This window comes from Acartia tonsa, chromosome 7, assembly GCF_053477335.1.
Source record: "Acartia tonsa isolate MP-2025a chromosome 7, ASM5347733v1, whole genome shotgun sequence".
NCBI lineage: Eukaryota > Metazoa > Arthropoda > Copepoda > Calanoida > Acartiidae > Acartia > Acartia tonsa.
This window is the reverse complement of record NC_137266.1, coordinates 48,926,901-48,987,848: the sequence shown is the minus strand read 5'-3', so window position 1 is coordinate 48,987,848 and position 60,948 is coordinate 48,926,901. Positions and strand designations below refer to the sequence as shown.

The 60,948-nt window shown below is 31.5% G+C and overlaps 3 protein-coding genes across 5 annotated transcripts; all 3 read left to right on the top strand.

Annotated features, from left to right (window-relative positions):
* Positions 1–2,163: 2,163 nt before the first annotated feature.
* LOC145323893 (uncharacterized) lies at positions 2,164–10,409 on the top strand. Of its 3 annotated transcripts, none has more exons than XM_080166487.1 (7): positions 2,164–2,263; positions 4,441–4,485; positions 5,730–5,815; positions 7,177–7,248; positions 7,734–7,787; positions 8,304–8,340; positions 9,705–10,409. In XM_080166487.1, the coding sequence occupies exons 1-7, from the start codon at positions 2,212–2,214 to the stop codon at positions 9,770–9,772; spliced, it is 414 nt and encodes a 137-aa protein (XP_080022613.1). In that variant the 5' UTR covers positions 2,164–2,211; the 3' UTR covers positions 9,773–10,409. The 3 variants fall into 3 exon arrangements, with proteins under 3 accessions (XP_080022613.1, XP_080022612.1, XP_080022614.1); XM_080166486.1 differs by lacking the exon at positions 4,441–4,485 and adding an exon at positions 4,912–4,956 and having other exon boundaries at positions 9,705–9,914; XM_080166488.1 differs by lacking the exon at positions 4,441–4,485 and adding an exon at positions 4,535–4,579 and having other exon boundaries at positions 2,166–2,263; positions 9,705–9,915.
* Positions 10,410–11,334: 925 nt separating this feature from the next.
* On the top strand, positions 11,335–18,241 carry LOC145323892 (uncharacterized). The gene is made up of 6 exons (XM_080166484.1): positions 11,335–11,615; positions 14,682–14,882; positions 15,765–15,848; positions 16,186–16,300; positions 17,200–17,473; positions 17,933–18,241. The coding sequence occupies exons 1-6, from the start codon at positions 11,415–11,417 to the stop codon at positions 18,189–18,191; spliced, it is 1,134 nt and encodes a 377-aa protein (XP_080022610.1). The 5' UTR covers positions 11,335–11,414; the 3' UTR covers positions 18,192–18,241.
* Positions 18,242–20,322: 2,081 nt separating this feature from the next.
* LOC145323894 (uncharacterized) lies at positions 20,323–47,915 on the top strand. Its single transcript, XM_080166489.1, has 22 exons — positions 20,323–20,468; positions 21,195–21,258; positions 23,419–23,472; positions 23,899–23,936; positions 25,135–25,189; positions 25,469–25,574; positions 26,337–26,381; positions 26,810–26,866; positions 29,689–29,753; positions 33,955–33,996; positions 37,087–37,156; positions 37,607–37,657; positions 40,659–40,741; positions 41,371–41,465; positions 42,099–42,209; positions 42,849–42,911; positions 43,188–43,227; positions 43,516–43,588; positions 44,444–44,489; positions 46,585–46,698; positions 47,196–47,278; positions 47,780–47,915. The coding sequence occupies exons 1-22, from the start codon at positions 20,377–20,379 to the stop codon at positions 47,824–47,826; spliced, it is 1,494 nt and encodes a 497-aa protein (XP_080022615.1). The 5' UTR covers positions 20,323–20,376; the 3' UTR covers positions 47,827–47,915.
* Positions 47,916–60,948: the final 13,033 nt, after the last annotated feature.

Here is a 60,948-nt window from a genome sequence, read left to right as displayed (position 1 = left end):
ATATATAATACTTTTGTTTATTTTTGTTTTTGTTGCGTCTAGATTTATTTATGACTGTGTAAATTTTATTTTTCACTCCTTAGAACAGAAAAAAAGGGTTATTCAATATATCCAAAAAGTTGAATCAAACCATATCCACCCCCCTTAAAAGTCCCTATAAAAAAAACAGTAAACTTTAAAAAGTCTGTATTGATCATCCATATTTGAAGTCCACATATCCGTTTAAAAATTATGGATATATTTATCATCCTGAATATCAAGTCATAAAAATTTTAAAATAGAGAAATATATTTTTTTGATTTTAAGCCCATTTAATTATCTTTAAGTTTCTTAACCATGAGTTTTGTACTACTAAACAAAGATGAGTTAAAAACAAATTTTAAAAAAATCATTACAAAATAAAAAGTTCGAAAGAATCAAGTTTTAAATAATTAGTTTACTTTGAAAATTTCATACGTTTACTTTAAAAATAGCATTCTTAAACTTTCATTTGAAATCATATAAAAATCAGAAATTTTTATTCATCATTAAAAACACGATTTATTAAGTCTGAATCTTAAAACTGATAATTTATGATTACTTGTTGACACTTTACAACTTGATATATTTATTTTTAAGTAATGACGTTAGAAAGACATTTTCTAGAATAATTTTTTTCTACAAGTGAGTGAGTGTTTTTTCAATGAAGAAAAAAGATTAATCCTATAATAGCAAAGTCGTATAAAAATAAATATGTGCAAAATTTACAGCAATTTCTATGAAAATTACAAAGCATATTTGCAATTTTGCCATTAAGGGGGGTTAATATCCCCCACACAAAATAAAATAAAATAAACTCTCCCCCCCCCCCCAGTATTTATTGTGGGTATTTATTTACTTACTTTTTTATGGGGGGGGGGGGGGCATTTAAAGTGGTTTTGCTATTTCGAGATAATTACAGATTACCTCCAGGTTCAAAATTTGAGGGGGTAAAAAAAATCTGGGTTGCTTGTTCCCCAAAAAAGGCTTTGACGTCTTGCACAATTGAATTGTAGTCATTGGCATATTCTGTTTTGTTTTTGCATATGTTCATCTCAAAAACTTTTTTTTTTTCATTCATATAAATAAGAAAATATGCTTGTTTGAATGATAGTGCTTTATCTGCATGAGTATTGTGTATTTGTGTGTATTTGTATATGCGTGTGTATGTGTGTAAAAAGTGTGTATAAATTCGAGGATGGTGAGGTCATAATGTAGTAGCTTGCGGGTCAACTCAGATAGTAGACAAGTATTATCTTGCGCGCGGGTCACTCTTAGATAGTAAACAACAAACTATAAAATGTTACGCCAAAGTTAAACTAACAATAAATATACTATTACATTTTCATTATGGCTTCGGAACCGATTGATATCCGCTGGATTATAACCGTTTCTCAGCCACACTGAAAAATCTTGTATAGCATCGAATACAGACGATTTTGCACAAGTAATAAAATAAATTCAAGTTTCGGGGTACAAAAATGGTTTTATATAAGTATAATTTTTTATATCTGCGAGATGCTGTCAATAATATTATTCAATATATAATATTGAAATCTTTCCATTTTTTTTTATAGAAAAGTATAGTGTAAATTTTTTTATTACAAATTTATAATTTTGAAATTGTATTTATTTAGTTTATTTTTAGAAAAAAAATCCTAAAATACTATATGAAACTTTTGTTAATATTCAACAGTAGTACTTACTCTAATTGTTGAGTAAAACAAGTTATTAGATAAAATTTTATACACATAAATTAAACTTTAAATTTAAAAGGGCACATTTTACAGTAACGTGAGGAGAGACGGAGAGAAGGCCTTATTTAGTAAATACAGTAGCTGCGCTAGTGAAATAATTAAAAATAAAATTCTGTTAAATACTTTTGAAAAATTTCAAGTAATAGTAAGAACCAAATATATACGTTACCTAGCTATATAGATATTTTTTTAAATTCCAAAGATCTTCATAGTTCCTACAAAAAAAGTGACGTCATACATTACAATTGACCAATGATAGGCCAGTACACAGACTAAATTTCAAACATTTTAATTGACCAATGGTAAGCCAGTGTGACGTCATACTTTATAGGCACAATAAAAAGCTTCAAAATTCCTCCTAATTTCGTTTAAAACTAGTTTGTCATTAAATATTAATCTATATTTATTTTCAGGCCTAAATAAATCTTAATAAATAATGGCTGGAGCCTGCAACGTAACTGCTAGAGCCGGGGCCTCGGCATCCAGAGGTATTATTTCAACTCATCATTTCAATATTCATATAATAAAGTAACAGGATCTCTATGTGTGCGTCTGTCTCTCTGTACAAGTGAGAGTACTAACTGCTGAGCCGATATGGTTTTCCTTTACAGTGTAGTTTCTCTCATAGGTCCTTGTAAGGTTTATTACTATTTTGGGGGAGGGTACCACCACCCTCCCAAAAATAAAAAATACCCTCCCCCATTCATTTTTTTTTTACTTTTTCTTGTTAAATCTAGAATAAAAAAAAACCCGAATTATCTAATTCAACTTCCCCCTCCTCAAGTGCACCTAGAGACCTTTAGGGGCGTATCAAATAAAAAAGGGTGTATCAGAGTGCCTTGTTGAGCACAGAGCCCCTCCCCCTTATTTTAAGACTAGATATATAAATAAGGTATAAACAAGATGCAAAATTTTTTGGCGCTCTATTCTAACCCATTCTATTCATAAATATAAGACTATTGATACCTTTAAAAGTGTTCTCAGACTATTTTTTCAGCAATATGTCAAAATCGACTTTTTTGAATTTTTTACCATTTTAGCAAAAAATCGGCGAATTTCCAAAAACAGTAACAAATGCTAAAATTGTTGAAAAAAAAATGTATTCACAATACTAAACACATAATGCATTTATAATATAGAGGCATTTAGGCATTTTTGGGCTCCTCTTTGGTCATAAGTTGGGTTATTTTCTTGCGGTTGTTCCTTGCAACTAACATTAGGTTTTGTTTCATATCCTCTTGACTTGAAACCACTAACAAAATCCTGAATCAACCTTATGTTTCTTTCGCTGCAGTCATTTACACATGTTAAACCTTTTATGAAATCCACAAATGATAGGAATGACCTCACTGTCAGGTCAGCAGGCCAGATTTGAACATATACCTGATTGACCTCGGCTACCTGGAGCAACAGCCAGCTCTCACCTGACACCAAATCCACCAGCTCTGTTGATGGTCCAACCTCTGGCATCTTAGGTTTACCTTTGCAAAAGTTAGCTGGAATTTCAAAGGTCAACAGTTTTTTTTTTAACATTTGCTGTTTGACGTCATCAGAAACATCACCATCACCATCACCAAGAGCTCAGAAATATACATTTTTCTCGCACTCCTTTGGTCAATCAAAAATTCAATGTTTTCATCCTTTGCTTCTACTGTCCTACAACTGTTGCCTCGTATTTGTTTTTCAATGTTACCTTGAGCTATATCAAGAAGCATTGCTGTTTCATCAATATAGTTTTCAGTAAAAGCATCAAATGTGATTTCATGTTTTTGAAGTTTAACTTATTTAACCTTTGAACTTTGCAATATTTTTGTTGGATTTTCTCTATCTCGTCTCTAATAGCAGTAGCACTTTTCATATTATTGGTGAAGCCAGCAATGCGCCAAACATCAACAACGGCAGCTGTAGCACATCTCTTACCTTTTAATCAATCACAAACCTCTTTTTCAGTACAAATAAGATCTCTAGAACCTCTATTCTGAGGGCAAGCAATAAAGAATTTGTGTGGCCTAGATAGATTAAGTACAAGTTTTATAATATTTTAAGTAACAAATTGAGCTGCTCTTACTAAATAATTATTTTCAATATATATTTCAGGGCTTGGCAGTCTTGCCTTAGCGGCACTTAAGCCTCAAATTTAAACATACTTGTGTGGAAAAAATAAAGATCTGGAAAAATTGATTGTCTATTTAGGAAAATGTTTAGACATCTTGCTAAATTTTAAGTTATTATATGACAATTTCACTGAGGTTTAAACGCAGCTGACGCACGGCTGCCGAGCCCTGATATATCTTTCTTTATTTTTCAATAATTCATATAATATTTTAATTATAAATCATACAGAACCATTTAAAATTTGTTTCAATGCTTTATACCAGCAATAGAAGTCATAACAGAAGGGAATCCTAGAAAAAGCAGTTTTTCTCGTATTTTCGAAAAATCTTGAGTTTGACATATTGCTGAAAAAAAGCTACTAGAACACTTTTTTTGGTATCAATAGTCATTATATCATAAAAGTAATGGGTTAAAATAGCGCGCCCATTAAATTTCCAAAAAAGTGGTAATTTTGAGTCGGTGTAGACTGTTTAGTTTATTTATTATATCGGATTTTTATTGTTGCTTTGTTTCTGAGAAAAAGAGAATTTAAAATAAACATTTGTTTTAGGTTATGAGGATGCGGTTAATTCTAGAATAGGAGGAGAATTACAAGGTTAACAATAGATAGATAAATAAGTAGTTATATAGATAGATAGATTTAGGTTATGAGGATGCAGTTAATTCTAGAATAGGAGGAGAATTACAAGGTTAACAATAGATAGATAAATATGTAGTTTAGATAGATAAATAGATTTAGGTTATGGGGACACTGTTAATTCTAGAATAGGAGGAGAATTACAAGGTTAACAATAGATAGATAAATATGTAGATTAGATAGATAGATAGATAGAATTAGGTTATGGGGACACTGTTAATTCTAGAATAGGAGGAGAATTACAAGGTTAACAATATATAGATAAATATGAAGATTAGATAGATAGATAGATAGATATGGGGACACTGTTAATTCTAGAATAGGAGGAGAATTACAAGGTTAACAATAGATAGATAAATATGAAGATTAGATAGATAGATTTAGGTTATGAGGACGCTGTTAATTCTAGAATAGGAGGAGAATTACAAGGTTAATAATAGATAGATAAATATGTAGATTAGATAGATAGATAGATAGATAGATTTAGGTTATGCGGACACTGATAATTCTAGAATAGGAGGAGAATTACAAGGTTAACAATAGATAGATAAATATGTAGATTAGATAGATAGATAGATAGATTTAGGTTATGAGGACGCCGTAAATTCTAGAATAGGAGGATAATTACAAGGTTAACAATGGATACATAAATATGAAGATTAGATAGATAGATAGATTTAGGTTATGAGGATGATGTTAATTCTAGAATAGGAGGAGAATTATAAGGTTAACAATAGATAGATAAATATGAAGATTAGATAGAGATAAATTATATATGTATAACCCTTACAACGAACTGGTTCCAGTGGTGGGTACCTTATTCGTATGCTATTAAATTGCTTTCTGCTCTTTTCTAGCGACTTGGCTGTGTTAGTATTTCGACACTATGGGCTGATATTAGAAGACCCAATTGAAATTTGGCATAGGGTCCTAACACTGTACTGATTTAGAGAGATAGATACCCTAAAATTCACTGAAATCTTAAGTGAAGAAACATATGTGAATCTATTCTATACAGTGTTTTGTCCGTCTGTATAAATGTTATAAACCTTACTTTTAAAGGGTTCGTGGTTTTTAATGTCATTTTTCCATGTTATGATTATATTTCAACATCTGCTCTATAACTAACTTTGTCCGTTTGTTCTTTCCAGGATTTCTTTAGCTTTGCTACTTATGGATGTTGTCATCCTTGTTTATTATAGAAGTAGAATCTGACCTTCCAGAAGATATCAGAGACGATGCCCTCAGAGTTTTCAGAAGTGCTGTGGACCAAAAGATGACCATTAAGGTAACTAACTTGAATGGACGGACAGAACGGACAAGAATCTATAACTAATAACTGAACCTATTTAGTGCGCATTGTAGCATTATTTTTGATAGTTTTAGGCTATTTATAACTGTTGATGGCTTGGTCTGCTAAATGATAGGGGTGTTTCTGCTAGTAATATATATAAATTATAATTGGATGTTGAACCACATTTTTATGTACTCTGATAAAGTAATACTGAGAGCTGTCTAAAAATAAATAGACCCCATCCACCCCTCCCTAGTAAAGAAGTTACTGTCAATTAAAATATTTATTTCCAATTCGTAACACCCTCAAAATTTTCAAGACAAAAAAATATTAATTATAGAGATGCTATACTACAAGAAATCATCTATAAATAAAGCTGATGTCATGCCTTTTATTGCACAACACGTTGCTGTGCCCTAAAAATATTAAATTTCATTGTTTATAAATTTTGAGAAAATACGAGATTTTCAGCGAAGCGTTGTCTATTGTGTTAGATGCAAAAAAAGAAAGCAGTTCTTGTAATGACATAAGCATCTAAGGGTTACAGAGATAGAATAATGGATGATATCATATGTTATAAATTAATTTAATAATAGCTACTATAAAGTCTTTGTTATTGGGAATATAGGTTAATAGTGTGTAGTTCGGCAGCTACGCGTTGACAACCATCTTTATGAATCAAATAATCAAAAATCAATAATAGTCCCTAAAGCCAGTGTTATTATGAAACTTTGAGGACTAGTGTAATAAACAGACCAATGTCCTCGCCCTCCCGGTTGAAAATGACACAATGAAAACAAACAATGTTGTTTTTAAAATTTCAAAGTCTCAATATCATAAATTACATGCATCTCCGCAAATAAAAAAGATTAGTTGCTATCTAAGGTCAAATCGCTTTCCAGAACATATATGAAACTGTCTATCAATAAAACTTAGTTTTTAAGTCCTACAAAGCTTAGTTTCTTTAAAATTAAAGGCCATCGAGTCCCTTATAAAAATCATATCTTAAGCACAGATGCTCTACCAAAAAGATAGCTCCGTAGCTTCTTGTACTTGTTTATATTATACTACCGGTTGCGCCCCTAGTATCTAGGGGCTTTGCATTAGAAGGGGTATGATAGGGGAAAAAAAATAGCCTAAAACCTTTTCAAGGCTTATATCTGAAAGAAAAAAAAGCTTAAAACCATCACGGGACCAATGTGAGCTTCCCCTACATAGAGAACTGAATCAGTTCAGCAGTTATCAAAATCTTGGGATCAGACAAATAAAACCTTACTATTTTAGGATGTATTGTATATATGCACGCAACATTTTTACATCTTAAGTTCCCTGACTTTGTAATTCTGTAATTTCAGGACTCTATTGAGAAGGTCCAGAAGGACGCCCTATCAGTTATTGAGGAGAGGTTCAAGGGTCAAAGATTTAAGGTAATATTTTTTTCCAGCATGGCCTCGAAACCGATTAATATCCACTGAATTAGAACCGGTTCTCAGCCATACTGAAAAATCATGTATAGCAACGTATTAAAGAAAATTTTAACGAATATTAAAATAATTATCATAAAATTGTTAGCCCAGGCCTTCAGCCCCGTGGGCCCAACAAAAGTTGTTTTGATCATATAATTTTCATTTTAATATCCGCGTGAAGCTGTCTTTAATACGATGCGATAAATAACTAATCTAACTAATTCTTCAGCCATTGTCTTATCTATCTTTGAACCCTCTAACTAGATTTCAGGATGTTGCATCAGCGAAGCTACTCTATTACACACACACACACTTTGTATGTCCTTAGAATTAATTAAATTTTGTTAGCCCGGGCCTTCGTTGTTTAATATTATAATTTTTCATTTTAATATCCGCAGAAAGCTGTCTATAATACGATGTGATAAATAACTATTATCTATTTTCAGGGATTTATCAAATTTGACTACGAGACAAATGTTATTCAAATCAATGTCAACAAGGTAATACATTTTCTCGTATTCATTAGAAACCGGAGGATTAGAACCGGTTCTCATCAATACGAAAAAACTATGTCTAGCATCGTATTATATCCAACTTTCTACGAATATAGAAATGTACAATCATAAGATTAAAACCAGTTTTTTTATCCCGTGCCTTCGGCACGTCGGGGCTAAAAAAACTGGTTTATATCTATAATTGTACATTTTATATCCGCGGAAAGCTGTTTATAATACGATGCGAGAAATAACTATTATTGACTTGGCTGTCTGTCAGGGATCTTAGGGGATAAGACAATCCATATAATTACGTGTAAAACATTCATGTCGGTCATACTGCTTTTAAACAGCTTCTTAACCGGTTTTTACTTTGTAATACTGATTTTCTCGGCTTCTACAAATTATAGACGGTTGTTTATGTTTATTTGTAATTGTAAACTACCATTAAAAATAATAACACAATTTTGAAATTTATTACATTACCTATTACATCAAGATTAATTAATATGTTTGTTTTAGTTTGGAAATGGAAACGCTCAATTTTCTGCAGGAGTTGGTAAGATTTTGTTAGAAAACAAGGATGACAACATCCATGAAAGCATAGCCCTAAAAAAACTAGAACAAACGAACATTATCACTTGTAGAGTGTCATAATATTAATGCATAAGTCTAAACAAAATTGTAAGCAATTTGTTGCAAAATGTACAGTATACTGTTTAAGGAAAAGTTTAAAATCAAAAGTACAATAGAATAGTACACAAGAGACTATCCATGTTAAGCCAATGAATAGAAAAACGTTATTATAAAACTTTGGGAACCAGTGCAATAAACTGCCTAATGTCCCTCACTCCCTTGCGCTTAACACTTACTATGGCTTATGGCGCTGCCAATATAATTGTTTTTTCCTATCCTCATTAATTACTATTACTATAAATCTAAAATATTTTAAAGAAATTTTGCCAAAGTCACCTTTTATTTTTGTAAAGTTTTTCCTCAACAAAAAAGTGCATTTTCAATGTGCAAAGCATATGTACAAATAAGAGCTATTTTTAAAATTATTTTCCAAACTATCCCTTTTGAATTAATTATAGCAAATTTAAACTTATTTTGAAATTATTTCGGATGCTTTTACAAGGGGCGGGGAGGGGGGAGGGTGTGTGCAAACCTTGAATTTTTATAAATAAAATTGATTTAACCCCCCAACCCCATAGAAATTTTAGTTTTAAGGTGCCATAGGGAGGACATTACCCGCCCCCAAGCCCCCCCAAAAAAAGCAAAACTTTGCAACATTTTTCCTTGTTAAAGAAAAAAACAATTTTATTCCAATAAAGTTTAAAGAATACAAAAATATCAAAACTTGTGCATTGATATAATTTCTGAAATTATAAAAAAATAATATTCAATTTTATACAGAGCACTAAAAAGATTAGCATTAACATTTTTGGATGTTTTACAGACGGATTGTTTTAAAACATTAAATAAACATTAATAAAAAAACAATTCGAAGATTTTTTTATTTTTATTGGTAGATTTAAAAAAAAAACAATTAAATCTTAAAAATATTAAAAACCTGATCTTCTTGAGAATCACTAAAACTTTTGAATATTCTAGTGCTTGTAAAAAAGTTAGGGTATAGTCCCTTTCGTAGCATCGCACCTTATGGGGCGATTATTCGTATTTTTCACAGTAGCTTTCCCCTATTTCTAGCCCCTGCTAGAACATAAAATAACCTATAAAAAAGCCATTTTAAAAATACGACGAATCGCCCCTTATGGGGCGATTTACGAAATGGACTATTCCCAAATGTTAATGTTTCCACTAATAAAAAAAACATTGGTAATGTTAACCTTTGGGTAAAAAAAGGCAGCCACAAGTGGATTTCACATTATAAATATTTTTTAAACATTACCTTATTTTTAGGAACCAGAAAGATGGTATGCCCTGATCCTTTCATGGGAAGACTGTCAGATCCAAACATGAATAGATAAATAAATTATCATACAGTAGCGGCGCTACTAACTATTAACTAATAGGAAACAAAATATAATAAATCTCATTTAACATGTTTCTTCATTTACATTTTGTTTGAACATTTCAAAAAATCTCTAAAAACTTGTAACTAAACTTGAAATATGTTGTTGATTCAAAAAAGAAATATTTTCAAAATTTATTCACAATCATAAGTAATTTTTCAGTATGAGTTCGAAACCGATTAATATCCGCTGGATTTAAACCGGTTTGAAGCCATATCTCACAACGTATTAACGACAATTTTCCACGAATATTAAAATAAAAATCCTAAAATTGATATAAGTTTTATTAGTCTGGGACTTCGGCCCCTCAGAGCTAATAAAACTGCGTTTTTAAATTTTAATATCCGTTAAGAAAGCTGTCTATGATACGAATAACTATTCCTTCATTTAATTTTAATAATTTCTAATTATTAACCATGATCATTTTATTAAATTGTTCTGGATGATAATATCTTTAATTTTTTACTAACAAACTTTATTTGTAACATTTATTTAATAGTTGGGAGGTTAGGTTCAATTCATTTTTCTTTGCTTAATTAATGGATTTTTTATTACTTGGATCTTACACAATATTATCATGTAGTATAATAAAGTGAGAATTATAGCTGGCTTAATTTAAGATCCTCCCAAATCAACCCCCTTTACAACATCCCCTCTCCTCTTACTGGATGAACGATCTGACCAAAAAGTGATGTCCATGTTAGCAACCTGAATTGCAAATTTCCCCCTGTATATTCTATATCTATTGCTTAGTCAATATGTAATAGAATAAAATTTCAATATAAGAGGCATTTATATACCATATCGTATCTTTTTTCCATTAAAATATATAACAAATAAGTTAGTGGGTAAATGACTCTATACTATAAATTTTGGAACAAAAAAACTGTTTTTCATTGGATACTTCTACAGGAATATTAACATATCCTTTCATTAAATAGTCTAAAACCTTACAAAAGTCAATATAACAAATTTACTGAAATTTACTTTTAAGCACGTATTATATCTTGTTTGAAAAGGTAACCAGTATTAGATAAATTCTAAATTAAGTAAATAAAAATTAACTCTACCTCCCAACTTTTGTTAATCTGGTGATTGTAACACTCATGTATTTAAACAACAAAATTTATTCATTATTATACTAATGTTTTTATAATAAATCATAAACTAAAATAGTTTTTAGTTGCAAGGCTACTCTGCAATCGTACGAATAAATATGTTCATTGTTTACTTATAGCATTAACATATAGTTCTTTTAGTTTAACATTAAGAATAAATAATTGCAGCCGTTAAATGATTTAGTTTTAGAATCATCTTAAAATGTCTAATAAAAAATGACGTCATACAATACAAATGACCAATGATAGGCCAGTATACATTTTACCATTGGTTAATTATTACGGGGTTTTAATATGATTAGACAATTCTTTTTTACTTCAAAATACAATTGTGGATATATGTAACATTAATTAAGAAAAACTTGCCCAAAAAATTTTCAAATGTATTTTTCTCAAATTAAATTTTTAAAAATCCTCGAATTTTTTTTTAAAAAAATCTTTGAAATTATTTTTAAAGAATAATTAGTTTCGTAAAAAATATGGTTAGTGAAAGATATTTAGAGAGCCAGGTTTTCACCCTTTACCTCCAGCTTGGCTTTGTACTGCCAAGTACAGTTATTCTCCTTCATGGTGAGTGCGGGCATTGGTTATCCTGTGTGTCCATCCCGTTTCTGTTTGGAGTCCTGCCAGCTTTGATTCTCATACTTATTCAGAAGAAGGCTAGATCGAGGCGAGGAGAGGTAATTAAATTTAAAATTCTTAAAATTGAACTTAAAAGTTTTAAACAAACGTATTTTGTAATTAAAAATGCTTTGCTGAATCTAATACGAATAAGATTATGGCCATTTTTACTAGCGAAGCTTTCAACTCTTATGGTCAGAAAAGCATAGCAACTCTATAATCGTCCAGAATGTCCGCGCGTCCACTTAAAAGATAATGATGTTTTTACTTTTTTTAACAGCAATTTTTTATGTGATGTATTTATCCTTTTAATCTGATTTCTTTAATACCAATTCCTTGTACAATGTTATAAATGAAGCATCTCTATAATCATGTCCTAAAATGTAAGTATTGAGTAATTTTGCAACAAATTTACTTACAATTTTGTTTATTTAATACCTATATTTGCGACAACTTTTATTTAATGAAATCTTCCAATTTTTAACATTTACAAAATCGGTGGCCCTCTCGGACGGGATTCGAACCTGGGTTAGCCAGATAAGAAGTCACACATTCTATAAATAAGCTATATGCAACTTCAAAGATTAGAAGTAAAAATAGATAAGGTAGTAAAAATAGTATGATTCACGAAACCTCGAAGTTTTATTCACGAAACCTCCAAATACAAATTTTTAGGTATGGAGGTTTCGTGATATACTCTCTTTGAGTATCGAGGTTTATTGATAATTGGGGTATATGTATTTTGAAGATTAAAAAATTTAGACAAGTTTTTGAACAAAAAAAAGCTAAATATAACCTAAAGAATCAAATTAAAAAAAAAATTACAAATCTACAAAATACAAATTTTTAGGTACAGAGGTTTCGTGATAATCTTTAACTAAGACTAATTCAAATATTTTTTTGTTCGATTCAAGTCGGAAGGTTGTCAGTTCGAAACTACCCAAACACTAAATATCATTTTCACTCTCTGATATAATAAGTAATATTTGGTAAAAGTTTACTTATTTACATTGTAATAACAGTCACTTAAAATATCAAAAAGCTATTTTTTTAAATTTGTTTTTTGTAAGGTAGACAAGGAAACGAACTGAAAAAAAAAATAATAAAATCCGGGAATTGAACGCCCGATTATGATAACCACACACCACCACTTTCCCACTGAGCTGTGAAGAACACCAAGAATCGTACATAAAATTAGAAAATGTATAAAAAAATTATGTCTTATAGTATACAACAAAAATTTGGTGTAATTTAATATCGGCGTAATAGTTTTAGCTATTATAATAATTTCAATTTTTATCCCCTCTTATAATATTCAGAGATTAATAGTCGGGGATTGGAAAATGAAAGAAAAAGATTAATAGTAGGGTAAAAGACAATGGAAGAAAAATATTAATATTCAAGGAAAGTTCAAGGAAAGAACAATGGAAGAAAAAGAAGGGTTGATTAATCCTTATTATTAATTTTGTTTGGGTTGTAAAAATATGACAAATTTTTGTTTGTTATTAATGCAGCTTTTGTGGCACAGGGGTACGGTGTAAGGCTAAGGTCATGGTTTTCCAAGATCGATTCCAGGCAGGGACATTAATTTTCAAATTTTTTTTTTGTTTAACATAACAGACTGAAAAATATATTTAACATCTTATTATATCCAGTTTTCTATGAATATAAAAATGCACAATCATTTCAGATTAAAGCCAGTGTTATATAATAATAGTTAATAATACGATGCTTTAAATAACTATTATATTACTCGCCCTACCCTCCAAACATACAAACACACAGACAAATATCCTGTTACTTTATAAAATTTTGATTTTTATATCCGTTTAAACGGTCGCTGATGATTGAAAATTACGCAACCTACGAATTTCTCTCTCTCTCTCTCTCTCTCTCTCTCTCTCTCTCTTTCTTTCTCTCTCTCTCTCTCTCTCTCTCTCTCTCTCTTTCTCTCTCTCTCTCTCTCTCTCTCTCTCTCTCTCTCTCTCTCTTTCCTCCTATAATATTAAGTATCCCTTAAAGCTTATAGGTCGCCGGTTCAAAACCCCCCACGTAACTTATCAAGAATTCCAGTTCCATTGCCCGCATGTATAATAAACTATTAAAGCTATCATCCATATAATAAAGTAACAGAATGTTTATTTGTCTGTCTGTTTGTTTGTGACAAAGGATCTCACTAACCCCTGAACCCATATGGTTCTCCTTTACAGGGTAGCTTATCATAGGTTCTGGGAAGGTTTCTAACTATTTTGGAAGAGGGTAACACCACCCACCCAAGAGAAATCGTTCTGGGAAAAAATTACCCCCCCCCCTCCCCCCTCCACACAACAATATCTTTCTTTCTCTTTCTCTCTCTCTATAAAGATAAAAATATTTTTTAAATACCCGAGGTGGTTTCGATCTTAGGTGCTTCAGACTGCTTGGATAAAATATTAACAATAAAACTTATCCACTGAGCTAAAGAGGAAAGCTTTAATAAAACCATTAATTTAAACAATTCATATAAAGTATTCTTTAAAATATTTAGGGCCATGGAAGTCGGTTCGAGGCTTGGCGATAATTTTTTTTTAATTACCTTTTTAAAGATATTAAGGGACTTCAAAATTAGTTTTATTTTATTAATTACAATGTCATAAAAATAAATATTCTTTAGAATATTTAGGGCCAAGGAAGCCGGTTCGAGGCTTGGCAACATTTTTTTTTAAATTGCTTTTTTAAAGATTTTAAGTGACTTTTCAAAATTAGTTTTAGTTTTATTTTATTTATTTAATAAAAAATTCAATTTTTTTAAAGGAAATAAAAAATGTTTATCTTGACAACAAGAATTGAACCGCTGATCTTCATACCCCATTCTCTCATATCATACCACTAAGCTATGAAAGAATAACTAAAAGATGCAATATCAATAATGTATTATAACAGAAGGAAACAATAATTTTCACTAATTTATCTAAACCTGGATGGTACATCCAGGCATTTCTAGTACTTTAAATATATTCATCAACATTTATATTATGCTTATTCAGTTCTGACACTCTACAAGTGTTAATGTTCGTTTATTTTAGCGTATCGCTTTTATGGATGTTGGCATCCTTGTTTACATTATTCATAAAATTCTTTTTCAGTATTCCACAAGCTCTGATTCTGACTCTCCCTCCGACGGTGACCTTCCGTTGCCAGCCACATCAAAGATGGCATTAAACCAGACCCTCAGCATATCTGCTACGCGCCACGAGGAATTATTTTCCCAGCACTATCCCGGCAAGTTGGATGGTGGCTCTAATGTTAATTTAGATATCTTTGATGGACTAAGAGAAAAACTAAAGGTATATTTTGTTTTTTTTTCTATTAAGTTTACTCTCCCTCACTATGTCTTGAATTGCCGCGCCCTTAACCTCTTGGGGAATAGTATATAGGGAATAATGAGCCAGAAAAAAAAATTCTAAGGGTGAAATCTAAAAGTAAAATAGCGTTAAATCATCCTAGGACTTAAGTGAATCTTACCTAAAAATGATAACTTAATTAGTTCAGTACTTTTTGAAATTTTAAGCTTCAAACAAAAAAACATTACTACTTTATATAATAGGATTATTATGTAACGTATGTTTTATATTGTAAAAATGTCTGTTGTTTATGAACGAGATTGAAGTTACATCTAAGAATTTTATTTATTTTGTACCTTGACGTTAAGGGTTCGAAATTATACCAAATAAAATATATTTCTGTGCATTGATGAAGGGATAAGACAGATAATGCTTAAACATTCCACCCCCCCCTCACTTTTTAATATAAAATTTTACCTTTTGTAGCAAACTTACGATTGGGGAAACTTATATGTCAAAGTATACCCTACAAGCAGTGCAGTGTTGCGGAGCCGGAGCCGGGAGCCGTGAAGCCGCCATATTTTGCTGGAGCCGGAGCCGTAATTTTCGTTAAAAAACGGCTCCGGACTAGATAAACAAAGAGATTTTTTATAAATTATAATTTGGTAACTCTGTTTTGTCGAACCTATTAATAGTGTCGGACTGATTATGACGTAAAAAAAATTAGCCAATAAAAGGCCATTATTGACCAATGGTAAAATTTATAGTGGCCTCTCATTAGCTAATTTTTTTACGTCATAATAAGTCCGACACTATTACTAGGTTCCTCCGCAAAGTATATATAATTTGATTAATTAACTATAATAAGATATTTGAATGATCTAGGCTGATATTCTGAGCCTGAAGAAAAAGAAAACAGACAGCAAAGAGAATGAGGATAAAAATATCACTTTTGAAGAAGATGATTCGGTATGTCATAATAGTTATTTATCGCATCGTATTATAGACAGCTTTCCGCGGTTATTAAAATAAAATCACAAACTGGTTTAATCTTGTAATTTTTCAATTTGATATTCGTAGGTAATTGTCCAAATTTACGATAATATACATGATTTTTCAGTATGTCTGTGAACCGGCTCTAATTCAGCAGATATTGATCTGTTTCGAAGCCTTATTATTTATATAAAAAAAACTTTTCTGGCTATGTTATATAGAGTAAGTGTGGGATACATTTAAGAAAGCTGCAGTTTAGTTTTTCTGTATTTATTATTTTATAGTTGTGTAAAACTGTAACTAAATATTTTAGTATGTTGAAGAGGAGGTTCATTCTAAAGAGTCCAAGACAAGTGAAAATTCTCATATCACAAGAAGGAAAAATAAATCTAAGAAAATGGGCAAGAACTATAACAAATCTAAAGAAGGTATTTATGAAAGCTGTTTAATAGTGCCTATAAAAAATGACGTCATACAATACAAATGGCCAATGATAGGTCACTACAAAGACTAAACTACCAATGGTAGGCCAGTATACATTTTAATTGACAAATAGTAGGCCAGTATGACGTCATTTATTAATAGTCACTATTAAAAGATTCGTATTCATGTATCTTCTGCATATTAGTGTCTTATCTTTTCTATATTGTCCGCAGCTTATAATCACGATTTAAATAAACCTATGGGCATTCTAGTAAAGATTATAGAGTTGCTACGCTTTTAAAATCATACATAACTGTTATAGGAATAACCATTCAAAATTTGAAATCGATAGGACAATTATAACATGTCTAAATTAACGAAAAGAGCTAACCTTTACCTAACTGTTATGGACGGACCGACCCTAATTATAGAAAAGCTTCGCTTTAAATAAAAATACTGGATTAGAAATCATGGACAAATTAAGGATTAAAAATGGATATTATATCATTACTTTGATCTTACACAAGATTTTCATGTTCTCTAAGTAATTAAATGAAACACGCAGCGGGCTAAATAACAATTCCTCCCTTTACCCCATCCTAAAAGGTAAATAGACGACAATTTTTCGCTTGTCATAATATTCACGTATATTATACATCTATTAAGCATCTGATTCAGAAAGGGAGGGGACATAGGGCTGTTTATTACACTAGTCCCTAAGATTTTATAATAACGTTTTCTTATTCGTTTGCTTAACAACTTTGGGGAAATTTTTTTGAATTTTGATTTATAAAGTTGAGTGTCTAAACGTTTCAACCACTATTTGTAATATACAGAAAGTGTAATTTATCAATAACTCGGCCATTAATTTATCCCTTTAGATTCCTAATCTGATATTTTTCAGGTCAAATGTTGGAGGAGGGGGGGAGCCAGGAGAGCAGCAAGACAGATGAACAAGACAAGGATGATGTGGAGAATGAGGACTATGAGAAAGAAGTGGACGTGGAGAAAGAAATTGACAAGGAGATCAACAAGGTGGAAAGTGATAAGACAAAGAAGAAGATCAAACAACAGACTCCTCATAGTTCTAAATCAGCATCGAATCTCATGGACGTTGGAAATCAGTCTCTTACAGTATTTAGTCTTGAAATACCTAGATACAATGTAGACAATGACAGGCAAAGTTTTTTAAAGGCAGAAAAAATATTATAAATAGGATCTCTCATATATAACCCCCCCGAATTAAATTGGATGATTGAAATAAGATATGTACATTGTAACTTCCCAATGATGAAACAAAATTACCCCTTCTGTAAATTACAATTAAAGGTTGAAACGATTAAACACTAAACCAATCAAATTTAACTATATTCTCCAACGAATAAAAATTTTTCTGTTGTAAAACTTAATTAACAATCCAATGTCCCCTCCATCCCTGGCGTTTTTTGAAAGTCCAGAAAATTTTACTTGGATATTTCATCTACTTTTTAGCAATTTACGATTTTTAAGTCCTTAAAACAACAACAATGTATATTTTACTAAATTGCAGTCACGTTATAAACAAACCTTTTTTGTATATTGCAAGATATTTTAATGTTTTAAAATCTAACCTGTCTATAAAAATATTTTGTTGGCAGGGTTGATTCAAAAAGATTTGAGCTTGATTTCAATGATGACAAAGCCGCGACAACTCTGACTACTACCAAACCCCTTGATGATCTAAATTTTGGACAAAGTGATGAAATTGAAACATCTAATGAGGATTCTGTTGATGCATCTGCTAGTGAGAGTTCCGAGGAAATATCCAGTGATGATGTCAATGTTTCTGAAGACAATACACACGAAGGCAAGGAGGAACAGACTGATATTTCAAGCGATCATAAATCTCTAAATTGATATATGTAACAAAATCATTATAGAATAAATTAGTAATTTTTATGTTTTTATTCTTATCATTACTTATATAAATGTAACAGGATCTGTGTGTGTGTGTGTCCTGAAGGATCTTGCTAACCACTTACCCGATATGGTTCTCCTTTACAATGTAGCCCACCACCGCAAGTGCCTCAGTGACCTCTAGAGCAGAGCCATTATTTAACTAATGAAATAGTATAATATTTAAATTGGTGGGTAAAATATAGACATGTACATATTTAATAGTTGATCATGTGATTCTATTATTTAAAAATCTAAATTAAATCGAACTAAAATACAAAAATCTAGATAAACTTTAAAAGTGAATTAAAATTTGATACTCCAAACTATTAAATGCATTAAAAATATGAATTCTAGAGTACCAGAAAAGGAGAACTTGCTTCAATAAATGAAAGACTTTTAAACAAAAGCCATAACTGTAGAATACATATATATTTTGTAAATTTCTAAGAATATTCAATTATTCATTGTAAATGCGTTATCCTATACGTAAAGGATAGTATATTTTTAGAAAGATTTTTTTAGCTTTTGGATACCCCCACCCATTAATTTAAATCTTTGACAAACAAGGATGACAATATAATATCTATTAAAGCGAAGAGCTGAAATGGTTGGATAATTGAACATTAACACTTTTAAAGTGACAGAACTGATTAAGCAGTATTTTAATGTATAAGTCGTAACAAAATTGTAAATAAATTTGTTGCAAAACTGCTCAATACAGGATACAGTTTAAGGACATACCTACATTTTTAGGACTTGATTATAGAGATGCTTCGCTTAAAATATTGTACCTTGATAAAAATTTGATCCAAAAATCAGATAATTAAAATAATTCTATCATACAAAAAATTTTTTTGAAAAAAGTTAAGTTGTTGACTTTCTGATAATGATTATAGAGTTGCTTCGCTTTCTAAATGGTACCTAACAGCTAAAGGAATATACAAGTACTATCCCAACATAACCTATCCTATCCTAAAAGAAGTATGAAAAACGTGATTCTTCTTGTAGTGGTCCAGATGCAATAACAGGGAAACTACCCAATTCTGAGAAAATATCAGGAACATAAAAGGATAAGACAATGGACTATAAATTTATATACATTTCCAATGGAGATACACAAAATTACACCTTCAGTAGATTAAAATTAGTAGTTAAAATATTTGATTACTCAATGTAATGAACCAAATAATCAAAATTCAAAAGTCCCTAAAATTGTGTTAATCTATCTAATAAGAAAACGTAATTATAAAACTTTTGGGACCAGTGTAATAAACAGGCTATTGTCCCCACACTCCCTGTAAAATATTCATGTTTGAAAGTCTTTGTGTTGAACGAAAAAAGATATGATACAAAGCTCGCTGATATGAGTTACGGATAGGTTTTTAAAAATATATCCTTCCATAATACAAAGTAGAACGATGTTTGTCTGTTTGTACCGAAGGCTCTCGCTAAACGTTGAACTGATTCGATTCTCCTGTACAGTGTAGCTTCTCATAGGTCCCGGGATAGTTTATAACTACTTTTTGGGAGGATACCACCCTCCTAAGAGAAATCGCCCTAAGAAAAAAATGAACCCTCCTAAAAATATTTTTTTTTATTTTTCTTTTTAAAACTAGTAAATGCTAGTACGATATATAATACAGACAATTATGACCACCGATATGTCTCACTTTTACAGTGAAGGTTTTCATCTATTTTGTGAGATGGTACCTCTACCCTCAAATGAGGGCCTTTTCTAGTGGCGCATCCACAAAAACAATATGTAAGGAATAAAGATTTTTTCTTGCTGTCTTATTGTGCATATTTCTTACGATTTTAGTTTTATTAGAGTATTTTTTGGATAATTCTGGGAAAAAATTGTTCTTGTTAAAAACGCACCCATTAAGTTCGACAAAATTTAAATAATTTTTAATTAAACTAAATCTACATTTATTGTTAGAATTTAATTGTTCAAAAATTTGAATATACCTTTAATTTGTTTAGTGTCTAGAAAAGAAAAAAAACATAATAAAATATCTTTTAAAAACCGGCCTAGAAACGGGAAGCAACAGCTTTGCTTTCCTTTAACATTTTATAAACAGTCGAATATGCGAATTTGCATGAGAAAGAAAGGGTGAACTCATTCTGTAATAGAAAAATAATAATGCCTAAGCGAAAAAGTGCAGAAACATTGGAAAATATTGCAATAAACGCCATTACAAAACAGTTTTCTTCTAGTGGTTATAGTGATAAAAGGTAGATATTTTTTAAAAAGCAAAGCTTTTCTAAAATTACGTCTGTCTGTTCTTTTTTTAAAAATAAAATCTTTATGTCGTTATATATCATAACACCATATAATAGGCATAAACCTTCGAAATTACAAATAGTTTTATTTGATTAACGCTTAATTTTATGTAATATGCCATTCTTGTTTTAATGGGTATTAAAGAATAGTTTAATATCACTTCGTATTATAGAGAGCTTTCCGCGAAAAACTATAAGACTAAAGCTCTTTTTAAATTTTATTTTAATATTTGTTAAAGATTGTCTGGAATAGGTTTCTATACATGATTTTTCAGTATAGCCGAGAATCGGTTCTAATCCAACGGACGGATATTAAGCCATACTGTAAACTGTTTTGTTTTCATTTAAACGAGGGAATTGAAATTAACTGTTTCATAGCCGACACGCATAATATGTAATGTTTAACATCTGCGTTTAATGCTAAACAAGAATATTAACATCAATGAAAGCAAAGCTTTGATAGGTAGGACAAACAAACATTAACACCTGTAGAGTGTCAGAACCATGTAAAATAGAAATAGAACAATTATAAATAAAAACATGTCTAAATTAATAATAAGAGCTTTCAGTTACAGACGAACGTACGGATGGACCGACCCTAATTATAGAAAATCTTTTTATAAACAAATTCAACATAGAAATTATGTTTAACAAAATTAAAAGATACTTTTATTTTAGGTTTTTAGGATTGGAAGATTTACCGTCATGTTTGGTTAATCATATTGTTTACCAAATTTTCAGGGTAAGTTTTATTTTAATTGACAATGGGGAAAGTGTCATGTGTGACGTCACAAAGATATGTCTAAAAGGCATTACATTTGTTAGCATTAAAGCAGTCATACTATGGTAATCGATATATTATTACATGGATGTTGCAAAGATTTTATATATAGCCATAAAATTATACTCGCAGCTGGCTAAAATAAAGATACCCCCAATCCTCCCCATCTACTGGATGAACGAATATTAGCCACCTAGATTGACTACATATTTCTTATCCTATCAATATATCCACTATATTTGTGACAACGTGCTTAATTTTCATTGGTGGTTAGATATAATCTAGATTATCTTCAATCACTTCATACGGGCGGGATTGCAGTCAAGGACCTTATCGACTTGATGTACTGTCCAGGTCCTGGTCCAGCAATCCTGGAGAACTAAGGGTGACTGGTACGCATCCTTCTCTGTCCAAACACCCAAGGATATTAGGTTAAGTAACATCCAACAGACAACCAACTCTCTGTAATGCACGACCTTTGTCTGAGAAGTCCCAACTGTGCATGGTAACGATTTGCGCCTGTTTTGGGCCAAGGCATCCCCCCTACTCTAACTATTTATGTCGCGCATCTGACATAGTAGCAGTAGGAACCAATTTTAACGTCTTTAGTTATGACGCGGTGTTGGTCCGAGATTCGAATCTATCACCTTCCCGACGACGAGCGGATGCGCTACGTGTTGAGCCACGGTCGCGGGTTAGATATAATCTAGATACATAGATATTGTTGTTTAGACTATTCGTGACTTCCTGCATTAAAATACTTAACACAATTGTTTACATATTGATGTCAGTTAGACTTGAACAAAGCATTTGACTCCAAACTATTTGTACTGCAAATCCTAGCTAATAGACAATTATGTAACTTTGTTGCAAATACAAGAGATTTAAAATTCAATAATTGATAATTTTAGATTATTTAATATAAGAAAAATTATACTCAATTTTCAAAAGTAGCGTAAAAGATTTAAGCATAAGGAAAAAGGATAAGAGGATGAATACTCACCCCTTTTTCATGGTAAAATACTACTTCCCCATCCCTAAATTTAGAAGCAGACGAAAATCAAAAGCCACCCAGGGCTTTTTGTAAGTCAATCATAAATAATAATGTGAATAAAAAGAAAAGCGATATTTAGCAAACAGCCGTGGGCGGTCAGAATCAGCTGAATGTTCATTATGAAAAAATTTTTCCCTTTTTAGAAATAGAAGGATTCATCTTTCATGAACAAATTTTTTTAAATAAAAATAAAATTCTATGTAATTTTTAATTAAAACATTAAAACGAAAATATCTAATCTAATATTCTTGCCCTAAATATGGAAATAGTAAAAAGTAAAAAATATTTTTTTTTTAATAATTTTTAATCCTCCCATTTGAAAAGTAGTGGAATAGCAATAAATTTTAGCGCGTTAAATTTCGTCTTCTAGTTGCTTCGATTCCTCTCTTTTATTTTTTTCTCTATGGATTTAAGACAAAGTTAGAAATAGCGATCTGTTTTATTTTGATGGGCATCTTTAAAAATTTTGCTTCTATGTTCACTAACCACAGAAATTATATTTTTCTACTTTACAGGGTAGTTTCTCATATGTCCTGGACAGGTTTTTGACTATTTGGGGGTAGGGTACAACCACCAACCCAAGAGAAATCACAAAAAAACAATAACTAGCACCCCCTATCGTATTTTTTTTATTTTTTTTTTATGGAAACAACATAGATTAAATGAAAACATTTTACTTGCCGCTAGATTATCATGAACTGAAAAAAACTCCAATGAAAAACATGTCTTTGAAATGAAAAATATATTTATGAAATATGTATATCTAAGATATACCAATAGTAGCTGCGCGACTAGATATTACCTTTAATTTTCTTTCCAGTATGGCTTCGAAACCGATTAATATCCGCTGGATTAGGATCGGATCTCAGCCATACTACAATTTACAGACAATTTTCCACGAATAATAAATAGAAATTATAGAATTTATACAAGTTAACAAAACTGGTTTTAATCTAATAATTATTTTGATATCCGCGGAAAGCTGCGATAAAAAACTATTAAAAGTTTAAGAACCAGGTATTTTAATGTAAATTTTGTGACGAAATAAATATTTTTGATTTTCTTAGGAGACAAGTGATGACAACATATTATCAGCATTCATAAATAACAAGTTAACGAAGGTACTAATTATGTTATAAAAATTTACTTTAAGGAAAAAAGAGAGATAGAAAGATAAATGTCTGAGCTGAAAATATATTATTAGATATAAAATGTATTTCTATAAAAAAAGTAACAGGCTGTATAGCTGTCTGTATGTGTAGCAACACCAAACACCTAAACTATATTCCTTTGCGGTAAAGAATCGTTTAGTTTTAGGAAGGGTTGTTAACCTTTTTTTTATGAGGGTAATTACACCTTCCCAAGAGAAATCAACAAAAAAAGTCCCCCCCCCCTACTATTTTTTAAAATTCTTTTTTGAATAACCTCCCATATTTCCCCCCAAGTTTCGTAAAAGGCCTGTAGGGGAGTAGCCGCCAGTGTAAAGTAAATAAAAATTATGAAAATATAGCTTAAAAGAATGTTATTTCTTTTATTTCGTATTTTAGTTGCGATTGCCACCACATACATCCAACAAAATAGTAAGGTATTTTTTTGCAACAAAAGAAAATTGCAAATAGTGCAGTTCACGGTAGAATGATCCTGGTAACAATTATCTCTTTAAAAATATGAACTTAAAAGGCTGCTAACAGCCAAACGGTGGGACGTATAGATTATGAAAAAAAATTCTTACCAACAAAAGATGGCCAACATATAATCTGGAATAATCAATATATCGCAGTTTACATAGTTTTTAAAAGCGAAGCTTTTCTATAATTAGGGTCGGTCCGTCCGTACGTCCGTAACGGATAGCTTTTTTCGTTAACTTAGGCATGTTAGAATTGTCCTATCGATTTCAAATTTTGTATGGTGATTCCTTTAATAGTTAGGTACGATTTAGAAAGCGTAGCAACTCTATAATCATCACCAAAATTTCCGTACGTCCATTTTAAACATGTTGATTTTTTTACTTTTTTAGCAACAAATTTTTATGTGATCTAATCATCCGATTGATCTGGGACAACAAAGTATAATGTAATAAGTGTAGCAACTCTATAATCAAGTCCTAAAAAGGTAAGTATGTCCATAAACATTATCCTAAATCAAGCAGTTTTTCAACAAATTTACTTACAATTTTGCTTCGACACTTATACATTTATATTACGATTATTCAGTTCTGACACTATACAATTGTTAATGTCCGTTTGTCCTACCGTTTCATTGCTTCGCTTTTATGGATGTTGTCATCCTTGTTTTTTTCTGTTTTTTAGTCTTCGAAGTTAAAAGTTTTTTTTTGAGATAATCGTTACCAGGAACAAATTTATGGATAGAAAGAGTAAACTATCTGAAGATGATAAAACTGAGGTGAATTCTTATAAAAAAAAACTTTTTAGCTTGCTGCCTCACTAAAATTAAGGAGACTTGCTAAAAATTTATAGGGAACAATTTTGCCTCAATATTTTAGTGAGACAAAAGCCAAAAATGTTTTGTAAGAATTCACCTCTGATAAATCTTATACTTAAATTTTTATACGGCCGAGCACTAGAAAGATACTATACACATTATTGGATGGTTTCATTAGTGGATTTTTTTTCAGTTTAAATATTTTCTCTCTGAAAACATTGAATTTTTATTTAAACATTACAAATCTTTGAAAAAAACCTGAAAACATTTATAACCTAATCTTCATGGGAATCGCTAAAACTTTCAATTGTTTATAAAAATATCAATTCTTATTTATTTAGCTTGGCAGGTGAACAATGTAGAAGATTAAAAACTTTGGATTGTGCAAAATTACAGGAAAAGAGTTTCAAAATCAAAATTTTTTATCGCGTCGTATTATAGAAAGCTCTCCGCGGTTATCAAAATGAAAAATTGTAAGATTAAACTCGTTTTGTTAGTCCCAAATGGTCGAAGGCCTGGGCTAAAAAACAGGTTTTATTTCTATGACTAGAATATTAAAAATTACCATCAACCCCTTATTTTACCCCCTCAAAATAAAATGCTTGGGCGTCATAGTATTTTTTAGTAGACGTACTATTAAGCAGTACAATTATAGTTTGAAACTTATAATTTCAGATAAGTGGAACTAATCTATTTGAAGATATATTCAAATCTAATACAGATCTAACCCATGTAAATCTAAGCACTACAAGAATTGGAGATTCTCATATACAAACTCTGGGTAATATAGAAAGTAACAGCATGTGTGTGTTTGTTTGTGTGTGTGTGTGTGTGTGTGTGTGTGTGTGTGTGTGTTTAATCTAATACAGATCTAACCCATGTAAATCTAAGCACTACAAGAATTGGAGATTCTCATATACAAACTCTGGGTAATATAGAAAGTAACAGCATGTGTGTGTTTGTTTGTGTGTGTGTGTGTGTGTGTGTGTGTTTAATCTAATACAGATCTAACCCATGTAAATCTAAGCACTACAAGAATTGGAGATTCTCATATGCAAACTCTAGGTAATAAAGAAAATAATAAAATATATATGTGTGTGTGTGTGTGTGTGTTTGTGTGTGTGAGTGTGTGCGTGTTTGTGTGTGTGTGTGTGTGTGTGTTTAATCTAATACAGATTTAACACATGTAAATCTAAGCACTACAAGAATTGGAGATTCTCATATGCAAACTCTAGGTAGTATAGAAAGTAACAGGATGTGTGTGTTTGTGTGTGTGTGTGTGTGTGTGTGTGTGTGTGTGTGTGTGTGTTTAATCTAATACAGATTTAACCCATGTAAATCTAAGCACTACACGAATTGGAGATTCTCATATGCAAACTCTAGGTAATAAAGTAAGTAATAAAATGTGTGTGTGTGTTAAATATATTGATCTAACCCATGTAAACATAACAGTTAGTTTGTCCATTTGTTTCTGAGCTTCGCTTATAGATGTTGTCATCCTTGCTTTTATATTACCATAAATAAATAACACTTCATTGTCTAGGAGAATTTTGTAAGAATCTGATATGGTTGGATGTTTCAAGAACAGGTAAGACTTTTTTCAGTATGGCTTCCAAACCGGATAATATCCCTTGGATTGGAACCAGTTCTCAGCCATAGTGAAAATCATATATAGCACCGTATTATAGACAATTCGCGACCAATTGGGCTGGGTAGTTGTCAGGATTATACATCTATACATATACATTTATTATCAGTAGCTATTTACTAATACAGGATTTAAACTTAATTTTCTAGAAAAGTTCTTAATATTGATTTGTTTGGACTAAGCTCTAAGTAAGACGACAACCTTGATCCTTTTTCATAAAAGATCGAAAAAAATAGTTAAAAACTCCGCACATCTGAAAAAACAAACGGACTTCTCGGTAACAAATATTGAGTTGCTATGCTTCCTAATTTGTGACTAAATGTTTTAGAGATAAAAAGTTACAAATTATTATCTTTCAACATGTTTAGGAATATCTGAGAATAGTTTGAAATGTCTGCCCCAGTCTATCAGAGTTATCAATATATGTAAGGTTTTTTTGGAACATTGAAAGAAAACGAAGTCGTGGGTTTCGTCGAATTTTCACAGTAGCGTTTCTCCTATTTTTAGCCCCTGCGGGGTCCTCTAATATCAATATTTACCTAACCTAACCTAAAATATATCAAAAGCTATTTTGAAAATACGACGAAACCCCCTACTTCATTTTCTTTCAATGATCTGTTTTCATTCTTTCTAGAAGCAATACTTCCCTACAATTCTAAAATGTTGGTTTCTTCTCACGCCCTAAAATGTGAGTATGTCCTGAAAAAGTATCCTTTCTTTAAGTAGTTTTGTAACAAATGTACTTTACTTTTCGTTTAGCCTTTTATATTTATATTCTACTTATTCAGTTCTGACACTCTAAAAGTGTTTGTTTATCCTACCGCTTCGGGTCTTCCCTTTCATGAATGTCATTCTTGTTTTGTTACAATTATAACTAGTAAAAAACAGTCATTTATGAGTATGGTTATATGATACCAAATAAAAATTGGTTAATAGTCTACTGTTACAAAGCACTAATTTGAGAACCACGGAAACCGCTAAAAGTTTGCCCGACAGGTCGTTAGTAAGTTTAATTTTTGTAATCAAAATTCATATTCTCTTCTCACTTTTATTTGCTCTAATTTTAAATAGGAATGGGGACAATTATTTAGTGAGAAGCTCTGTATAGTGCTTATAAAAATGACGTAATACAATACAAATGACCAATAATAGGAAGACTCAAAGACTAAATTACCAATGGCAGCCAGTATACATTTCAATTGACCAATGGTAGGCTAGTATGACCACATTTTATATAGGCACTATAAAAAGATGAGTTGAACACAGAATAATACTTTTACAAAACTACTTTTAAACCACGACTTAATTTTAATCAAGCCTTTTAAATTGATTTTTATCTCTTTGTGTTATGGACAGCTTTCCGTGGATAGTAAAACAAAAAGTAATATGATTGCGCTTTACATGTTTTTTTTTCAGTATAACTGAGAGTCCGGTTCTAATGCTGCGGATATTAATCGGTTTTAAAGCCATACTGGAAATGACTTAACTTTATTTTATGAAAAAATGTCTCTATTCTTGTTTAAAATGGGACATCTTGGTTTACTTATGTATTAGGAGTAAACAAATTTTAAACCAGATTTTAGGCAGTTTGACACACTTTTCAATTAACAAGAACAATTATGTTAAAGAATAGCGCAGGTTACAGAAACAAGGATGACAACATCCACAAAGTAGCGAGCACAAAAAAACATATGAGTTAAAAAGCAGATGTTTAGTTATCATTACAATAAACAGAAGAGAGAGAATATGCAAAAATTCTAAGAAAATCACGAAATAACGATTACATCTTTGACCGACAGACAGACGGACAAAACCAATGTATAGATTAGATGCACGCGCATGTGTCAATAAAATCTTTACTAAAAATTCCAGCTGTCTATCTTTAATAGCAGCCGAGAAAATCACATTTCCCCCAATAACGTTTTAGACTGACAAAATTATAGAGTAGCCTCGCTACTAAAAAGTGTTGTGTTAAAGAACAAATAAAATTTATATTATAAATATATAAATGTATTAATACGGATGTATATATGTATACAAACCTTTGTTATAGAGTAGCTTCGCTCTTTGGCTTTTTTCTTCAATCATTAATTTTCTAAACCTTGAATCGAAAGTAAAAGTGCACTATCAGATGAGTATTGAAGAAAAAGTTTCAACCCCCAAAAACGTTTGCACTATCCCACTATTTTAAAATTGGACCAGATGGCTTTTGAATTGAAAATTGTCACTAGAAATATTGATTTTTGACATTAACTTCAAAATATATTAAAGTTATTTTCTTTAAAGATATTTGATTTGATAATTAATTTTTACAGTTTGAAAATAGCAAAAAAATATAAAATTTACCAATAAATGCGATTGGCGAAATCATGTTTTTTATAAATTACTAGCAGCTTCGCCCCTAGCCCCTAGGGGCTTTGCCCAAAGAGGTTTAATCAAACCAATTTTTCGTATTTTAGATTTTAAAAAAAAATGAAGAAAAAAAATTTTTTTGGGGGGGAAATTTTTTTTTTTTTGGGGGGGGGGTAGTTGACCCTACTATTCTAATTTTAATTTTAGTTTTAAAAGAAATTTTTTTGGGGGGGGAGGGATTTTTTATTTTTTGGAGGGGTTGGGGGTGTCCCACCCCCCAAGAAAATAGTTATAAACCTTCCCGGGACCTATGAGAAGCTACCCTGTAAAGGAGAACCCGATTGGTTCAGCGGTTAGCGAGATCCTTCGCTACAAACAAACAGACAGACAGACAGACAAACAAACAGACAGACAGACATTGTTCTACTTTGTATTATAGATAGTATATTGGGAAGATAAGCAGAGAGAGAGAGGGACAATGGGCTGTTTATTACATTAGTCCCCATAGTTTTATAAAAAAGTTTTCTTATTCGTTGGCTTAACAACTTTGGGGCTAATTTTGTGTATCACTATTGGGGATGTACATCAATTTATCGGCCATTGTCTTATCCCTTTAAATCCCTAGGAGTTAAATAGTTGAAAAATAGGGGATATTGTAAAATCTTTGCTTGTTAGTGAAACTAGATAAATCCGGTCGAATTACATTTAAATCAGGGCTCGGCAGTTGTGCGTCAGCCGCCTGTAAGCTTCAGGGAAATCAACTTTTTACAGTTTTTAAAATCAGCTGTAAGTCGAAAAATTACCCAAATATGGCAATTCCTCTTTTAAAAAAAAATTCCAAATCATCTAAACGGGTATGTATAGATTTAATATAATTTTCAAAAGTATATTTTAGGTGAAACAGAAGTTATCCCATTCGGAGTTTATTCTTTTCTCAAAAGCCATCGAAAAGTCGAACAGGTATGAATTTTTGTTGGAGCTTTATTGAAATTTAATTTGTTCATTACGTTGAGTGTCCAAACGTTTCAATCACTAATTGTTATCTACAGAAGGGGTAATTTTGTGTATTAACATTGGGGATGCACATCCATTGTCTTATCCCTTTAGATCCCTGAGTATTTGATTCTTTTTAACAAGACCAAAATCTTGATTTTACCACACACACTAATCCCTTCCTTACTTTTTGTGTTGGAACAACTTTTAGTTTCTGTGTGTTTGATTTGTATAAGGGAGTACATAAAATCTATAAAAAAAAGGATGACAACATCCATAAAAGTGAAGCACTAAAACGGTAAGACAAACGGACATTTACACTTGTATAGTGTCTGAACTGAATAATCAGAATATAAAAGAATAAGAGTAGAAGCAAAATTGTAAGTAAATTTGTTGAAAAACTGCTTGTTACAGGATAATGTTTATGGACATACTTACATTTTTAGGACTTTATTATAGAGTTGCTTCGCTTTTAATATTGTTCTTTACTGTCCCAGAAATCAATATACCAAAAATCAGATCAAACAGATAATTATTGGATCACTTAAAAATTTGTTGTTAAAAAAAGTAGAAAAATTAACATGTTTAAAATGGACGTACGGACATTCTGCTACGCTTTTTAAATCGTACCTAACTACTACAGAAATCATCATGCAAAGTTTGAAATCGATAGGACAATTCTAACATGCCTAAATTAACGAGTAAAAGCTATCTATCTCGGACAGACGGACGGACTGACCCTAATTATAGAAAAGTTTCGCTTAAATTTTTTTTTCGTGTTCTCTGAAATAACGATTACCCCCTTCAACCCCCTTTACTCCATTCCCTCAACTCCTACTGAGCTGGATCTTTAAATCGTTTTAGAGATGCGATGAATCGGGGCGATTCAAAGGTGAACCGGAGGTGCGCTAATGGTGCGCCACAGCTACTGCTATATAACATGGATTTTTAAAAGGTTTTTGGCGTGGTGTTGCTAGATTGCTGGCGACACTCAATAAAATATTGATCCGCGCCAGTACAACTTTATTACTTAAGCTGTGTCAGTAGGGTATTTTATATAAAATGCCTTGTTAGTATGGTATTTTATATAAAACAATATATAATTTATTTTAAAAATAACTATAAAAATGTTTTCACGATAGTTTTGCAATAAAATATTAAAGTAATTAAAAAAAATATTTATTTATTAAATAAATCACCCCGGATTGGCGCACCAATCGTACTCGCTGAGTACCATTGGCGCACTGGTACCGCGCCACTTGCCGCGCCGATTCGCCCCATGCCATTTCGATTTAAAGATTGGTATTAATAATCTGATGGTGCGCTGAAATGAATCCCCCCGGTTCTGCACACCTAGAAACGATTTTAAGATCCAGCTCTGGATGAACGAACTGACCGTGAAATAATGTCAATGTTGGCAACTTAATTTGACGACTATTTTTCCCCTGTCATAATATCGACATATATTCTATTTCCATTCCTAAAAGGCTAAGCACAGAAAAATTTTTAAACATCGGGACAAAGTTAGTTATATAGTACTAGCAGCTACGCCCCTAGAGCCCTCTAGGGGTTCTTGATTTTGACAATCATTTTTTTTGAATTTTAGATTTTTTTAGATTTTAGGAGGGGGGGGGGTAATGGACCATCCCCCACTTTTAATTTTATTTTTAAAAAAAGGGGGTTTCCACTCCTCAAGAAAACAGCATAAGACCATCACAGGACTATAGGTAGATATATTCCCTATAGAGAAGAGAAGAGCCCAATCAGTTCAGTAATTACTGAGATTTTAAGCTTCAGACAGACATTGTTCTACTTTGTAATATAGATCAGTGATCTTCAGAATTTTGTATGTGTGATTGCTTGTGTGTGTGTGATAACCAAGTTACAACAAAAAAGCAAAAAGCATTTTGTTAGCAGACGGAAAAGGTCCCCAAAACAGAGGGTAGGTAGTTGTCTGAGTTATACATCTATACTTATTACATCTATGGGTGTGTGTGTTTGATTTTGTGTGTGTATGTGTGTGATTCTGTATGATTGTTTTTGTGTGTGTTTGTGATTCCCTGTGTGTATGTGTAATTCTGTGTGATTGCTTGTGTGTGTGTGTTTGTGATTCTGTGTGTATATGCTTGTGTGTGATTATTTGTGTGCATGTGATTCTGTGTGATTGTTTGTGTGCATGTAATTCTATGTTGTTGTTTCGTTTGTGTGTGTGTGATCGCGAAGTTACTACAAAAAAGCAAAAAGCATTTTACTAGCAGACGAAAAAGGTCCCCAAAACAGAGGGCAGGTAGTTGTCTGGGTTATTTATTTATACTTATTACATCTTTGGATGTGTGTATGAGTTTGATTGTTTGTGTGGCCGATAAATCGATGTACATCCCTAATTATACACAAAATTAACCCTTCTTATATTAGATTTAGCGGTTGAAATATTTAAACACTCCACCTACTACTCTATATGTTACTAGCAGCTACGCCCCTAGAAGCCTCTAGTGGCCTTTAAATGTTTTATTTTATTTTGAATATCTAATTTGAGAAATAACTTGTCTATGTTATCAATTGTTAAATTCGTGCGTCTACGCAGCGCGACTATGCTAGCGACACTATGCGGCAGAAATATTTAATATTTTTGATTTTATTGTGATTTCTCTTGGGAGGGTGGTGGTACCCTCCCCCAAAATAGTTATAAACCTTCCCGGGACATATGAGAAGCTACCCTGTTACGGAGAACCCGATCGGTTCAGTGGTTAGCGAGATCCTTTGGTACAGACACACAGATACACACACAGATACACAGACACACAGACAAACAAACATCCTGTTACTTTAGTATAGGGATACTCTAAGCCATCTAAATCGGCAGACATATGTAAAAGGTTTTGTGATATTTTTGCTTCCCTCCTTATGTTCGATCGCTTTTATAGATTTGATCTCTAAATTTTTTTTTATATTAGGTTTTGTTTTTACATATAGCTTTGCTCCTATCCAACGCATTTTTGATATATAGAAGTATCAGTGTGTGCAAAAAAAACATCACTTCACATTTTTCAAAACTAAACCCAACTGTTTTAGTCCAAAAGTAATAAAAATGAATCCAATTCGTGCTTAAATAATGACAATTATAAAATAATAATTTTAAAGTGAATATGCTTACCTCCCCAGGGCACTACAGATTGATATAAGAGAATTTCACTTTACCAGGCACATTACAAGGGGGGTCAAAAAAATGCGGACATTTTTAAAATTGAAATTGTGCGGCTTGTGTTAATAGTAGAAAAATATTACGCATACCGTTTGAACCTCTAAGAAGTCTATTTTTAGGAAATATTAAAACGATTCCTGTGCTACGTTTAGTTTAGGAGCTATGTCCCAACTGACTTAAAACTTGATTTGTGAGTAAATTTTGGGACATTTTACCACCTAGCTCCTAAATTATTTGTAGCACAGGAACCGTTCTTATATTTCCAAAAAAATACAGTTCATAGCGGTTCTAACGGTATGCGTAACATTTTTCTACTATTAACACAAACCGCGCAATTTCAATTTAAAAAATATGGGTATCTCCTTTTGCAAAATATTTTCTCTAATTTTTAGTTATATTTTAAAATTTACTCGCAAGTCAAGTTTTATATCAGTAGAGACATTTTAACACGTAGCTCCGTAACTATACGTAGCAGTGGAATCGTTCTTATATTTCCTATAAATAGACTTCTTAGCGGTTCTAACCGTATGCGTAACATTTTTCTACTTTTAATAATTTCAATTTTAAAAATGTCCGCATTTTTTTTTGCACACCCTTAATAAAAGTTTACAAAAATATTTAGTGACCAATCCCTTATATATTGCTTGAAAAGCTTATAAACAAACCAGAAACACTTGTGAAATTTAAATAGTAAACTATCATTAAGACATCTTTCCAATTGATTAAGCTATTTTATTAAAAGAAAGAGCTGTAATATGAAAAATCCTGTATATCTTCTATTACAAAAATTGAGGGAGGTAAAATAGAGAAACCTTACTAGATTCACTATTAAATATTGATTTTTTATTGTCATTATTTGAGCACGAACTGAATTTGTATACAATAAGTTACTGTGGCGTTTTTATTTAAAAATATGAAGTGAATGTTTTTTTTGGCACACCCTTTACATAACTTTTTTGTTCCTAGGTTCATTTCGAACATTTCGCTGAAGTTTGTCGCTGCATTGGGGTAAGTATCAGGGATACAGGGATATGACATTGTTTATTTTATTAGTCCCCAAAGTTTTATAATAATGGTTTCTTATTCGTTGGCTTAATAACTTTAGGGACTTAGTGATTTCTAATTGGTTAGATCATTAATAGGGTTGGGCCGGATATCCGGCCAACGTCAGATATCCTGCAAATATCCGGTTATCCAGCTAAATTACCGGATATCCGGCCGGATAACCGGCCAAATTTCCGGATATTAAAGTAGCAAAACAAAATTTCTTGATAAACTATAAACTATATTATAAAATTTAGGTTAAAACTTAAAAATTAAGTAACTATTAAATGATCTTTCTTCTTAGCAATTAATCTAATGAACTATTACTATCCTCAATCTGTTTAACCCCTAACTCTTTCCCTGACAACGGATGTTATTGGCAGGCATAAAGTAATCAATTAATTACCTCATACGGGCTGTCCATGACCCTTTAATGTCAGGTCCAACAGCCTAGTATAACCAAGGGGAGCCAAATTTCTACTTTTCTGTCCAAACATCTGGGGTATACGTTTAAGTAACACCCAATAGACAACCAAGTCTTTGATTGCACATCCTCTGTCTGGAAGTCCGAAATGTGCATGGTTATGAGTTTCGCCTGTTTTGAGCCAAGACAATACCACTACTCTGTCTATTAATCTCACGCAACCATAGTTGTCTGCAGCTGGTAAAATATTTGTTCAACAATTAACTCTAATTTTGTTGGCCCCGAGGGATTTTAATCCAGCGATTATGAATCGGATTTGGAGCCATACTTACTGGAATATTTATTAATTACATCGTATTATAGACAGCTTTCTGTGGATATTAGAATAAAACATTAGGAAAAAAATAATCAACGACTCAATTGTTTAAACAGAACTATGTAATAACAATAGAGTTTTGAAACTAGAATATCTCTCTTTCTCTGATAAGTATGCATTTTGGGATTTCAAGTTGAAGTTCAAGGTGTTTCAACAAACCAATTTAATTGTAAGTTTAATAGCAACTTTGTAAGTACATTGTAGGACATATGTTTAAAGTCATTGACGCCTTGGACGTCCAAGCTTTTTGATTTGGGAGGGGGGGGGGGGGGGGGGTAATCTTTATATCAAATAGGCAAGGACGACAAGGGCTCCTACTGTAATCAGCCCTTTACCCGATGAAGGAAGATCTCGATCATAACTATTTTCGGATAGATTCACCCCCTCTCTTTCTCCATTCCCTTTGAACTGGATGGATCTGGATTATCTATTTCAAAACTTGTTGGCGATAAGGTGTTTATACAAGTGCGCCAATGTTTTTTTTTTATAAAATTGTTAAAAAATGACATCTGTTTGGTTTTCCTTTGCAATTAAGCTTTTTTTTTAGGTACAGGGAAGGTTTTTAACTATTTTGGGAGAGCGTATCTCCACCCTCCCAATTTAAAATCACACCCCCAAATTTTTTTTCTGAATATTTCTTATTAAAACTCAAATTAAAAAGTAGAAGGGCAGTTGACTTATCCCCCTCCCACCTTAAGAACACCTAGAGGCTTCTTGGGGGCGTCCGTTGCCCCTAGTCTTTCTTAAAATAAAAGCTATGTCTTGCATTTTTTTTCAATTAGGTGTTTGATAACGAATTTCATATGGTAAAAATATTTTTCTTATTTAATTGTTATCCTAATAAGATAAAAGTTATGCGTGAAAATTGTTTTAATAGCTATTATTATATGTTGCATTTTTAGATAAACGTCAGAATTTGCGTCAGAATTTGCGTCATTTGCGTCATTTCTATTTCAGATTTTTATTACCCGTCATCCCTTTACCCCTCTACGCCATTCGAAGTCCCTGATTGACGCCCATGCTTTTTATGTAGTGGTGTGGTAGGGACAGCGGGGGAGGGTTTTTTCTTTAATACAAAATTCATTTTTTGATAAATTTACAATTTTGCTAAATGGCAGGGCCACCCTTAGTTTTGGTTTTAGTAGAAAAGAGGAAGTGATAAGTAAATGAGTCTTAAATCTGTTTGTTTATTCAATTCTAGCGGTTTATTCCCATTCTCCACGCCTAAAAATATGGCCTTAAACCTGCCCAGTAACTACTGTTACTCAACATTTGGTCCGAGTCATATAAATGTTTTGTATTAAAATTATTCTAAAAGCAACATTACTTAAAAATCATAAATTTCTAATGTAAAACATTGGATATAAAATTACTTGGATGTTACACAAGCTTTTCATATTCTCTATTAATGTGTAACTCACAGCGGGATAAAATAACGATACCCCAATTCTCTCCCTTCCTTACTGGATGAACGAACAGACCAATAAATAAACAGACCATGTAAACATCCTAAATTGACGAAATTTTTTCCCCTGTCATAACGTCCACCTATATTCTGTATCCATATGTACCACATCCTTGAATATAAGGAAAAGCATCTACTCGGTGTTTTAACAAAATACAGAATTTTCCACGAATATGAAAAAAAAAACATTAAAGTAATCCAAGTTTTATTAGACCCGAGTGACAGAAAGCCCGGGATATGATTTTTCATTTTAATATCCACGGAAATCTATATATAATACTATGCGATGAATAACTATTACAGTATATTAATTCTATAGAAAATGTTTATTAAAATTAATATTGGGTTCTCATATTTTGTGTTCACAAATGAACACTGCTTTCATCAAAGTTCACTCTATGAAAAACCAGGGATCTAAAGGGATAAGACAATGATCAATAAATCGATGTACATCTTTCGATTGCTATCCCACAAACTAGGTATAAACTTTCCCAGCACCTGCTACACAGTTCAGCTGTTAAAAGGATCCTTTAGTACAGATTTTGGATCATAGAAAGAAAACGAGGTTTCGTCGTATTTTCACTGTAGCTTTTCCCTTTTTTCTAGCACCTGCGCTGGGTTCTAATCCTGCGGGCCAATTTCTTAACCTTGCGGTGCAATCATTAACATACCTAACCTAATCTAAAATAGCCTATCTAAAGCTACTGTGAAAACACGACGAAACCCGCTTCTTCGTTTCCGTGATCCCATATTTTATTTTAGGAACTCTAAGAATATATTTTTTACTAGATAATGTTAGAAGCAGAAACTACAGAATTCAAATCAAACCTGAAAAATATTGATCTTTCGTCATGCACAGGTTATCAAACATTAAATTTTTTTAGATTTGAAAAATCAAATAAAAGATAATAAAACAATAAAAACAACAATTATATTTGAACAAGTATGACTACATCCATAAAGTAAAGCTCTGAAACGGTAGGACAAAGTAACGAAAGGAAAAATTAACGATAAGAGCTATCAATTACGTACAACGATGGTCCGACCCTATTTATAGAAAAACTTTACTTTAAAAAACAGAATTTTTAAAATAACATGATTCGATAGAGAAAAAAAAAGAAACTAGTTAAAAAGGGTAAGGAATACATTTAGTGAAATGAGATGCAATTAAGAAAAATAGTTAAAGTAAATGGCCAAAAACTTAAAGAGAAATAGAGATGAAATATAAAAAGATAGAAATAAGAATAATAATAGAGAATGTATGTACCCGGTCTTGTTGACAGTTAATGAGATTTGTCATGTTTCTCAGGAAATCTTTCATCCACTCTCACTCTTTCTACTCAAGTATTTCCAGTTCTAGGTAACAAATTATCTTTCCCAGCTAGATAGATAGATAGTTATTATTATGAGTTGAGACTGCTTCTACTCAAGTGTTTCCAGTTCTAGGTAACAAATTATCTTTCCCAGCTATCTATCTAGATAGATATAGATAGATAGATAGATAGATAGATAGATAAATAGATAGATAGATAAATAGGTTTGATACTGTTTCTACTCAAGTGTTTCCAGTTCTAGGTAACAAATTATCTTTGCCAGGTAGATAGATAGATAGTTAGATAAATAGATATATAGATATATAGATAGATAGATAGATAGATAGATAGATAGATAGATAGATAGATAGATAGATAGATAGATAGATAGATAGATAGATAGATAAATAGATATAGATACAGATAGATAGATAGATAGATAGATAGATAGATAGGTAGATAGATAGATAGATAGATAGATAGAAAGATAGATAAATAGATAGATAGATAAATAGGTTTGACACTGTTTCTACTCAAGTATTTCCAGTTCTAGGTAACAAATTATCTTTGCCAGGTAGATAGATAGATAGTTAGATAAATAGATATATAGATATATAGATAGATAGATAGATAGATAGATAGATAGATAGATAGATAGATAGATAGATAGATAGATAGATAGATAGATAGATAGATAGATAAATAGATATAGATACAGATAGATAGATAGATAGATAGATAGATAGATAGATAGATAGATAGATAGATAGATAGATAGATAGATAGATAGATAAATAGATATAGATACAGATAGATAGATAGATAGATAGATAGATAAATAGGTAGATAGATAGATAAATATATATATTATTATGAGTTTCTACTCAAGTATTTCCAGTTCTAGGTAACAAATTTTCTTTTGCCAGTACAGCGAAGGTACTCTATAAGTGAGCTACATTTTGTAATAATTCATAATGAGTATAGAAACTGCGTCGTATCTAAAGACATTTAAAAATGATTCCTACTGCTGCTATGTCAGTTGTGCGACATAATAATTAGAGTAGGGTTAATGCCTTGTCCAAAAAATAGGAGCAACTCAATTCATTACCATGCACAGTAAAGACTTCTCAGACAAAGGTTGTACAATAATCTTTTTTTTCTTCTACAATTTCATTGTTTTAGTTATAATACTGTATTTTTTACTGTTCATTACTAGTCCCTGATATCAGACTGCTTTGAATTATAAATCCCAAATCCCTGAGTTCTAAGAACTTTTACCAAGAGAGGGAGAGGACATTGGATTGTTTATTACACTAGTTTTATAATAACTATCTCTCTTTTTTTTGGGATAGGTTCCTAGATTTTTACGTTTTCGTGAAGATAGAGGGCTGAAATTTTCAGGGACAAATCAATTTTACATTCTACATATTTCCAACAAGTTTTATTAAGATTTGTCTAAATAGTGGGGCGCTAGATAGATTCCTCGATTTTTAAGTTTTTGTGATTTCTCTATTCCAATTCATGATTGACGGCTGAAATTATCAGGGATTATATATGCTCATTTTCTGCATTTTTCCATCAAGTTTCATTTGTCTATTATTTGCGGTGCTAGATCGAGTCCTAGTTTTTAAGTTTTCATGATTTAAAGGTTGCGTGATTTCCCTATTTTATAAAGTTTAATGTTTATTGTACGACACTGCTTTATATTAATTTTTTCCCGATATCCGTTCATTATTTTTGAGCTTCGCTACTTATTGATGTTGTCATCTCTGTTTATACGCTCATCAACTTTGGGGACTTTATTGAATTTTGATTGGATGGTTCATCTGTTTTGATGTCCAAACGTTTCAATCACTAGTTTTAACCTACAGATTGGGTAATTTTTGTATCATCATTGTGGATGTACATTAATTTATCGGCCATTGTCCCATCCCTTTAGATCTCTGACTTTTACCAGAGCCACATTACTTTCAATTGTCAAGGATATGAGTTCAAATGATATTGTCATAGAAGAAAAACTGCAAGAATTAAAATTAGAAAAATCCACTAAATTCAAAAAGAAAATCTTCTAATTAAGGAACGTAAGGATCAAATGAAAAAGACAAATAAATTGGAAAAATAGTATTATTGAAAAGGAAAAAAACTGACTGTTAATGTTAAGAAAAGTAAAAAATATTTTAAATACATGAACATTATAGAAAACTGGTAACTAAAATTGATTATTTGAACTAAATAATACTGTAATAAAATAACAGGATGTCTGGCTGTCTGTTTGTTTGTGCTAAAATATCTTGGTACCTGCTGAACTGATATAGTTCCTCTTTACAGGATAGCTTCTCATATGTCCTGTGAAGGTTTGGAAAAATCCAAATAAAAAAAATGGATTATCGAGTTCAATTCCCACTCAAGTGGCCCTAGATGCCTAGTAAATTATAAAAAAAAACAAATAAAGTGATATTTTCTACAAATAATTTTCTATGTTGCAAAGGAGTATAAAGGATTGCAATTTCAAAATATAATTTCATTTGAAGAAAGTATAAAGTGACCTTAATATGATTACTACTCTTTCTTTGTTCTGAAAACTAAATGAAATTTCATGATATTAAAGTATGAAATTGTTGTAGGTCCTTTTGTATTTATGAATTTGTTAATAAGTATGAAAAAGAAAAGTAGTTCATGTAAAGGAAAATGGATTTTAAAGATTATTCCCTAGTAGGAAAAAAATGCTTGTAAAAGTACTAATTATTAAAAATCTCAAGATTAAAAATACTGTTTTAGTCTTAAATTGTATTAAAAACTTGTTTCGTGATTAAATGGAAAGTGCCCACTGAAACATTAAATTCAAAGGTTTGATTCAGCTGTAACCAAAAACTCAATTAATTAAAAAAAAAGATTTTGGGGGGCAAGACGAAAATTATTGGTTTAATCTGCCCTCCAAATATCCTTTTTATATTTATTTCACAAGTTGTCTATACTTTATGCCTTGGTTTAGTTTCAAATAATCTATTATTGATATAACATGTACTAATAAATATTCACTATTTTCAGTTTACCTGTCAATTTTGAATTCTGATCTGAGTGTAAAATCTTTGACTGAAATAACAAAATTCAAAAATTTACAGCATTTAGAGGTAAATGTTATTTTTTTTCATTTTATTAATAAGAATAATTTCCCTACCATTTGAGTATGAAAAGTTATTTATTTTAGATTTTATAGTTCATGATTTTTATCATTTTTCTTACACCATGTTTATAACCAAACCTATGAAGAATTGATAAATAAAAGAGGGACTGAAGGGACATTGGGCGCTTTATAAAGCTAGTCCCCAAAGTTTTATAATATAGTTTTCTTATTCGTTGGCTTAAAAACTTTAGGGACTTGTATTGCTTTTGATTGGTTGGTTCATTTAGTTGATTGTCTAAAGTTTTAACTACTGATTATAATTTACAGAAGGGAATTTTTGAGTATCATTATAGGGGGTATATATCAATTTTTTGGCCATTGTCTTTTCCCTTTATATCCCTGTGAATAAACATTTTGATTCAGGTTGTTAATTATTTTTGATATACTGAATTTTAGTTTCCGAAAGTGTACCTAGCTTCCGCGTCCTATCTCAATATTTACTACTAACTATAACAGCTTCAAACTTTTAAAAAAATAGCGTTTGCAATAATTGGGTTATCTGCTGTACAACTTTGGAAATTAGTGATGAAATATGCAATCCATTTTCAGCTCATCTTATTTTTATATTAATTTCAGTTGGGTAACTCCAGCTTTACTCAATACACCATTTACTTCTGTGAGCATATAGTGCCAGTTCTAAGGGAAATAGGTTCCAACCTCATTTATCTCAGGTTATAGTTATCCTTATAATGAAGTAACATGATCTCTGTCTGTCTATACCGAAGGATCACGCTTATACCTGAACAACTATGGTTCTCCTTTACATAGGTCCTATGAAGGTTTTAAGCTATTTTGGGAGATGGAACCACCGCCCTCTCAAGAGAATTTGCAAAAAAAACAACAAAACAATAACACATCTCAATTATATTTATAGCTTTAATGTTTAAATTTCCTTAAATTGTCACCTACATGTTTTGCAGGCAACATATCCATACGTGACAGTACAATTTTATAACTTTTGGCCGTGTCAGTACAATATTTCATATAGAACAATATTTAATTTATTTTAAAAATAATTATAAAAATGTTTTCCAATAAAATAATAAAACTAATTGAAAAAAATATTAATTTATTAAATACGGCTCACCTTGATCCGGCTCGGTGGGTATACCAAACAAGTGTAGCCGGTGATCTGTAGGCAATCCACTTGGTGAGCCGGATCGCCATACCATTTTGATTTAAAGATTGATATGAGGTGCGATAATCTGGATCACCACTGGCTCACCCTGATCTGGCTCACCACTAAATGATTTAAAGATCAAGCTCAGCTATATTGATTAACATAATTGTCCTTGTTTTTTTAGTTTGGAGAGAATAAAATTTGTGGATGTTGTATCAATCTTTGAAAATTGTCCCAAACTTGAGAGTCTTGTGTTAGCCACTATTCTGTCTTTCTGTAATGTGGATAAAAACAGGTCAATATTGTCAGGGATCTAAAGGGATAAGACAATGGCCGATAAATTGATGTACTTCCCCAATGATGATACACAAAATTACCCTTTCTGTAGATTACAAATAGTAGTTGAACCGTTTGGACACCTAACTAAATGAATCAACCAATCAAAATTAAATAAAGTCCCCAAAGTTGTTAAGAAAACATTATTATAAAACTTTGGGGACTAGTGTAATAAACAGTCCAATTGTCCCCTCTCTCTCTGGATAATTTTAGAGATACTCTCACTAAATCAGTCAATAGAATAGCAGTGGAAGAGCAATCTAGCCATATTTTTGGTTAAATTATTTACAGATTTTTTGGCCTAATTTTTCATTTGACTAAGCTATGAGTAAGATATAAATTGTGCCTTTCCTTAGGATATAGCTTTGCTTGGGTAAACCATGCCTCACCGATTTCTTGATATCATTTATGCCTTATAATTAATATTCTAATATTATTTTTATCTCTCTGTTTTTGCACTAAATTATTAAACTAATTTTTAGTCCTACAATTTTAGTTTATTTTACTTGTATCATTAATCATATGATTCTAGTGGCACTCAAGAAAAGCAACAAATCTTAATAATTTAATATCATCTAAAATTTATTTTTATGTCTAGTGAGCCCTATCCAAAAATCAACAAACTCTCAGAACTGGTTATTTTAAATACTTTGGCGTCCAGGTAAAATATGTTTCTTTAATTTAAGACTAAATTTAAAAGAAGTTATTAATAGGGCCTGAAAAAAATACGCCAAACTGGCCTACCATTGGCCAATGAAAATGTATACTGGCCTATCTTTGGTAATTTAGTCTGTGTATTCGCCTATTATTGGTCATTTGTATTGTATGACTTCTTTTTTTATAGGCACTAATTAGAGCTTAATTTGGAATATTCAGCAACTCAAAAACTTTACAAAAAATCACAACCTAAATTTTTTTATTCTTGAATTTATTTTAGATTAACTGACGATACCTTGCTCTTTCTTTTATCATCCAAGGTATAAATTTCGGCTCTATATTAATACAGGGATATACAGGGATAAGACAATAGAGATAAATTGATGTACATCCCCAATAAAGAAAACGCAAAATTACCTCTTCTGTAGATTACAATTATTGATTGAAACATTTGGACACTAATCAATCAACCAATGAAAAGTCATTAAGGTCCCCAAAGTTGTCAATCCAACGAATAAGAAAACATTATTAAAACTTCCCCTTAATTCCTGAAATTATTATAATTTCAAAAAATTTTTAATTTTGATGCACTGTTCTCTCAAATTTAGAATCTGAGATCAATATCCATTACTATGGTTCCTAATTTGAATCTTGAGTTTTGGAACAAAACTGACCTACCAGGTACTGAAATCAATATGTATATATTTTTAATGAATAATCAGACGGTCTTTTTTAATAGCTTGGGTGTCTGTCTGATTTTTATTGATCATTACTTCATTAAAATACAATTAGTTTGTATATTCCATATTCAAACTTCCATATCAGTAAAAGGAAATTATTTTTTTTTACTACAAAATATTTTGTTAAAATAGTTCCGCTATACATGAAAAATAACTGTTAAAGATTTGGGGACTAAACAGTTTTAAGAAAAGAAATACCCCATTCTTCTACTTATTACACAACACTATACAAATTTTGAAATAAATTGTATGATATATACAATCTGTGCATCTTATTGTTTAAAATTTGGTAATATTTTGTAAAAATATGATTCAAAAGTATTGCTATGCAAAATTGCAGCCCACCTCCACATTTTATGCACAAGTTGAGATATAAAATCTGAAATAAATAAAACAGTAACAGTATGTATCTTTGTATCATACCTAGTATTTCCTTCCTATTCCAAATCAAGATAATATTTAACTTTAATTTTACATGTCTTAAAAATATCATTCATTTTCCTATGGAGGGTGGTGATTCCCTCCCCTAAAAAAGTTATAAACTTTCCCAGGACCTATAGGGAACTACCCAGTATAGGAGAACCATATAAGTTCAGCGGTTAGCGAGATCCTTCAGAACAGACAAACAAACAGACAGACAAACATAGTATTACTTTATTATAAGGATTTAAAGCTAAATTATGATGATTTTCTTTATTCTACCATTTACTTTTTAGATTCCTTTATCCCCCTTCCTCGTGAATTTGTGCACCAGCAAGCACACACATTTAAACATATTAATTTTTGTTTGTTTTAGAAATTCAATTTCTCTGTTTTGAAGACTGCAATGGAATAGATTTAAGGTTTGTTGCATGCTATCTGCAAATATACAGGGTGCGCCACATAAAACCGGACTTTTTCTAATTTTTGAACAAATGAACATAAAATCGTCAATTTTAAAGATTTTATTGAATTTTAAAAACTGGTAAGCTAACTAGGTATATGACTATAAGATTATTCAATAAAATCGCCGCCAGGATCAATCACCGCCTCCACCCGCGTCCTCAACCGCCGGCAGGCCCAGGTCAAAATGTACCTGTCCAAATTGGCGAAGTTCTCCTTGCTAGTGACAATAAGGGAGGTCTTTGTGTTATGGGCATGTCTATTGGTGCATACTTCAAAGTAGCTTCAGGCCCAAAAGTCCATTGAATTAAGATCGGGCTGCTGGGAGGCCCCATTTCCTTAGGAAAGTGAGTAACCGCAGGATCCAAATTCACCCAACTTTCAAGCTGCCCTTCAACACGGCGGCTCTCATTTGGGCCATAGTTGAGCTAGAACGACGTTCTGTACCTTTTTCGAAATGGCATGAATATTCAGCTAGGGTTGTCAGTGCAATCCATAGTCTAAAATGAGTTTTTAAGTTCCATATGGGTCTCTAACGTCGATAATCGAGAAATTTTCACGATTTTACACGGTTTTTGATATCTCTAAATCCGCTTCGTTTCACTTTGCCGGAGTACTACAGCCAAGCCACTTTAGATAGAGAGCTCTAGTCTTTTCTAGCGTCTTACTTATGTATCTAACAGTATCCCCAGCTAGTTACATAACTCTACCTCATCTACAAATTAGCTGAGGTCCGATTTAGTGGGCCCTAGTCGAGAATCAATATTATACCACCAGCGCATTTCGAATCTGCCTTGTTGAACATAAGCGCGACCAGCTTGGAGTACGAGCCTATCTTCGTCCAAAGATTTTTATGTGCTGAAAGGTCATTACCTAAGCTTTTTATAGTGGGGTCAAACGTCCTGATTAGTCAAGTAGTTTTGACGCTATGGCCGTTTTAAAAAAGTCCGGTTTTATGTGGCGCACCCTGTACATTATGTTCTAACAATATCAAAGAATATTTTTATTTTTGAATCTAATTTTCAAATTTTAAGTTTTTCCCCCTCATTATTTTGAATCAGTTTGTAGTGACTATAAAAAATGACGTCATACAATAAAAATGACCAGTATGACAGTAGCTTTTCTCATATTTCTTACCACTGCGGGGCAATAAACTAACCTAACCTAACCTATCATGTATTAAAAGGAAGAGAATAATTTGTGAAATAGTTTTAAATAAAACCATGTTTATTTGCCAACTCCAAAGATATAACTATTTAAAATTTTTTAACATAAAAAGGAGAAAATAGAAGATTTGTAGTATTCTAAAATTAATTTTAATATTACTAAAAATTGTTGATTTAAAAAAGAACAAAGTATATTGTACATTATTAAAACTTTTTTCGAACTAATTTGTTCATTCCATTCACTTAGGAAGGAAGGGGACAATGGACTGTTTATTACACTAGTCAACAAAAACGTTGGCTTTACAACTTTGGGGACTTTTATTGAATTTTTATTGGTTGGTTTATTAAACTGATTGTCTATACATTTCAAACACTATTTGAAATCTAAATAATGGGAAATTTTGTGTATCATCATTGGGGATGTAAATCAATTTATTGGTCATTGTCTAATCCCTGCCATTCACTTCCTATATGAATGCAGAATTGTATTGAAAACTAAAGTCTTTGTTCAATAATAAATACAATCTAAAGGGATTAGACAATGGCCGATAAATTGATGTTAATCCCCAATTAGGATACACAAAATTCTGCCTTTTGTAAATTTGAACACTCAAATTAATAAACTAACAAATCAAAATTAAGTCAACTGTTTTAATTGACTTTTTGGTAACGATTATAGAGTTGCTACACTTTTTAAGTCGTATCTAACAGTTATAGAAATCATCTTGCAAAGCTTGAAATCGATAAGACAATTTTAACATTTCTAAATTTTAGAAAATCTAACCGTTTAAGACGTACTGACGAATTGACTGACCTTAATTATATAAAAGCTTCGCTTTTTAAAACACCATAGGAAATATACATATTGTTAAAATTTCAATTTAAATAGAATGTTGATGAGTCTGTTATCGTGTGATACCTACCCTATGTTGAGCCAGGTTTCCTGTTGTGATTGCTCCAGGTTGAGACAACAAGATGCATTACAGATCCAACAGTATGTCAGGTAACCGTAATATTCATAATTTTTTTAGGGGGGAGGGGAGAAGAAGTATTTTGTTGAAGACCTTATACCCCCTCCCTTAAAAAAGGGTGGGAATAGTTTTTGGATAAACCACAGAATTATCTTTTTTCTGAAGACTCAAAATTATCGTTCCAGGTCAGGGGTTGGTCTTGAAAGTTTGTTATCCCCCCCGGCACCCCCCAACTAATATATGGCTCAAAGAAAATTTACCCACCTAAAAGAAGAGTCTAGTGGCGAAGTCTCAAATATACTATTACCAGCTTCAGACAGACAGACATCGTTCTACTTTGTATTATAGATGCAAAGTAGTAAGGGTTTTGGCCTGTAACTGAAAATTTCTATAAATACTGAACCAATACAGTTCTCGATTTTATGAAAGCTTCCCATAGGTCTCTGGATGGTTTTAGGCCATTTTCCTGCTCTGCGCAGAGCTCCTACAGGCTAGGAGCACAGCCGCTAGCTATTTATATTTTGTTAAGGGAAGAAAATGTGGACCTTGACTTGATATTACGTTTGTCAAGACCAGAATCCATTCTGTTTGATGCACAATTTATCATTCCAGGTTATTTTTATCCAGGGATCTTAGGGGACAATGGATGATAAATTCATATTCACATCCTCAATATTACCTAATCTAAAATTATTGGTGGAAAAGTTTGTACATTTCTTGTTTAAACCTACAAGGCAAGATTTGACAATAAACCCCAAAGTTTTTACGCCAACGAATTTGAGCGAGATGATGTCTTTAGAACTTTAGATACCAATGTAATTTACATCCCAATGTCCCCTTCCTTCCCTGTATTTAGTTACTTCTTTTGTACTTTCATATCTAAAATTTTAAGACATGTTGAGGGAATTTGTTTGATATTGAAAATCTTAAAAATGGCTTTATTTCCGATCTTTTGTAGCGTCGCTATTGGCTGATATTCAAAGACTCAATTAAAGCCGGCACAGTTACCCGCCCCATGGGTAGAGTTACATAAAGCTCGTACCCTCTCTATTCTTTTACTTTAATAGTCCAAGTTTTCTTTGTTATTTAATGTAAAATAAGTTTTTTTTTTAGATCTAGCAAGGATGCAAGAAATTGAAGAACTTGCTGATTTCGATTAAATTTGTATATAAAGAAGGTGTATCAACTTTTTCACTTTTTATTTAAGATAGCTAGCCGGCTCTTTTAGTAAGTAGTAGATGTAAAATTTTTCATAGAATTCAGATATGCAATCGGTTTTTTTTGTAGACCTCTTATTTTTTAAGTAATTTAAGTTTAAAAAAAAAATAATTAAGTCGGTTTTAAGGTACTAAAACGCAACAAAATGAAAGAAGAAAATGGCCGGTATGAACAATATAGTAAGATCTTTAATTTGACACCTTACTTTTAAAATTCTGTTGAGTAATTATTGAAAAAATCAATTTTTTTAATCTCGGTTTAATAAAAACTTTAAACCTAAATATTTTATCAAACAGACATAAAAAATATGGGTTCATATATACCTTTAGAATCAGAAAAATATTACGAATCCATTCTAAGCGAAATTGAAAAAGTTTTAAAAAATTGTAATAAAAAATAAAAAAAATAAAAAGTTTATTTTAAGAATTGTAACTACTAAACTAGCCAATCACAAATCGCGAAAATTGACGAATCGCGAAGCTTAACCTATAAAGTTAACCAATAGAATTACCAAAAAAAAGGAGAACGTTCATACAATATATACAATAGATACCACAATAAATATAGTGATATTACAGAACATGTAAAGAATGAAAAATTATGAACAAATATGCATCAGTCTGTTTATAAACTTCAAAACAATGCAGTTAAAAATACATTATTGTTTCTTGTGTTTAAAAAATATATGCTACATTGCATTGTCTTTTGTTTAGGTTTTGTTCAGGTTTTATTCAAGCTAACCCTTTAAAGCCGAAAATTATGATTCTTAAAATAAACTTATATTTTTTATTTTAGTTTTATAAAAGTTTTTCAATTTTGCTTAGACTGGATTCGTATTATTTCCTCATTCTAAAAGTATATATGAACACATACTTTTTATGCCTGTGAGAGGATATTTTTAATTTCAAAGTTTTGATTAATCCGAGGTTAACAAAATAGATTTTTTCAATAATTACTTAACATAATTTTAAAAGTAAGGTGTCAAATTAAAGATCTTACTATTTTTGTTCATACTGGCCATTTTCTTCTTTTATTTTGTTGCGTTTTAGTACCTTAAAAACCGACTTAATTATTTTTTTTAAAAACTTAAATTACTTAAAAAATAAGAGGTCTACAAAAAAACCGATTGCATATCTGAATTCTATGAAAAATTTTACATCTATTACTTACTAAAAAAGCCGGCTAGCTATCTTAAATAAAAAGTGAAAAAGTTGATACAACTTCTTTGTGAAAATTATTTATGTCTGTATTTCTTAAAATATATATTTTAAATTTCTTAATATGTTTTTATGTTTCTTAGATAAACAATAGTTTCTTAGATAAACGATTAGGTCCAATCTATAATACAAAGTACAGTGTGTTTTTTTTTATGAGAACTTTTTTGAAAGCAATTTTACCCCACTTATAGTTATCAGAATTTAATGATTAATGGCTTATTTTCTTCGTTTTTTAAGGGAAATTATGAAACAACCAAAAAAAATTACAGTTTTTGTTGAAAAAGTACAGTAAAGTTGAAAATTAAAAACTTAGGTGACAACTTTTCTTATGCTCAAAATTGGATTTTCAGTAGTCGACTTTGGGGGGCCAGTACTTTCTCCCTGATTGAGATATGGCCTTCAAACTTTGACCTATTCTAGTACATGTCCCCAATAGTATCTGTATAAATTTATAGCTCTATATCTCAACTTTGAAGCGTTTTGCAGCCATTCTTGCAAAAGGTAGAATATTTGAACATAAGAAAAATGCGCTAAAACCATTTTTAGATGTTGACACCTAAGTTTTTAATTTTCAACTATACTGTACTTTTTCAACAAAAACTGTAATTTTTTTTGGTTGTTTCATAATTTCTCATAAAAAAAAACACACTGTAGAACGATGTCTGTCTTTCTGTTTGTTTGTCTGTGTGTCTGTTTGTCTGTTTGTTTGTAGCAAAGGATCTCGCTAACCGCTGAACCGATCGGGTTCTCCTTTACAGGGTAGCTTCTCATAGGTCCCGGGAAGGTTTATAACTTTTTTTTTGGAGGGTGGGACACCCCCAACCCCCCCAAAAAAATAGAAATACCCCCCCCCAAAAAAAATTTTTTTTTTCTTTTTAAAACTAAAATTAAAATAGTAAGGTCGACTACCCCACCACCCCATAAAAGAAAAAATTCCCCCCCCCCAAAGAAAATTTTTTTTTTTAGATTTTTTAAAAATATAAATTACGAAAAATTGGTTTGATTAAACCTCTTGGGGCAAAGCCCCTAGAGGCTAGGGGCGAAGCCGCTAGTATAAGATATGTATAATAAGGATGACAACATCCATAAGTAGCGAAGCTCAAAAATCATGGAAGAACATCCAGAATGAACTATAGAGTTTTTAAACACAAAATAAAAATTTATATAAAATCACGAAACCTTTCATGATTTATAATGTGGAAATCTAGGAATCGATCTAGCACCACAACCAATAAGTAAATCTTAAAAAAACTTTGTGGAATTATGTAAAATGTAAACTTATTCAATTCCTGAAAATTTCAGCCATCTACCTGGACTAGGAGTTGAAAAAAAGCTTGAACACTTAAAAAACTAGGAATCGGTCTAGCACCCCAACCAATAAGCAAATCTCACCAAAACTTTATAGAAGTGTGCAGAATTAGAATTTATTTGATCCTTGCAAATTTTAGACTTCTATCTTTAATATGAATCAAGAAAATCATGAAAACTTAAAAATCTAGGAATCGATCTAGCACCCCAATTAATTGACATATCTCAATGAAACTTGAAACGTGAAAATATGAAGAATGATGACTTATTTAATCACTAAAAATTTCAGCTGTCTATCTTTTATAGGAGCCGAGTAAATTACGTTTCCCCCAAAACGTTTCAGACATACAGACATACAGACAGACGGACATTTCAAATTATAGAGTAGCTTCGCTACTAAAAAGCAACAACTGTGTCTCACAGAACAGTGATAAAAAATTAGGAAAAAAACAGAAAAAATCCCGAAACTTCAAACATATGTTCACTTTTTGTTTTAATACTCTAAGGAATCTACCCCTTTCTTTCCCCTTGATTTTTTAAAGCTGCAACTAGCAAAATATCTTTCATTTGTCAAATTTATGCATTCATTAACTATGGTTTTGTTTAAGATTATTACTTTGCAGTTCAATAATGGATATTGAATACGCGGATGTATTAAAATTTGTCGTAAATTTAGGTTACAAATATGGACCTCATTCATATGATCAGTTCGTTCATCCAGTAGGAGCATAGGCGTCCAAGGGGGGGGGGGGGTAATGGGGCGATTACCCCCCCCCCAAATGATTTTGGGGGATGCCGTAGGCACCCCCAAAATTTTTTTCATTTTACTCCCCCCATTTAAAATTTACCCCTACCCTGGGGGTGCCGTAGGCACCCCCAACCATTTAGGAGGGGGTATTTACCCCCCCCAAACAATTTTGGGGGGGTAAATACCCCCCCCAAAATAAAAAATCTCTAATAAAAAAAATTTTTGCGCGCTTCGCGCGCATTTTTAATACTATATATTTAATAAAATTTAAATTAACCCCCCCAAAAATTTTACCCCGGGGGTAAATTTTGGGGGGGGTAAACTAAATTTACCCCTGCCAACAGGTTTCAGGGGGGGTAATTACCCCCCTCACACAAATTTTACCCCCGGGGTAAAAATTTTGAAGGGGGTAAAAAAAATTTGCGGCGCGCTTCGCGCGCCATTTTACCCCCCCCTTAAAAAAATTTTACCCACCCCAAAATAAAAAGCTTGGACGCCCCTGAGTAGGAGGGTAGGGAATGGGATAAAAGGTTGGTTGAGGGTATCGTTATTTTAGCCAACTGGTAGCATAATTTTATCAGAGTACATGAAAATCTGGTGCAGCATTCAAGTAATTATATATCGATTGTAACAATTTGCTGTTCTAATTTTAACTATCACTGTAATTGCTGCGATACTATTCAAAATAATTTTCCTTGTAAATCTTTTCTTATGAATAAAAAGTTTTTCCTCTGAAAATATGAAGTAAACTAAAAATAAATTTTAATATTTGCAAAAAAGAGTAAAAATATTTATTTTAATATATACAGAAGAGAAGAGAGAGAGAGATTTAAAATATGTATTTTTTCTTATTTTAGCAAAAAATAAAATTATTTTGAAAAATCCTATATGTCATCAGTAGACCTTTTTAACGATCTGTAATCAAAGTGAGAAAAAGGAATGGTCTTAATGTCTAAAATATCACAGATCTAAAGGGTTAAGACAATGGCCGTTAAGTTGATGTGCATCCCAAACGATGATACACAAAATTACCCCTTCTGTAGATTAAAATAAATGGTTAAAACTCAAATTAATAAATCAACCTATATCTATACAGATTATATCTATATCTGTGGCGGTTTCCCTCAAATTGCATCTTGACTACAAAAAAACTTAGTTTTGTTTATTACTTAATTTAGGTTAGTTAAAAGAGGTTAGAATAGCTCCGCAGGGATAGTAAACCGTAGGATAAGAGACCCGCAGGGGCTAGATATATTTTTTTTCAATAGAAATTGAAAATGAGCAGGGGAGGTGGTGCATGTCAAAACTCATTATGGAGACAAATATATTTAGGTTTTACAATTACCATATCTATTTACAAGAATAAAATAAAATATCATGCAGAAATCAATACAAAAATGAACTATGCGCGCACAATGCAAGGCATCCTTTAAAGCACGTCTTTAGAGTTTGAGGGATGTAAAGGTGGTCCAAAAGCCATGCATGTGAAATTACCAAAGATTCTGTGAACAAAAAGTATTTTCTATTTTCATATTTTGGCAGTATTATCATAGGCTTAGTCTGTATCTTCTATATTATGCAGGATTATTTTACTAGCAAAGCTACTCTACAAGCTCCTACATTATCTAGACTACCTCAGGGATCTAAAGGGATGAGACAAAGGCCGATAAATAAATGTATATCCCCAGAGATGATACACAAAATTACCTCTTCTGTAGATTACAATTAGTGGTTGATACGTTTGGACACTCAACTTAATGAATCAACCAAACAAAATTCAATAAAAGTCCCCAAAATGTTGAGACAACAAATAAAAATGTGGGGACTTGTTTATTAAACAGCACATTGTCCCCTTCCTTCCTGGTATCTTCTATATTATGTAGGTTTATTTTTGCAAGCAAAGCTACTCTTCACTTAGGTCTTTTCGGTCTGTTTGGTCAAGATTTTACATTAACTTGATATAACAGGTGGGTTTCAATACTTCCTAAAATAACGAAATTCACCCTCTGTACCCCATCCCCCCTCCTACTGGATGAACGAAGTGACCAATAAATGAGGTCCATATAAGCAACCTAAATTGACCAAAAAATTATCACCTGTCAACATATCCACATATTCTATATCCATCTATTTTATTCCTATATTCTCTATACTACCTACCTACCTGAGATGGGTTTTTGAAAGATGAATGCCGCGTTTTTTTCAATTCGCGAAATTTAAACAGAGTATACAACTATTTATTTAATTATTTCGCTTTTGTTGTACGGCCTTCATAGAAGAAAAACAAATTATCTTCAATCCATTTTGGCTGCATATTTATTGATGCATCTTTTTAGAGCTGTGTTAGACACAAAGAAGATAAAGTATAGAATAGAATCCAGGTAGAAGATTCTGCCTGGCTAGCCTGAAATAAAATTGGAACTTTTGAAAGCCCTAAATGGCTGCAAGGCTTTTAGTAAAATCACATGATTTCAGATATTATCGAGAAATGATATGAAAAATAAATGCCTTTTTTAATAGTATACTAAAAGCCATACAGCCAATCGTCCAGCCATATTTGTCCTATTCACAATGGATTAAAACCTGATAGTATGAACAAAACTTTAAACAAAAATTCATTTCAACATGAATATAGTAAAAAATGACTTTAAAAATATTTGGTTAAGGAATAATGATTACGGCATTTGTATAAGGGCTGCGCATGAATTTGTTTAGAAAAAATCCTTAGCAGCTGATTTTTAATTCTTTCAAGGTCTGAGAGTAAAAGATGTTTATATCCAATTATTTATTTATAAGTATTTTAATTTCAATTATTATCATAAATTATTTTATTAATTGTTGAGTTATACGCAAGTTACGTTTACATTTCGTAATCGAGTGATTACGCAAGTTGCGTCATAAAGTACATTGACAGTGGTGAAATGTAAACAATATTAGATAAACATAAATTTAATTTCTATGCAGTAGAGACAAAAAGTTAGAGGAAAAATCTAATACTTTTCAATATATTTTCATTAAAAAGATATTATTTCAGTTTTGTCCCAACTTGACATGTGTACCATTCAAGTTTCATATTATGTTTTTATTGCGCAAGCGTAACTTTTCTTCAATATTCCCTAAAATATTCGAGGTTTTCATTTCTATTCCTCCTTATTCTATGGTTAGACATTGTAAAATTTTGAATTCTTAAGTTGTATACTCTGTTGAAATCCTATCGTCTTCGTTCAATCAATCAATGTCTAAAAATGTCGAAAAAACGCGGCATTCATCTTTCAAAAACCTATCTCTGATATATTTATATCAGGGAGGTAGGGAACATGGGAATGTAAATTAAGCTGCTACTGAAAGTTATACCAGGTTCTCTTGTTCGTCGGCTTAAACTTTAGGAAATTTTATTGAACTTTGATTTGTTAGTTCAAAATAGTTGTTTACTAACTTTAAAGGGGTAATTTTTGTTTATAGTCAATGTGGACGTACATTAATTTGTCGTCTATTATAATTCTTATTCCTTAAAGGAAGCCTGCAAGAAATACTACGCTTTTACTGCTGAAAGACTGCCACAAGTAGACCCAATACCCCAAATTTGAAGCCTTCAGCTTCTATAACAAAAAAGTTCTAGGCATTTTAAAATGACATTTTATACACCATGAAAATTTTGAAAAAAAATTAATGCTAATGTTAGAAATTTTGAAATTTAACTACATGGTCTAGAAACAAAATTATAAGCTTATTTTTGTCATAAATTTAAATTGCTAGTAACTAATTATATTTTTACAATAAAAATACCCATTTTTATAGTCAAAATCATTAAAAAAAATTAAGTTTAACTTGCGTTGTACCGAGTATACTGTAGCCAATCAGAAGGCCGAATCAGCTAAGCAACCAATCACAGCTGAGCTTGTATTAGTTTACCCCTTTGTTTCCGCTATGATTTTTGTTCAAAAATGCAAATTAAATCGAATTTTTTTTCATAGATTTTGACTATGAAATGTGGTGTTTTTATTATAAAAATGTAATCAGTTACAGGCAATCTAGGTTTTTGACAAAGATAAGGTTATAATTTTATGTCTAGGCGACGTTATTTAATATTGTTTTTTCTTTTATGAGCATTGGTAATCTTTCAAATTTTCATTGTACTTAAAATGTTATTTTGAAATGCCTAGAACTTTTTTGTTATTGAAGCTGAAGGCTTTAAATTTTGGGTATTGGGTCTACTTGTGGCAGTCTTTCAGCAGTTAAAGCGTGGTATTTCTTGCAGGCGTCCTTTAATATCCAAGACTCATATCATAATTGTGATGCTATCCTCATATGTAATAAGTAATAGGATCTGTGTGTGTCTGTATTTATTGAAGGATCTCACTAACCGCTGAACCGATTTGTTTCTGCTTTACAATGTAGCTTCATATAGGTCCCGGGAAGGTTTCTACCTATTTTGGAGTTGTGTACTATCACCCGCCAAGAGAAATCGCCCCTTAAAAATACCCCCCCCCCCACAAAAAAATTTCTTTTTTAAACTAAAATAAAAATAAATAATAGAAAGTAAAGAACACCAAAGTTTCAAGTTTGTATATATTGTCCTAGACAAAACCCAAATATTTATAAAAGTTGTTAAGCCTGTGTATATAAAAGTATAAAAAGAGATAGAAAGTATATTGTTGGCGCAAATATAGATGGTAACACTGTAATTCTAATAATATGTACCACATACTAGGGATCTAAAGGGATAAGAAAATGGACGATCTATTAATGCAAATCCTTTATGATGGTAAAGAAAATTACCCCTTCTGTGATTACAATTGCAGTTGAAACTTTTGAACACTCAACTTATTGAATCAAACAATTAAAATTGAATGAAAGCCCCCAAAGTTGTTAAGCCAACCTATAAGATAATGTTATTATAAAACTTTGTGGACTAGTGTAAACAGCCCATTGTCCCATCCCTCCCTGACCACATACCGTATAATTAAAATTGAAGTTTAAATTACCATGAAAAAATGAGGTATACTTATCTTTCTACCCTATTAAAAATATTAAAACCCAATATCAAACATAAACAATATTGGTGCAAAAAACAACAAATATATAATTTACATAAAAGTATCTTTAAGGGAGTATCCAATAAAAACTTTCTGACTGATATTATTATTTCTCGGTGGAAAACTGCTTCTGCTTCGTAAAAATATAAATTATTATTATGAGTTACTATATAGGATTTTGAAGTTATTGTTTAGCAATGAATTTTTTTTAGTTTTTGGTGGTACAAAAGAGTAAGCTAAAGTTATAATTGTCAAAAACTAGACACAAAGTATAATATTGCAAATACCCAGTGACTTACAGTTTCAATACAAAATATTCATAAACTTTTACCTATCAATAGTATTAAAACATGGATGACAACATCCATGAAAGCAAATCACTGAAACGGTAGGACAAATGAACATCAAACCTTGTAGAGTGTCAGAACTGTATAAGCAGAATAGAAATGTAAAGGTGTTGACAAAATTGTACATAAATTTGTTGCAATAACTATTATATAAGGATACTGTTTAAAGGATATACTTACATTTTTGGACTTTATGAGAGAGATTGATGGAAGGACCGACCATAATTATAGAAAAGTTTCGCTTTTAACAAGTACTAGAATGTTTATACTAGTGCAATGGGAAAAAATAACTAATTTCAAGAGATAATAAAGCTAATATCAGTGTCTTAACTTTTCAGTTGAAAATAAGCATAAACTCATAGCTACCTAGCTTTACCCGCGATCGTGGCTCAACGATAAGTAATCTACCCCCTTAATTCTGCCTTTAGATAGATGATACATTTTGGGTAAAGAAGAAAAATCAATAGAAATGGCTCCTTGGGAATTCTTTGTATTCTATCTCTAATTTGTTTTCTAAATTTAACAACACTATACATGAAATCTTTTTTTCCTTTTCAACTTAAAGTACATTGTGTTATACAAATCAAAAAAGAAAAATTGGTTGTATAAATAGGAGGAATATTTAAACACATTACTTAAAGTAGTAAGATTTTTTTGTCTGATTCTTAGGATCTCAATAACTACTGAATCGTTTGGATTTTCTCCTCTAGAGAAGCTCCGCCTAGGTATTTTATTTCAAAATCTAATTATTGAAATGGTTATAAGCTTTTTTTCTCCTGCCTTTTTGAATACAGAGTCCCTAGATTATAGGAATTTGGATTATAGTTCCTGTTTGACCATCTAGATATATCATATCTATTGAAACAGGGGATAGAAAGGGAAAATGATACATTGGGGGAATTATGAATAACATCACAAGAAATTCAGAAGTATTTGACCTCAAGAGTCGCACAACTTGTGACCTTACTGCTGCTATGTTAGGTCGGCGAGATAAGAAGTTAGGGTAAAAGTAATGCCTTAGCCCCCCCCCCCAAGAAAAATTCTAAACCGATTGGATTCTTTGAAATTTTTTTTGAAAAGCGGAATAGCCACATTCGGGTTTAGACTTCCAGCTGATTTTTGTAAAATTGTAAAATGTTGATTTTAGTAAAACTGACAGTCGGCGTATAACGTCAAGGCTAATCTATATTAATACCTATTACTGACTGGCAGAAAAGTTGCCGACAAAATGTTTTCCTCACGTGGCATATCATTGGTCCTCTGTTGAATTTTGTGTGGAGAATTGACACAAATCTAAATAATCCTTCAATTTAGAACTTTCAAACTTTTTCAATAAAATTTATCCTCTTTCTTTTTCCTTTTCTTATTTGTTAGTGGTACATATCAGAGAGGGAGGTGACATTGGGATGTTTTTTGCACTAGTCCCCAAAGTTTTACAGTAACATTTCTTAATAGCTGGCTCAAAATTTTTGGGTACTTTTATTGAACTTTAATTGGTTGGTTCATTGAGTGAAGTGTCCAAACGTTGTACATTAATTTATCGGTCATTGGCTTATCCCTTTAGATCACTGGTGCAAAAATGGTCTTTTTACCTTTATGAACCTTGGCGATTCATGCAATATTTAGATATTTTGTTTTTTATAGGTGTATCCACCCCCCTAACACTAAAAATACACCCATTTTATTATTTGAAATACATCCCCCTAAAGCTCACTCCCTCTACACCCCCTCGATTTTGGTTTACGTTAGGTGTCAAAAATCGAAAGGAGAGTGAAAAAATTTTTCTCTGCGCGCCACTTATTTTATATTACTTATTCAATCATTTAATGATATATTGTATTTTTTTTATTTTAATTGCTGCGTTTAAGGATTTGCTTGTTTAAACCAGGGATCTAAAGGGATAAGACAATGGTGGATAAATTTACGTACATTTGTAATAATTACCCTTTCTTGCAATTAGTGGTTTGAAAAAACCAATCAAAATTGAATAAAAGTCCCCAAAGTTGTTAAGCCAACAAATAAGTAAATGTTATTTTAAACATTGGAATAAAGAGCCCAATGTGACCTCACTCCCTGGAGATATCTACAATTATAATGTGTCTGTCTGTTATGCAACAAATCTATAGTATAGATGTTTATACAAACAACTACCTCCCTTCCATTTTCAAAGACCTCTTTCGTCTGCTTCTAAATTATTTTCTGCTACTTGGCTGTGTTGATATTAGCGACACCATTGGTTGATTTTCAATGACCCAATAGAAAGGTTGCACAAGGCGGTTGCGATGTGAGGAGATACAGTTATTTAACCCTTTCTCCCTCTAGTGTTTTACTCTAATTGTTATGCTACAAAAAGATAAGTAGATAGATATGGAAAAATAATTAGATAGGTAAACATAAAAAATGTACAGATAGAATAAAAGAAAGAATGATAAATAGATACATAAATAGATATAGACAGATAGATAGTTAGATAGATAATAGATAGATATAAAGATAGATAGATAGATAGTTAGTTAGTTAGATAGATAGACAATAGATAGATAGATATAAATATAGATAGATAGTTAGTTAGTTAAATAGATAATAGATAGATAGATAAATATATAGATAGATAGATATATAGATAGATAGATAATTAGATAGATAGATAGATAATAGATAGATAGTTAGATAGATATATATGTATAGATAGATAGATATATAGATGATTAGATAGATAATTAGATAGATATATAATTAGATAGATAGAAAGATACCATAGATAGATAGATACATTGATTGATAGATAGATAGATAAAGAAAGAAGCATACCAAGGAAAAAGAAAGAAAGAGAGTAAGAGAGAAATAGCTTTTAGTTTATAACTAAATTTAGGTGTGCAATTTTATAGTAAATGTTTCTCTGTTTTTGTAATACAACAAAAATATTTGGTAGAAAATACCTTTTTGTTTGACTATTCAAGATAACATGTATTATTCTTTATGGATGCAATGGATCTACTGCAGTTCACGGTAAAATATTGCCAGTAACGCAATTTTCCACACCATTTTAAGCGGCATAAGAAGGCCTACAAATAATAGCCAAGATCAAATGATGCACAGGGAAAGCTTCACTGATGAAAAAACACGTAAAATAGGTCTTTTTTCACGCATTTCTCTGCACTGCAATATATAATGCATTATTGATTTATGGCTATTCCAGATTATTTGTAGGCCTTCTAATGCCGCTTAAACAGTGTGCGGGCATGACCTGTACGTTCAGCCGTTTTACAGCTAGCAGCCTTTAAAATAAATAGATTTTTGGAAAATTGCGTTACCAGCAATATTTTACCGTGAACTGCAGTAGATCCGATGCAACAAAAGAATGGATGTGAGCAAACTAATTCCATTTAAAATTGCTGTAGATTTGGATATTCTTGTGACGTACTGTTGCCTTAAAACTTGTTTTGTTCTGTAACTAAAAGGAAGTGGGTAAGAAGGGGGGGGGGGAGGGATTGGGAAAATTGAAGTGGGCTGTTGGGAAATTTTTGACAATCACACACACAAACAAAAAGAGCCTCAAAAGGAGTGGAAAAAGCAGACAATATGGTGCTTATCATTTATTAGATATGCCACATTATAATTAAAATCTCTAAAAAATAAACACCAGCTGAGTACATTTGATTTTTATTACCATAATTGTAGATACAGATTTACGATCTTACAGACGGACGTGCGAAGCTCTTTATAGTGCCTATAAAAAATGACGTCATACAATACAAGTCGAATACACAGAATAAATTATCAATGGCAGGCCAGTATACATTTTAATTTACTAAAGTTAGACCAGTATAACGCCATTTTTTAAAGGCAATATAAATTGCTTTAAGGCGTACGTATTTACCTTTGTTATAAAGCATTTGAGATTCTATAAAAAAAATTTTGTTGTAATATAAAAACAGCTTTAAATGTTCACACAAAAGTTTGATATTTATTTCGGCTTTCAATCAAGGAAAGGGAAAAGCAACATCCATAAATCCTAACCTAAACTAGCCTAACAACTGCGGGGCTACTCAATCACATATCCTAACTTAAAACACATTAAGTGAACAAGATCACAGAGCCATTAACAGTAAGGTTTCAAAGCAGAATATCAATTTAATTATAATTACATACAGTTTAGATAATGTTGAGGTATTAGGTCTTTTGTAGGATTAGTTCATTTGCAATTTAGGTCCCTTATAGGATTAGGTCTTTAGTAATGTAAGTCTATGGTGATTAGGTCTTTTGTAGGAATAGTCCCTTTCGCAACATCGCACCTTATGGGGCGATTCTTCGTATTTTTCACAGTAGCTTTTCTCCTATTTCTAGCCCCTACGAGGGCCAATTACCTAACCCTGTGGGGCAATCACCTAACCCAATATAACCTAAC

Excerpts from the sequence above, each read along its gene's own strand:
- LOC145323893 (XM_080166487.1), top strand. The coding sequence starts at position 2,212 with ATGGCTGGAGCCTGCAACGTAACTGCTAGAGCCGGGGCCTCGGCATCC. Across the intron at positions 7,249-7,733 it reads TCAAGGGTCAAAGATTTAAG|GGATTTATCAAATTTGACTA; the intron begins GTAATATTTTTT and ends ATCTATTTTCAG. Across the intron at positions 7,788-8,303 it reads TTCAAATCAATGTCAACAAG|TTTGGAAATGGAAACGCTCA; the intron begins GTAATACATTTT and ends TGTTTGTTTTAG.
- LOC145323892 (XM_080166484.1), top strand. The coding sequence starts at position 11,415 with ATGGTTAGTGAAAGATATTTAGAGAGCCAGGTTTTCACCCTTTACCTC. Across the intron at positions 11,616-14,681 it reads CTAGATCGAGGCGAGGAGAG|TATTCCACAAGCTCTGATTC; the intron begins GTAATTAAATTT and ends ATTCTTTTTCAG. Across the intron at positions 17,474-17,932 it reads TACAATGTAGACAATGACAG|GGTTGATTCAAAAAGATTTG; the intron begins GCAAAGTTTTTT and ends TTTTGTTGGCAG.
- LOC145323894 (XM_080166489.1), top strand. The coding sequence starts at position 20,377 with ATGCCTAAGCGAAAAAGTGCAGAAACATTGGAAAATATTGCAATAAAC. Across the intron at positions 25,190-25,468 it reads TGGATTGTGCAAAATTACAG|ATAAGTGGAACTAATCTATT; the intron begins GAAAAGAGTTTC and ends TTATAATTTCAG. Across the intron at positions 44,490-46,584 it reads TGCAATGGAATAGATTTAAG|AATGTTGATGAGTCTGTTAT; the intron begins GTTTGTTGCATG and ends CAATTTAAATAG.